The sequence below is a fragment of the Sceloporus occidentalis genome, unplaced genomic scaffold (assembly GCF_023333645.1).
Source record: "Sceloporus occidentalis isolate IW3139 unplaced genomic scaffold, rSceOcc1.0.p SCAF_6, whole genome shotgun sequence".
Lineage (NCBI taxonomy): Eukaryota > Metazoa > Chordata > Lepidosauria > Squamata > Phrynosomatidae > Sceloporus > Sceloporus occidentalis.
In genome coordinates this window covers 78,386,914-78,459,002 of record NW_028316986.1, presented here as the reverse complement: position 1 = coordinate 78,459,002, position 72,089 = coordinate 78,386,914, and positions in this window count along the sequence as shown.

The following is a 72,089-nucleotide window of genomic DNA, read 5'->3' as shown; positions in this document are numbered from 1 at the left end:
GTATGAGTATATCTGCAACCCTGGCAGCAAAAGAAATAATCAAATGTCTACTTTGAGTACAAATGGAATCGTACTGAAAGAAAGGGAAATGTCCATTTACTCAAGAGACACTTGACTCCTTTTAAGAAGCCATTTAAGTGAATACCTTTTAAAAACTTGTTTAAATATCTTCATTTATTACATATTTTCAAACTAGAATAATGCTTTATTTTTTTAAAAAAGAATGTTCTTACCTTTATGAAAATATTTATTTTAAAAAAAGTAGAGAAAATTAACCAACATCCAATAATATTTTAATAACATCAAACTGTACATTTTGGATTTCTAGATATATTGTATTGAATATATCAGTTAGACAGTCCTTTGTAGTAGTCCATTTTGAAAACAATACAATTTCACTGAATGGAAGGAACTGTGGTTTAGTAATTTTAAGGGCATAGTCATGCATTCCCCATTTGAATATCCTTTATTGAACACAATAAATCCCAATAAAGAATTAACTGTGCCTGTTTTGATCCTTTGTTTCAATACACGTATTTTTTCTCTCTTTCTTTATGCCTAACAATGGTGATGGTTCTGAAAGACTCAATGGATAGATAAAAATTATATCTAAGACTGCATACTCTGAGAAACCCTCAGTTCCTATTTCTTTGAGTGTCTCTGAATCTCACATGCATATTATTTGTGTAAGAATTTGCCCACTTTAATGCATTTTTCCTAATCTACACATTTGTAGGCTTATATGTTCTTCCTTTTTCATAATACTTGGTAGAGGATTCTGTTGTTACATACTCAGTAGGGGATACTGGAGACAGCTGGATTGTACAGGAAAAAACCCATTCTTTCCCAGCTCAAGCTCAACCTTTAGTGTAGACATCGTCCTGCAAACTGAAAGTCTGTGATTCTCCAAACCTTCTTTGTTATCCTCCAATGGCTGCTAAAATACTTCCAACTAGCAAGAGGACAAGGAAGAAAGGGGGATGGGTGCATGTAAAAACAATTATAAAAAGGAGCTTCTTTGGGAAAGGCTTTGTAACTGAGGTATGTCTGTATTAGGAATCTAAGGCGTGTTACAGAACACCCAAAAACGGCGCTCTGCTGGCACCGCTGGTTGCTGCGTCCGGGAACTGCAGTGGACAAACCACGCGATTCCCGGACGCAACAAAAAGAAGCCGCAAAAAGCGGCTTCTTTTTGGGCCCCGGAAGTGGCAGCGCAAGTGGCCAATGGTGCACTTGCAGCGTCACTTCCGCCGCGTGACGTGCTGATGGCAGCGCCCGTGTAGAATGGGTGCCACCATTTTGTATGTGCTCTGCGCGTACTAGGGTTAGGGGCGTCAAGAAAGGACGCCCCTTCCTAACCCTAGTACGCGCAGGGCACGTACCTTCCACCCATGCGGAACGGGCCTAAGATACCTCCATATATATTCATACACTCCATAGTGTTACATAAAACTCACTTTTGGTCTGTAGGATTTGTTTTCACTGTTGTTAGTAATCCAACTCTATTGCCAGATCTCAAAAAGATCAAATTTTTGACTATATTCTAAACTGGATCAACACATGGACACACTGAATGGCCCTTCTATAGTTCTGGCTTTTAGGCATCATCTTCTACTACAGCAGCAGCAGCTCTGGAAAGCAAAGAGTCAAATAATGTTAATGGGGCAAACAGAATGTAATTGCTTGTGTATGTTGGAATATTTCATGAAAACAAATTGTTTTGTAATGTGGTAGTCAGATGAGGTTTAATTAGGAAAGATACAATTGGTGTAAAATTTTTCAGCAGGCTGCTAGTTTGGTGTCATGCCAAGTCAACAGCAAGCATCTCCAAATGGAAATTTTCATTAGAGAGACTGGCAATTCATTCAGATAGTGAGCTAAACAACATGCTACATTAAATACATACTGTGCAGCTCAGCCTCACTTCCTTTTTTACATACAAGGAAGTCCACAGAACCTTGTCCACATTGTAACAATTGCACAAGAGTAGAGAAGATTAGATTCTGTGTTTCTGTATGGCTATGAATTTAGGAGAAATTTCTTGTTTAAACTCCATTTACCTACTCACATTGGTCCTGATCTAGATTGAGCATTGCATGATTACTTGCAAATAAACATGGTGGGCCCTTTGTATCCACTGGGGTTTGGTTCTTGGAGCCCCCATGGATACCAAAATCCATGGATGCTCAAGTCCCATTAAATTCAAAGGCATTGCAAAATGGTGTCTCTTATATATAATTGCAAAAGCAAGAATTGCTTTTTGGAAATACACACACACACACACACACACATAATATTTTCAAAATGTGAATGGTTGAATCCATGGATAAAGAATTCGTGGATATAGAAGGTCAACTGTAGGAATGAGTGGAGGTTGAATTTCATGCTGTATAAAGAAAATATTTCATAGTGTAGTTTTGGAATTCTGCCTTTTCAAACATCTTAGTGGCCTGAATCTGAAACATAGCACCTCTGCATTTACCTTCCAGCTAATAACACCTCCAGCATCTGGAATTCTTGCACATGCTATGTCAGCAATAATCCAAATGCACTTTGACATTCTTCTTTTGCAGATGCACCATCAAATACAGTCACTGATTGCACAAACAATCCATCTTTTATTTCCTTAAACACCAATTTCAGAACTTCAAAAGCATTTCTGTTGACTACGATTAGTCTATGTGCTGTTCCTAGAAGTCAGTTTGATGTTCTTAAAGATTGTTGTATTACCTTAGTTATACAAATAATGATCTCTAAACTCATTATGTAGCAACCCTTGCTGCCAAGGTTAAAGCTGTATCAGCATTTTCATTGCTGGTGATGCTGTTCAAGAAGAGGACATTTATCTTGGATATGAACATTTTCTCCAAGGGTCTGTCTCTAGCACTACCCCACCCAGGCCTCCATCTCATTCTTTGTACTCCTTTGCAATCTCCATGCATACCTATTCTGCAAGCTGCACTCTTGCTTTTATTTCTTCCCAGGTTACATAGTGGTCATGGCAAATCAAGTAGTGATCTGAAGGGTTTGTCAAGAACACTGTATTGCTGTTGTATATTTAATTTTGGCTTGGGTTCTTTATGACACTATGCAAGCTCAATGCTTGAACTTGTACCAAATAATTCTGATGTGGTTGTGCAAGGAATATATATATAAGATTTCTAAATATTCAATGATCTCAGATCTAGTGTGGGTCCTGATGAGATGCTTCAGAAAATAGCCTCCTTTTGCTTGAATCAATTCTGTGCCAGACAATTTAAATGTGGGTTCTGCTCCTGTGTTGAGATTTAGAATTCCAAAGACTTGTTCCTAGATTTGTTCCTCCCATTAACTATCTTTGAGAATATAAAACTGGTTATAACAGCCCATTACAGACCACCTAAAAGTGGCAGTCTGCTGCTACCGCCGGTTGCTGTGTCCGGGAACCACAGCGGCCAAACCGCACGGTTCCCAGACGCAGCAAGAAAGAAGTGCCGAAATGGCACTTCTTTCTGCGCCCTGGAAATGGCACCACGAGGCGCTAGTTGCGTACTCACAGCATCACTTTCACCGCACGACATCCGGACGCTATGCATCCATGACGTCAAAATGGCGGCCCCCGTGTGGATGGGCACCGCCATTTTGTATGGCCTTCCTAACCCTAGCACGCCCCTTCGGCGCGTCTGTAACGCGCCAACATTTCTTTTCTTTGTCTTAATTAGATGCCATCAACAGGCTTAGTGGCTCATTAGAGGGAGCGATCAGGCAGACCCAGCAACATCAGGGACTGCCTGAAGGAAGAGGCCCCTCCCTCCTCAACTGTCATCTTGGCCTCAGAGGGAGAGATCAGGCAGACCCAGCAACATCAGGGACTGCCAGAAGGAAGAGGCCCCTCCCTCCTCAACTGTCATCTTGGCCTCAGAGGGAGCGATCAGGCAGACCCAGCAACATCAGGGACTGCCTGAAGGAAGAGGCCCCTCCCTCCTCAACTGTCATCTTGGCCTCAGAGGGAGCCATCAGGCAGACCCAGAAACATCAGGGACTGCCTGAAGGAAGAGGCCCCTCCCTCCAAAACTGTCATCTTGGCCTCAGAGGGAGCGATCAGGCAGACCCAGCAACATCAGGGACTGCCTGAAGGACGAGACTTCTCCCTCCTTTGTCACCTTGTATTTTGTACTGCATTATGATTTTTACTGTACACCGCTATGATCATTGCGGAATAGCGGTCTATAAATAAAACATATTATTATTATTATTATTAAACAGTAGCTAAGTATGGTTAGGATAGCTGACACTTGTCAGCCCTGCATGAAAGGAGGTAAAAGGTGTCCCTCCTTGCGAGACCATTTCACCAAGAAAACCCTTTAGGTGAGACAGCCCAAAAACCAACAACTAGAGAGGGGGAGGCCAGATAGAAAACATGTCCAAAAAAAGCAAGCATAGTTAGAAGCAACACTACACATGTAATTGGAATATGGAACATGAGAAGCATGAGCTAGGGAAAACTAGACATAGTAAAGAACGTAATCATTCTTCAAGTTGCTGGTCAGTTATACTCAGTAGTTCAAATCTGTCTTACATTGTCATTGAATTCATCTGAAATGTTATTCACGTCATATTTTGGTATAATGATGGTTTTTGCTTTCTTCTTCAACTTAACTCTGTTTTTCGTTATGAGAAGTGTAATGATTCCCCACCACCTCACAATTCTTTCCTTTCTTTCGACCCAACACCCCTGTGGGTTTTTAAAGGTCAGTAGCATGGATGGATGTTAAATCACAGGCCAATAGTTAAACAAGAATAAAAGTTTATTCTAACACAGAATAGGCAAAGGTAACTTGGACATGAAGTTGTTAATATGTCTTCTTTTATTACATATATACAGGTCTGGTTTTAATTCTCTCTAATACTAACTCAGCCACACAGGCTATACTATCACTCAAGAAATTATGTAACCCAAACCCCTCTTTCTGAGTCTGGCTACACTGAGTCTCTCTTCTCTAGATTCTCCAGAACTAATACTGTCCCTCTCTGGACCTAACAGACCCTTCCTTGGTCTATTATCAAAATACTGTTCGCTCAGTCTCTAATCCTAACTGTCTCCCCCACTGAACTCCAGCTTCATCCCTCAGGATTCCAAACCCTAACTGACTCAACTCAACTGCCAAGTGGAATCTTCAAACTCCTCAGCCAGCACCTGATTGGCTTAGGGTCTCTGGCTTCTGATTGGCTGGTTTGTAAGTCAGTTCATCACAAGAAGTTCATGGCCTGTGCCACAATCAGCTCCTGGTCTGGTTTTAGCCACAAGGATAGAGCTTCTCCATCTTCTACTTACAATTATGTTGTCTATCTGGTTTTTGTGTTTTCCATCTGATGATGTCCAGGTGTATAGTCTCCCATCTGGTTGTATGAAGGAGGTATTTGCAATGAAAAGATTATTGGCCTCACAGAATTCTATCAGGCACTCTCCTGCTTTATTTCTTGTTCCTAATCCAAATCTTCTTACTGTTCTGATTCTTCATTATTGCCAACTTTAGCATTCAAGTCTCCAGTGATTAGTTTATCAATTTCTTCCTAAATGTCATGGTCAGCCAAGAGCAGGACGAGGAGGAAGATGGGGCTACTCCAGAGCAAGGGGTAATTGAGGCTACACCAGGTGCTAATCCTGCTCTGCCAGAGCCCAGCCCTGATCTCCCAGCCCCAGAGGAGGAGGTTCAGTCAGGTCCTAGTGCTGATGGGATTCCTCTGGTGGTACAGCAGCCTAGTGGTGACTCTGGGGAGGAACCAGGCCTGGAGGTTCCCTCCTTTAGGCAACGCAGGGCTGAGAGTGCTGGCAGACACAGGTCCAGGAGGATTGCTGAGAGACAATTAGCAAACAAGCCTCAGCTGGCACTGAGGAGAGAATCTCCTACTTAACCACCTGTGAGATGCTAACTTGGTGCCAGAGTTCATTGTATAATCCTTTGGTGTGATTGCTACTGGCTCCTTGTTGCCTTTACTCTTGACCTTAGAACAGACTGGACTCTTGCTACCTTCTGGCTGCCATGACCTTGGACTGGACTGACTACTCTGACCTCTGTTTTCCTGACTTCGGCTTTGGCTTTCAGCTTGCTCTCTAACTCTCACTCCTTGCAAAGTTTGTGGACTGTTTCCAGTTGCTTTGCTAATTGTCATGCTGAGCCATCCTTATCGGCATTGTTTGTGTGTGCTGGCTGCAGTCCAGGACACTAAACTGCATCATAGAATCTCTCAATTTCCTCATCTGCCTCTGTGGTTGGTGCATATACCTGGATTATTGTGATGTTTATAGGTTTGTCCTGAAGCCTTATTGATAACATATAGTCTGGCTTTGTGTCGTATCCTTTTTTTTTTTTTTTTTAATTTTTTATTGTTATCACAAATATACAAAAATATGGATCACAAGTATTAAAACATACCAAGACCAACATTACAAAAAAATTTAACATTTAACATCATTATATTACATTTTCACACTAATCTATTAACAAAAGGCTTCCACAAAATTGTTGTATTTATGTCCTCTCTTTAACCTATATCATAAGCTTTTTACATCTTAATTCTAATTCCTCTTAATACAAATTCTTTTTCTGTAATTCATAAATTCATTATTTCTTGATTTTCTTAATCCAAGTCCAACTTAATAAATCTTTTTAAATCTTTTTAAACACTCCCATTCTTCTCTCTTTCATCCATCTTCTGGTCACTTAAGCGTGCTGTTAATATATCCATTTCCATTGCCTCTGTTAAATTTTCTACCCATTCCTCTATTGTTGGTATCCTCTGTGATCTCCAATACCTGGCAAATGTTATTCTTGCTATTGTAGTCATATATAATATTAATCGTCTATATTTTATTTCTACTTTTTTCTCTAGTATACCGGTCATATTCAATAGAAACAATAATGGATTCAATGGTATATCAACTTCTAAGATTTCTGACATACACTTCTGAATTATTTTCCAGAATCTTTTAGTCTCTTCGCATTCCCACCATGCATGATAAAATGTACCTCTTTGTTTATTACATTTCCAACACAATCCACTCCCAGCTGTATACATTTTATTTAATCTGTTTGGGGATAGATACCATCGATATTGTATTTTAATATAATTTTCTTTATAGTTTTGACATAATGTGAAGGAATTTGTATCTCGCCATGCTTTTTCCCATAAATCCATATCAATTGTTTCTCCTATGTCTTGCGACCATTTTATCATACATTGTTTTACTGTTTCAGTCTCTAGGTCTCTTTGTTTTAATATTTTATAATATTTTGATATATGGCCCTTTTTCCCATCAAACATAATATTATCAATTTCATTTCTTTTAGGTGTTAGTTCATGTTCTTTTTTATCAATTCTAAACTTTTCCATTAATTGTCTTTGCAGTAGCCAATTTTTATTAGTCAATTGCTCTATTTCTTGGTTGGTTTTCATTACTAATTTCCCATTATCATCTTTTAATAATTCTTTATATGTTATCCAGCTTTGACCATCCTGTCTAGTTCTTTTATAGAACGCTTCTTGACTTGAAATCCATAATGGCCATTGCATATAAAACATTCTTTTTATTTTTAACCAAATTTTGAATAATGAGTTTCTTATATAATGATGGGAGAAATCGGAATTCGCATTGATTTTTTCATACCATAAAAAGGCATGATATCCAAATCTCATTTTCGTACCCTCTAGTTCTAACAGTTCATCATTTTTTAGTAAAACCCATTCTTCTAACCATTGGAGGCATGCCGCGTAGTAATACAATTTCAAATTTGGTAAATTACAACCTCCTTTCTTTTTTTCCTCTGTTAACAACTTCCATCTAATCCTCGCTTTTTTCCCCTGCCAAACAAAGTTGGTCAGGATTTTTTGCCACTTTTCAAAATAAGTTTCTTTACACAGAATGGGTAGATTTTGAAATAGGAAAATAAGTTTTGGTAACACATTCATCTTCAAAATTTCCATTCTCCCCAGCAAAGAAAGACTCAGTTTTGACCACTTTAACAATTCCCTTTTGATCTCATTCCATACTTTTTCATAATTGTTATGATATAGTTCTATATTCTTATTCGTGAGATATATTCCTAAATATTTAGTTTTTTTGACCACCTTAAAGCCCGAGATGTTACCCAACTCTCGCTCTTCGCTTTCAGACATATTCTTAGTTATAATAGCTGTTTTTTTCACATTAAGCTTGAAACCTGCTACTTCGCCATAGTTTTTTATCTTTTTTATTAGATGTAATATAGATTTGTTTGGGTCTTCCAAAAATATAATCAAGTCGTCTGCGAATGCCTTCAGTTTGACATCGAATTTACCTATTCAAGCTCCTTTTATGTCGCTGTCATTTCTAATACTATTATTTAATGCTTCCAGTGTTAAAATAAATAAAAGGGGAGACAAAGGACACCCCTGTCTAGTCCCTCTTGCTATTGAAATATATTCAGTTATATCATTGTTAATTAATATACGAGCTTTTTGTTTTCGATATATCACATTTACCCAATTCAAGAACATTTCTCCAAGATCCATTTTTTTTAAATGTCTCTATCATAAAGCACCAATCCACCCTATCAAATGCCTTTTCTGCATCGACCATAATCATTGCAAATTTTCTTTCATTATTGTGTTCATAATATTCTATTAGGTTCAATACGGTTCTTATATTATCCCTTATTTGTCTACCTGGTATAAAACCATTTTGGTCTTTATTTACCAATGTATTAACACACTTTAATCTGTTTGATAGGATTAATGTAAAGATTTTATAATCTGTGTTTGTTAGAGAGATTGGTCTGAAGTTGCCTACAGTATGTCTCTCCTGATCTCCTTTAGGAATCAGCGCTATATAAGCTTCATTCCATGATTCTGGAACTCCATTAAGATGTATATCATTTAAAGTTTCTTTAAATGGTTCCAACAAGATTTCCTCCATCTTTTTATAAAATATTGCTGGCAGTCCATCTGGCCCAGGAGCTTTTTGTGATTTTAAATTTTTTATTGCTTCTCTCACTTCTTCTGACGTGAATGCTTGGTTTAGATAGCTCTTTTGGTTTTCATTTAACGTTATATTAATATTATTATTAAGAAAGTTTACAACCTTATTGATATTGTTTTCCATTGTTTCTTTTCTGTATAATTCTTTATAATAATTAACAAATGCCTTTTTTATATCATTACAATTTGTTATTACTTCTCCATTTTCATATATCTCTGTAATTATTTTTTTCTCTTTCTCCTTTCTTATTTTGGAGGCCATCAGCTTTCCTGCTTTATTCCCTGATTCAAATTGTCTCTGTTTTAGCATCCTTAATTTCCTTTCTATTTCTTTTGTAGCCATTATTTTAAGCTGTATTTTTATGTCTTCTATTTCACATTTTAGCCTTTTATCTCCTTTTCTTCTCCATTCTTCCTCTTTTTTATTTAAGTCTTCCATTAATCTCTTTTCTTTTTCATTCCTTAGTTTATTCCTTTCATATTGTAATTTAATGAATACCCCTCTTATAACAGCTTTACCAGCATCCCAGACAGTTTTAGATGTAACATCTTCTGTTTTATTTTCCTTAAAATATAATTTTAGATTATCCTTAACTTTTTCAGACAATTTTTCTTCTTTCAATATGTCTTCCTGTAGTCTCCATGTATACTGTTTTTGTCCTTCCCATGTATTCAACATAATTAGATTATGGTCCGATTCATAGTTTGACATAATATCCATGGACTTTATGGTCGGCAGTAAAGATTTTGATACTAAGAACATATCTATTCTTGAAAATGAGTCATGGACTTCTGAGTAATATGTAAATTCCCTTGAGTCCTGATATTTATATCTCCATACATCCGTTAAATTGAGATCTTCCATTATTCTAAAAAAAGATTTAGGCAATTTCCCTTGGTGTTTTCCAATCGCCTTATTATTATTTGACTTTCTATCTTTAACTGGGTCAATGACAGCATTAAAGTCCCCTACTAAAATAATATTTTCATATTCTAATTCCAGCATTTTCTGATGCAATCTATCATAGAAAAGTTCTCGATCTTCCAATGGGGCATATATACCAATTATTAACAGTGTTTGATGCTGGATTTTAATTTCTATTCCTAGATACATCCCTTGATTATCATTTAGGATTTCTTTTGTTTGGAATTTCTTATTCACATATATAGTTACTCCTTTCTTTTTTGTTTTGGATGTAGATGAAAAACTATTTCCTAATTTAACATTATCTAAAAATCTTATTTCTTCTTGCTTTATCCTTGTTTCCTGTAGGCATATTATATCAGCTTTACTTTTTTCTAAACGATGGAAAATCATATTCCTCTTGTACTTTGAGTTAAGGCCTTTTATATTCCATGAAATGATTTTAACCATTCTGTTATATAAAAAAGAGTTGTAATAGATAACGTTTCTATAACACTATATATATAATAAAACAAACCAATTGCTTATTAATTACTTTAATTACTTTCTGTCTCCAGTACAATAAGTTGTTCACCTTCACCAACAGTATTCTTTGCTTCTATTAAAGCCCTTTCCTTCTCGTTTCCCTTTCCTTTTTGTTTATAGGAGCTATTTTTCCATTCTCTTATATTACTTTTCTCTTCTCTTACATCTTTATGCTCCTTTTTCAATTTTTCTTCAATCTCATTTGCTTTACTTATATTATCAATTTTATATCTTTTTTGTTTAAAGAAAAAGGATAAACCTTCTATTCTGTCCCATTTGTAGTTTATTTCCATTTCGTTTAATACTAAAACTAATGATTTATACTTCTGTCTTTCAATCATGATTTGGGGGTGAATGTCTTTAAAGATTTTCAATTCTATATCTTCTACTATTAATTTATTTACATAAATTTCTTGTATTATTAATTCCTTAAATTTAGTTCTAACAAAACAAATTACAACATCTCTTGGTAATTTCCTGTCTTTTGCTTGTTGTGAATTAACTCTAAATAATTTGTCTATTTCCAAATTCATAATTTCTTCTTCAATTCTAATAAAATCTGCCAAAGGTTTAATTATTCTTTTTTCTAGATCTTCACCAGGTGTTTCTCTCAATCCTCTTATTTTAATGCACCTATCCCTATATCTCAATTCATTCATCCAATCTAATGTCTGTTGTGTTTCCTGTTTCTTTGATATTTCCATTGTTGTTTTCTCCATCATGTTAGTTTTGTCCCTTAACTTTTCTATCTCTTTCTGATTTTTATTTAATTCAACTGAAAATTTGTCCATTCTTTTCCCCATACCTTCTAGTTCTTTTTTTAAATCCTTCCTTATTTCTATCCTTGCTTCCTTAATCTCCTCTCTTATATCCCTAATGGACTCCTTCAAATCTTCCTTCATTTCTTGTCTATTCTCCCTTAGTTCCTGTCTTAAACTTTTTATTTCTTCCACCAATGCTGCAATGGGGTCTACTATTTTTAATGTGTCATCCCCTGTACTTCCCGAGCCTCTTCTTTGCATGAGAGTTTGGGTTTGTGTGTAACTTTTTTTAACCAATGCCATTTTCTCTATTTTCCCTTCTTTTTCAAATTTTTTCTTTGAGCTCCTTGTTTCCATAAATATTCAAAATTTGATCCAATCTTATTGTGTACCAATTAAATTCAAACCAGTTAATCTCTATATACTATTCACTCTTTTCAGACTCTTACCATTATTACTCCTATTATAGATTGGACTTGTGAAAAGAAAATAAATTTACTACAATCAGATTTGATTGATTCTTCAAAAAAAACAAAACAAAAAAAAGTTTCCCAATGTTATTATGGTTGTCTATTTTTTCCTTTTTTAAAGAAAAATACAAAAATTTGTTATTAGTTCTCTTAACTATTTCTGTTCAACTAATTTCTATTATTTATATGGGAGTCAAATTACATTCCCCTACAGGGGTGGCATAGGAAGGGTGTCAGGGTTCTTAGTTAGGTTTCCCTTCACTGTGGGAAGGGGCCTGTCCAAGGGTTTAAAAAAAAACCCACTTAAACCCCAAAGGTAATCCCCCTTGCTGGGGAGATTAAGGACGGGTAACTCACAATCCCGTTCCTACTAGAACCTTCCTTGCGAAGTAGACAACCAGTTATATCAACTGTTTTCTACTTCCCTGACTCTTCCATATCGGAAGCCTATAATAGATAAAAAATAAAAATAAAGAAGGCTCTATTAGGACAATGGAGGGCTGATGTTCTCTGGGTCCTGTGGCCCGCTGTGCTCCTCCGCTTGCCGCCGCCACTCGTGGAGGGTGGTGGTGTTTGCGGGGGCTTAAATGCTTCCCCGTGTCTCTCCTCCTTGCGGCCGCCGCCCATGGAGGGTAGGTGTTCTCTGGGTCCTGTGGCCCGCTGTGCTCCTCCGCTTGCCGCCGCCGCTCGTGGAGGGTGGTGGTGTTTGCGGGGGCTTAAATGCTTCCCCGCGTCTCTCCTCCTCGCGGCCGCCGCCCATGGACGGTAGGTGTTCTCTGGGTCCTGTGGCCCGCTGTGCTCCTCCGCTTGCCGCCGCCGCTCGTGGAGGGTGGTGGTGTTTGCGGGGGCTTAAATGCTTTCCCGCGTCTCTCCTCCTCGCGGCCGCCGCCCGTGGAGGGTAGGTGTTCTCTGGGTCCTGTGGCCTGCTGTGCTCCTCCGCTTGCCGCCGCCGCTCATGGAGGGTGGTGGTGTTTGCGGGGGCTTAAATGCTTCCCCGCGTCTCTCCTCCTCGCGGCCGCCCCCCGTGGAGGGTAGGTGTTCTCTGGGTCCTGTGGCCTGCTGTGCTCCTCCACTTGCCGCCGCCGCTCGTGGAGGGTGGTGGTGTTTGCGGGGGCTTAAATGCTTCCCCACGTCTCTCCTCCTCGCGGCCGCCGCCCGTGGAGGGTAGGTGTTCTCTGGGTCCTGTGGCCCGCTGTGCTCCTCCGCTTGCTGCCGCCGCTCGTCTTTGTGTCGTATCCTTTGAATGCTCTAGGTGTATCTTTCCTTAATATGAAAGCCACCCCATTTCTTCTTGTTTTCCTGAAGAGATTACTGTATAGTTGTCTGAGTCAAAGTGACCCATTTCCCTCCATTTTAACCCACTCATTCCTAGTATTGCTATTTTCTTCTTTAATATGGGGGGATACAGATAGCCCTTTTGGGCTGGATCAGGGCCAGGGAAAACAGAGGCCGGGCCCCAATCCAGCCAGATTCCACCCCAAAAAGGAGCGGATAAGATTCACTTCTTGGGGGGGGGGGTGAAAAAAAGCTGCCTTTCCCCCCATAGAGCAAGCCTTTCCTCTGCAAAAGCCAACTCTGGGAAAAGTGGCATCTAAGTCCAACTCCCCCAATTGGGAGAGAAGCCAATGATGTCACACTAGATATGACATCATTGAATATTTACACATCTTAGATATGTTTTCCTTGCATAGCCACATCTATAAGCACTGATTAATGCAAAAGAGATGAGGGAATAAATGACATATGGAATCAGGAGCCATATGACGATGAACCCCAAATTCTAAGAAGTGAAGTAGAATCTGCAATAATGGAAATGGGAAAAAATGAATCACTGGGAACAGATGATATCCCAACTGAACTGGGCTACAGTGCTTACAGACAGATGCAACTTTAGTGCTAACTGAAATATGCTAACAGATATGGAAAACAAAGAGGTGGCCAACAGAGTGGAAATGCTCAATATACATATCAATCCACAAAAAAGGAGATACAAAAGACTGCAGCAAATATAGGACAATAGCACTAATCTCACATGCAAGTAAAATAATGCTCAAAATTCTCCAGCATAGACTCCAACCCTGTATGCAGAGAGAAATTCCAGAGGTGCAAGCAGGATTCAGAAAAGGAAGGGGCACTAGGGACCACACTGCCGACATATGATGGCTAATGGAGGTAACCAAAGAATTCCAAAAAAGGATCAGTATGTGTTTCATAGACTACAAGAAAGCATTTGATTGTATAGATCATGGAAAGCTACGGAACACACTCAGACATGGGGATACTGCTACATCTTACAGTCCAGTGTGGGCAACATATCCCCTGTCGACCTCAACACATAGGCAATTAACTGTACTGTGTGATGATATTACTTTCAAAATTTATAGCCTAGCAACATTAGGATCAACCAAAATGGCCAAAAATGAGTCTTCTTGATTTCTCCCAAGCTCTCCATCAGGCTGGATGTTAAGCAAAGATGGGAAAGTTTCAACATCTGGCCTGTATAAAGGATAGTTTCCAATAGCATGTGGCCAGAAATAAGTTAATGGAGGTGGGAGTTCCTCATCCCTTCCTTCCCCTTGACACACTCTTGATAATATGAAGCAATATTGTGCCAAAAAGAAGCTAAGGAATAACAGGACTCCCAGCATAATGTTTTAAGAGAAGAATATCATTCAAAATGGAGAAGTCATATTTCTATAAATAAGCAAGTGAGAGAGAATACATGAAGTACAAAAGAATGGGAGAAGAGGTTTTCCTAACTTTCTGAAATGGATAGAGCTCAAAAATTAAAACTCTGAGATTTATGCTGTAGGTGATATTACCTGAGGTGGCCAATGGTACAGGCTTGGTGTTGAAGACCAGTATAGTCAAAGTCATGTTGTAGGGCGAAGATGAGACATATTACCAGGAAAGTGGGTCATACCACAGTCCCTTTATTTGCATGCAGTTCAGGAAAGCAAGAAATGTTCATCTTGTGTTGAAAAGCAGCAAATGCTCCTGCACTGGGAGCTTTGGCCTTTTCAGCAGTGAGACCCAGGAGACATGCTGTCAAGACATGCACTTCATGCTGAAGCTATGAAGCCCAAAAAGTACAGGCCATAGAATAAGCAAACAAATAAGAAAGAAAGAATATAATTTTTAGAAAGTTGAGCTTAGCCCAACCAAAGGCAACCACTCCACCCTCCCTGAAAGCTAGGATAGCTGATTTTTATCAGACAATTACATAGGAACAAGGAATGTGGAGTTCAGGCAAGGCCTTGAAGATGCTGTCATTAATTCAGTTCTACAAACAGACACAAAAGCTGATTTACGCTCTGGTTGTTTTTATACTACTGGTTAGGTTTTTTAAAAAATCTTTTTCTTTTGGTTTCTACCTGGAACTCTAATTTCCACTGAAGGCTGCGATGCTCACTGTGCAGAGCTGAAGTGATCAACTGCCTACTATCCTTGTATTTTCTTTGCCTCTTTTTAATCATGTCAAATGTCTTTCCCTTCGTAATTCCCCATCACTCCCTCAGGAGATGAGTTAAGATTTAATTGTCAAATTTGCATAGTAACTCAGCAAATAAACTCTCCAGATTCTTGCAGACCTTAAAGGCTCTATTTTGCTTATAAATCACTTATTCCAGCTTATTGCAATGGTGGCATCTCCTCCTCAAAGAGGAGGTGTGGGAAATTCAGGGATAGGATGCTATCACAACTTCTGATGTCCATAGGAAAGTTAAAATCTCTCACTTTTTTGGGACGGGGGTGCTTCGCTTCATCTCCCCAGGGTTGCCAGGGGCTCTTTGACACTACTCAGTTATAGCACAGTGATTCCACTTTAATTACCATGGCAACATCCCAGGCCTGTGAACTGCATTTTGCAGAGGGCTATTTAGAATTCTCAGCCAGAGAGCTCCTGTGCTTCCCCAAACACCAGAATTCCATAGGATGCAATTATGGCAGCTAAAGTGGAATCATTGTTTTGTACAGTGTGAAAGGGCCATTCATGTGAAGGCAGTGTTTGAGACATCAGAAAACTGCTGTTTCTCCAGGTTCTCCAGGGACAAGCAATGGCATCTATGTTGGGATGTGGTGAGTCTCCTCTAAGTTTTACTCCAGACTTTGGAATAAAACCAGCTATCCATGGTGCTAGATCTGATTGCCAACCCAGGTTCAGCAATTGAAACAACTCTGTTGAGTCACCACATCCCCGACAGGAAAGACACCAGCCAACCATAATATGGGTGACAAATCTCAGGGTGAGCAGCCTTGGAGGTGGAGGGGGACATTAGATTGTTGTATGTGCGGTGGCTTGAAACCTTGGGCAACCATCTCCGTCCTTTTCCTGGACACCCATCTCTACTGTTTCCCAGCTGCTGCCAGGTTTCTCTGGCTCAACACAAATGTGTTGCACTTGTTCAGTATATGTACACTCAAAAACCAAGCATGATGGGAAGTTGTTGGGGAAAGAGATAGTGGGTTCATGCACTTGGGCACATCATAACACTTGAATCAAGGCAGGGAATGAAGTACCACTATCACAGTTTATAAGCCTTCTTGGACAAACCCTGATAGCAGCATCACAGAACCTGGTGGGGAACTTCCCTGAAGACTGACAATGACCCTTCCAGAAGCTCCAACAGGGATGAAAATACACTCACCACATATGCTATAGGCAAGGCCATGTGTGATGTGACTCCTAGTGAGAATGGTGGCAACTGCTGCCACTATTGGTCTCATTATGTAGTCTACCTGCACATCAGAAAATGCTTCAGGGTTGCCTTATTATCTATTTATCCAGGGTTTGGGCCTATTTACTCCGATTACCCTTATGCCTGTTCCCACAGTCAGCTAATCCAAAAGCAGTAGGCACACATGTGAACCCACCTTTTCTGCTTCACATCAGAAAAATCCACCCTCAGGAAGATAACCCTTGTGACATCAAAGGGACCCTTTCCTTTGTTGGAAAAATGTGACAAATAGTACTAAATTTCTCAAGCAGAGTCATCAAATTGACAAGGCAGAAGATGAACAATAATCCATCCCATATTTAGCCGCTCACTACAAGAGAAAACAAGTTAATTTTTCTTTGTAAAACATATAAAATAGCTTTATTCACCAATATTTTTCAAAATCAAATACATGATCTAAGGGAGGAGAGGAAAAAAGAAAAGGGAAAATGCAAGTTACAGTGATGCAAGAAGAGAGTGGGTATGAAAAAGTAAACAGGTCAGCTGGCAATGTGTAAACTACCAATTAGCAGAAAAGGCATGCAAACCTTGTTAACTCTAATACTGTATCCCTTTTTCTCTGGTTCTGGTCCAGAAATATTTTTCCCTTTCTTCTTTTATATTGCATTATGATGTTTCTATATAAGAGCTTCTGCATAAAAATCTGTGAATATGTTAGGATACACTTTTTTTCTTATACACATGTCTGGCATCCTGTTCTAGCAATTATGATGTTATAAAACTGACTTGAGACATTGTAGTTATTCTAATTCACATTTACTGTCATTGCATGGTTGCCAAAAGTATCCCCATATCTTAACTTTGAAGCCTCATAGTCTGACGAACACAGGCATTTCTGAGGCACCAGAGAGCAGGGCAGTGAGTAATGACATGTCCACCCTCCCCTGGTCATGGGGCACATTGAATCAGGCAGCTACTACAGAATCCTGAAAGAGCCCCACAGTGATCTCTGTCAGTATACCTGGGTATTGAGAAAGGGCTGGACATGTCATTACTCACCACCTCCATTCTCCAGCACCTTGGAAATGTCTGTATTGGAGGAATGGCATGGAGCAGCTTCAAATGTAAGATTTTAGAAAGTAGCACCAAGAAACATCATAGGTACATTTCTGCAATTTTGATGTCTCCTGATGCAGGATAAATTTGTTTTTTAAAATAATAATAATAATAATAATAATAATAATAATATGAATTTATTTTCCATTTCTAGGTGCCCAACCATTCCCGCTATGTTAAGTAGCATATTCTTGGACAATATTAGTATGAGAAATCCTCAGTGCATCATACCAATGTACAGGAGATCACAAAATCCAGCTAAAGTGTCATTGCAAAATAAAGAAATCTTCCTTTAGCTGTGTTAGCTAAACATCTGAGGGATGATTTGGGGAGTGTGTTGGGTTGTTTTCTTGCAAGCAGTGATAATAACCCAGATCTTACAGCTGTGTTACCTCAAGAATAAGTAGGCCATCAGTGTGGCAAGTTCAAAGCCTTTACTTCAAATCTGCTAAATACAGTTTACGATCTGCAAAGCATACAAAGTCTGAACCTAGTTAGTAGCAAAATGGCCTGGAGGAATGCATATATTAACTGACTATGGCAGTTCGTGGCTTTAAAAAGTAGCATGCTGGCCATCAACTTGTGGCTGAAATAGTAACTTTATAAGATACATAACTTTATAAGATACAATGTGTGTCCTCTGAAAGAAAGACAGAAACCAACACCCAAAGGAAGATGCAAAACCTTTCTGTAGAGTCTGCAGCTAGCTGGAATTTGCCTCAGGGGAGAAAAATTCCAGAGGACAAGCCAGGGATAAATTGAATAAATAATCCTACTAACAAAAGTGGCTAGATGTCACTGTCACAGAACATTAAAAATGAAGGGTTAAATTGTAAGGCCTACTAATTGATACTCCAGTCAACAAGGTTCTAATGTTTCTGAATACTTTTCTGCTAAGTCATTTCTAATTTATAGTAACCTGGCCTAAAGTGAAACTATCACATGGTTTTCTGGGGCTGAGAGTGTGTGGCTCACTCAAGGTCACCCTGTGGGCTTCCATGGCTGAGCATGGATCTGAATGCTAATCTTCAGAGTCATAATCTAATGCTCAAACTACTACATCATGTTGGCTCTCTAATGTCATTCCCTGCATATGTTTTCTTGGTATCATTCATTCTGATCATGTTGGCACAAAAATTCCAATTGTCCTTGGCAACTGAGTTGACTTGGAAAGGGTTCTCTGTAAGCTGAAAGTCTGAAAGCCACTGGTCTTAGATGTCTATACACACAGGTTCATGGGCAATAGACATTGCAGATTCTGAGCCACCTGTTTAATTGTTTAAGAGAAACCCAACAACGTAGTGTTTAAAATCCTTTATTAATAGAGCCAGCATGGTATTGTGATTTTAGCACTGGACTGCAAATCATGGAGACCAGGGTTTGAATCTCCACCTGGCAATGTATTTCCACTTGGTGACCTTAGGCAAGTCACACTCTTCACTCTCAGAGGGAGGCAAAGGGAAACCCTGTCTGAACAAAACTTGTCAAGAAAAGCGTGTAATAAGTTCACCATACAGTTGCCATAAGTCAGAAATGACTTGAGGGCACACAAAAACAACAACAACAATTAATATAATGCATCATTTCAATAGCTCTTCTCAATGCACAAACTCCATTACATTCATTACTGCATTCATTCCCAAACTAACCATATGAGGTTTGTGGCTGAGAGCCATACTAGAATTTACAACTGCTGGCCAGCTTGTTTGTAAATGAATCTGCTCCTGTCACATATAAAACAAAGGTGGGGGAGAAAGAGATATTTGACTTGTAAAACAAAAAAAGAGATGTACAGAGGAGAAGTAAAGCAAATGTTTCCTATTGTGCTGTTCCCTCCTTGCCTCAGGAGCTCCACTACTGGAAGGAAACTTGGCTGGAAGCAAGCTGTGGAGCAACTGCGGATATGAGAAGAAGTGCATGACAACCCTTTTTCAATTTGAGGAAAACACAGATCTTCAGATCCCGCTTATACTTGCTTGGAGTAGTACCATATTTACACAAACAGGACTTTTAGGGTAACATTTAATGTGGTGTTTTGGAAATCAGCCTTAGTGAAAGCCAAAATATTTTCAAGGAGCTGAAATTGTCTTGGAAAATGAAATGGGCTTAGAAAAAGAAATTTCAGAGAAACTGTCACAATTTAATGCAAAGAGAAAAACTCTGCAGACTGGTCACTGTATCATCCAATAGAGGGAGTCATGATCACATGTACTGAGTCTGTGTTACTTATCATCGCTAAACATTCAAATAAGCATCCAGTAAGAATCACATTAAACAACTCTTTCATGATTTCAATTGCCATTAGAACAACAGTAAACAGTTCTGCTTTATAATCATCTTTTTTTTAAAAAAAAATGCATTAAAAAACAAACTACACTCCTAAATCAAAAAGGTAACAACATTTTCTGTCTGTTTTTTTGTGGAGCCAGATGCAATTGTCAGATTTGTGAACTAATGTGTGTTCAATATGTGGTAACCATTGTATGCAACTGAGACAACTGCCATCATAATAAGTTCTTTTCACTTGTCCAGGGGTGTAGCTACATTGGGAGCAAAATGAGGGCATTGCCCCCAAGAAAGATTTCTACCCTCCCCAATTAAAGTTCCCTTCAGTCCCCAAATTTCTCACAGTGCAGACCTTGAAACACTGATAATCATTCACACCTAGATTACATATTAGTTGTGTTTACATTCCCTGGGTAACTTTGCCTGTCCTTTTTCTTTGGACACCTAAAAAGCTCAACTGAAATTTTAAGTTGCTGCAATGTTAGACAAGTAGCCAATAAAGAAAAATTTCATTGGGTAGCAGAATTTGTTTGTAGGGGGCAGCAGTTTCATTTTGCCTGCCTTCCCTTTTCACAGCTACATCCCTGTCGCTTTTGTTCAGGGCTGTAACAACACTGGGTAAATAATGCAGTTTCACACCACTTTAACTTCCATGGCTCAATGCTATGGAATTCTGGGAAATGTAGTTTTGTGAAACATTTAGCATTCTCGGTCAGAGAGTTCTGGTACCTCAACAAACTACAAATCCCAGGATTCCATAGCATTGGAAGTGATGTCAAACTGGATTATTCCTGCAGTGTGGATGCTGCCCCGGCTATCCATACTCACAAGGCATGCACACTCTTGTATGGTATACTTTTTACATTGAAAAGAAAAACAACCTAAGATTCAGTTCCTAGTATCTCCAGGTAAGGCTGGAAAACCTCTGGTCTAAAAGCTTAGAGAGTCACTGCCAGTTACTGTACATGATACTGAGCTAAAGGGACCAATCAGTATATGACAGTGTCATACTCATGCACATATACACATCGATAAATTATATTGCACAAGGACATCTGGATGAAAGCAAAGGTTATTTTTGCACTGATTCCTCAATGGGCACAGTTGTTTGTGTGCCTGGAGAACCTGGGGGGCAGGTAGGAAAGGGGGGAAACACAAGCAAAGGGAAATTTCAACAGATCCCACATTTACAGTGGTCAATAAGGAATTTCACAATCCAAACGAAAGAATAGCATTGGTGTAGCTTCACAAACAAAAGAGTTATGTCAGAATCTTCCAAACTGAAAGAGAAATTGAGAAGGTGGACACTGGGCAAGAACCCTATTGGTATGTATGTATGTATTTATTTTTAAAACCACTTTTCAATTCTCCTCCCAAGTTGTTTCAAACTAGCCCAAAACAAGCATGTTAGGGGTTTTAAATCACCAACTTTAACTTTGCCTCAAAATCAGGTATAGGGTTGCAACCGCCAGTCCTAGATGGGGTCACGCTCTCCACAAAGGACTGTGTTCGCAGTCTGGGGGTGCTCCTAGACCCGTCACTTCACATGAGAAATCAGGTGAATGTGACAATCAGGAGCGCCTGTTATCAGCTTCAGCTGATACGCCAGCTACATCCTTTCCTGGAAGTAAAGGACCTAGAAACTGTTGTACATTCACTGGTAACTTCACGACTTGATTTCTGTAAGGCGCTCTACATGGGGCTACCCTTGTGCCTAGTCCGGAAACTTCAACTAGTGCAAAATATGGCAGCCAGGCTGGTCGCTGGAAAAACTAGGAGTGACCGAATAACACCCATCTTAAAATCTCTTCACTGGCTGCCTATTACTTTCTGGGCACAGTACAAGGTGTTGCTTATAATCTTTAAAGCCCTACATGTCTTGGGTCCAACCTATTTGAGGGATCGCCTACTTCCATATAATCCACCCCGCACCCTCAGGTCCTCTGGGAGGAATCTATTGCAGCCTTTAAAAACCAGACTAACTGCTACCTCCCAGAGGGCCTTCTCTGTAATTGCTCCCAAACTATGGAATAGTCTGCCAGACGAGATCCGTCAAATTGCCAGCTTAGACAGCTTTAAAAAAGCTGTCAAGACGGATCTCTTTTGACAGGCCTTTCCTGAATAAAAGTGCCCGGCCACAGAATGACTGCCCCCCACATCATGTATCAGCCCACTGCTCTGTCCTCGCTGTATTTTATTGTGTTTTTAACAGATGTTTTAATTGTAACTTGTTTAATCCTGTTTTAAGGGGGGGAATTTGGGATATACATTTGTAAATGTGGATTTTAACGTGTTGTAAGCCGCTTTGATTGTCCTGTCACAGAAAAGCAGGATATAAATAAAAGTTTTATTATTTATTATTATTTATTTGTTCTTACGTCCATGCTTGCATTTTGTTTTTGTGTCCCTTATTGCCATACCTCTTTTTAAAAAAACATTGATCAAGATACTACATCAACCAAGTGAAGTGTTACACTCTGTCCACACAGTTTCATGTCCTCTCTGCAGCCCAGCAGCTTTCAAGCTCTTGAGATCCACTGCTGCTGCGGTATACCAATGGGATGGGGTGCAAGAGTGGAAGCCAAAAGTCCAACATTGAAGATGCACCTGGTCTGGTCTCCAGGAGGAAGAATAAAAAGAGTGAGCCCCAAAATAAATTTACCCTCCTTATCCTTCCCCCAGAGTCAGAACAGCTGCATACCCTCCAAAGTTCCTGGTAGGAAGAGTCCCAATTAATCATCTGCCCCACTTTTTCATCTGCTTTCAAAATGTCCCACTTCCCCTCTCCTCCTCATCCTCCTCATTCCACTTTCCTCCACTTACTTCAGTTACAGCAAACTGAATTCAACATGCAAAAGTACTTTGTGTTCAATTAATGGAGTGGGGGGGAGACTGAGGAGAGAAACGGACAGGCCAAATGAATTGGCTACCAGCTGCTTTGGAGGAATGCCAATTAAATGACTTCTTCCAAAGTGGCTGAAAGTTGCACTGAAGCCATGCTCCGGTCCTTAAGTCCAGAGCAAAATGGAGCTGGGATAATCTGATTCCTGGTGGTACTGGTCAGTCCCTGTGCTTACAGCCCATCTTGGGAGCAGGCCATGTCAACAGTGGGGTTCTGACCCACTTCCAGCAGGAGTGGACTCTGGCTCAGAGTAAACTGGGAACAATCCTTCCCAGTAAACTCAAGTAAATGCAGACTGCTGCAGCCACTCCTAAATTCTGTGCCCTTCCTAATTCAATATCGCATTACATTGTAATAGCACTATTATTCCACTTTAACTGTTATGACTGCCTCCTGTGGAATTCTGGGGTTTGTAGTTTAGTCAAGAGCTCTCTGGCTGAGAATTCTGAATGCCCAAATTACAAATCCTGGAATGTCACAGTGTCACTATAAGAGTGTGGTGTGATATAGTCCACTAAATTTTGCCATCTTAATTATACCCTGATGTTGCTTGGCCACACATGTCCCAGCTTCTATCTCTGAAATATTGGCGGGTATGCAGCTGCATTTTCATCACTGGAATTGCCTCCTTTTCCATCTCTCCCCACTAGTAGCAGCCACTGCCATCTCTATCAAGGCTTGAAAGCTGCTGAGGCAAGGTTTTCAATGATGCACAAAGAACTGCAGACTGGGTCCCTATGCTCAGTCCAATAACAAACATACATGTGCATTAGCTGCACTTACAGCCTTATCGCATGACAAAAGAAAGCTGAGATACAGCAAGAGAGAAGTGGTGTTCTCCTTGCCTCTGAATGTTGTCAAAGCACTTCCATTCTCTTCCTGAGGGAGTCAGTTGTAAAAAGATATGCTTTTGTCATGCTGGAAAAATCCATTTGGCAAATGGCATACTTTTATGACCATCACCTTCTGGAAGGAGAACGGAAGTGCTATGACAGCATGCAGAGAGGCAAGGAGAATGTTCTGATTAAGTTCTAATGTATTTGTGTTATATATTTATATTTATTAAGTATTCTGTTGTGCATTTTTGAAACCACGGCCATCTGTTGCTAGAACAAACCTCTATTTTAGAAGAGGAGACTTGATCTTATGAAGATATTAGAAATCTCTGGATAATGTCCATACACAAACACACACAGACACATCTGGCTGGGATCTGAAGAAGAAACTATAGCTAATGATGGAGATATTCCACTTGGAGCACTAGGGATACGTTGCCCACCTAAATGGCTACCACCAGTAGCTTAAATTTATTTTACATTTTTTTCAAATTGGAAAAAAAGATGTCCTGTAGCCAGGGTGCTATATTTTATATCCTAAACACCTATGTATGTGAGAAACACGTACATGAGTAAGAACACTGAACAGACCCCACTTTCAAACTTCTCTACACAAAAGTGCATATTCCATTGATCTTTATATTTAACTATCAGGAGGTAACCTTCAATGTCTTGAAAGATCTCTTCACCAAACAAAAAGATTCTCAATATACACTTCAAAGGTTCCTGTCAGATACCAGACAACTGAGTGGAAGAAATAAGTTTTGTTTTGTTTTATTTGGTATCATTGTGCCAAGTTTTATTAGGCAATGTACCATTTCAAAGGCAAACCAGGGACAGGGATGGTTTTTTTTTTTTTTTTCACACTGTACTGATCCCCTGAGCACACCAGATGGGAATGATGAGGACAGGGAACATGCTGTTTTCATACCACTGGGAACATAAGTTACATGTTGGTTTTGCGGTATTTGGAAATTCATTATGAGCATGATCGGCTTCTGTTTCATAGTTTGGGCAGACAGTCTGACTGTAAGGCCCTTAGGGAGAGGTGTGGTCTTGAATAAGTGCAAATCATATTTCTTTGCTTCAGTGGGAGTCTCTGTCACATAAACCCAAATTGAAATTACAAGAAGGGGCAAACAATCAACACTGTCTCCCCTTATATACCACAATCCCAATCTAGATCACACACACACACAGGCTTACAAGTACACACTATACACATTGTTGAGTGTTGGTGAACTAAATATCCTGGTGAAAGGAATATTTGTGGAAGAAATATCCTGGTGATGGTAATATTAGCAAAAATAATATCCTAACATCTGCATTAATGGATTTAACAGTAGCTAATTTTCATTACCCAAGGCTAGGATGTGGATCAGAGGAAGGCCCAAATCCTATTGGTAATCTCAACTAGAGTAGACCAATACATAATTGGTGGCTCATCACTCAGTAATTGATTCAGTGGATCTCCTCTCATTGGGCCTACCAATAGGATTCAGTCCCTATTAATGGTAATTTGCATTTGAGAAGCTGTAACCTGGGAAAGGGTTGAGTTGACTTTCTGCTCAGAATCTTAGGGCCCTGGAATATATTGTTCCATTGAAAGGCTCTGTAAACAGTTCTGCCTCATTTTTGTATATAATGAAATACAGTGACTAAATTGCAGTGCAGCTGTTACACTGAGCCTTTGAAAAGCAACTTTTAATATGTGCCTTCTTTTTTTGACACAGATTTACCAGAGGGAAGTAACTCCCATACTGTTTCTATGTGTGAAGGGAAGTGGGTCTTAACCTAGCACAGTGGGGCTGGGATCATTGATTAAGAACTCTAGCTCTGAAAGCAATATAAACAGTCATTAACAGCCAAGTCAGCAGTCTTGCTACATCAGCAAACCATTGCTTAGGATAGGGCATTCTGACTGCTACACCAAACTGGCATCATCAAACACAATGCCATTCCAGCATTAGACCAATGCAAACGTTTACATCAGGGTGCTCAAATAAGCGGAATCTTTTAAACCTCACAAATCACAAGGTCCTAAGCCATGAAATGAGGCCAAATTGGAAAGGAGAGCAAAATGTATTGGAAATCAGTTCACTAATAGAAAAGGCTGTGAAAAGGTGACCTTCTCAAGGTGAGTATTTCTGCTGGATGCTACCAATAAAAATTACAAACTAGAACTATTACAGAAGCTGGAGGGAAAAAATGGTGAAAGGAAAAGAAAATGACAGGAAATGCATGCAGAAAAACAATAAAATGCCAAAACAAAAACAGAAAATTGGTGAAGAGTACTCACTAATATCCCCATTATTATTTAACATAAATTCTGTGCCAACCTTTCCTGCCCAGAGGTCTTGCAGTCTTCATTAGATGGACAAAGATAGGCAGTGAGGTCAAGAAGTAAGCAATCTGACATTAAGATAGTTCTTCTGGGTCAGAAGAAAGGAAATCTGAGTATCAATGATGTTAGGAAATTCTAGGAAAGTTGAAGATGGCAAAGTCTCTAGAAAAGGTATGAATGACTTGCATATTAAATGTGCGTATGTATCTTCAAGTTTCTTGTTGACTTATGGTGACCCCATGAATTCCATAAGGTTTTCTTAGGCAGCGAATACTCAGAGATGTTTTTCCCAGTTTCTTCCTCTGAAATGCTACTGGCTCCATATCCACAAATTCTGCATCCATGGATTCAACCATTCAAAAATATTCACACATGCAAAAATTCCAAAAAGCAAACTTGATTTTGCCATTTTATATAAGGGACACCATTTTACTATTCCTCTGTATATAATCTGACCTGAGCGTCCATGGATTTTGGTATCAATGGTGTGTCCTGGAACCAAACCCAGAACATACCAAGGTCCCACTATGCAGACAACAGCACCTAGTATTTGTTGCTAGTCTCCATTCAAGTACTAACCAGGACTGATCCTGCTTAGCTACCAAGATCAGATGAATGGACAGATAAAATGAAGCCCAGTTCCTCCCTAATCTAAATAAAATGTTCATCTGACACCCCCCCTCCCAACTGTTATGAACAATCATGTGTCTTTAGAAGCAGATCTTAAATTTTAATAACAAATATGGGCTAGATTGTGAATCCCACCAGTGGCAATGAATTGCTCACATATCAAAGGGTCACTAAATCTTCTGCAGAAGATACTCCATACTTTAAAGAGGTCTCCAAAGTGCTAAGCTTATTTGGGAGAATTCAAAAAATCACTGACACAGATGCCACAAACCTCCACTGAAGAACTGGGCCTCTGGCAGGATTTTTCAAATCAGAAGCTTGACTTTTTGAAGGTCCAGTCTTTGTCCATAACACGACTTGTTAAGGAAATGTTCCTCTGTGATAGTGGGAAATGGTGTGGTACAGTGGTTTGAACATTGGACTACAACTCTGGAGACCAGGATTTGATTCCCCACTTGGCCATGGAACCCACAGGGTGACCTTCGGCAAATCACATGCTTTCAGCCTCAGGGGAAGGCAATGGAAAACCAAACAAATCTTGTCAAGAAAACCCCACGATACCTTCGCCTTAGGGTTACTATAAGTCAGAAGCTACTTGAAGGTACAAGTGGGAAATGAAAGTGGAGAGTTAATATTTCAGGGTGGCAGTGAAAACACCTAAAGCCTAAATGGCCCAGCACCTTGATATTTAAAGGAATACCTTGCATTAAATACATCTGCCCAAGGGCAAAAGGATGTTGAATGGAGTCCCTCCTTCATGTTCCACCAATAAAGACAATACATTGTGTGGAGATCTGAAAAGGGGTCTTCTTTATTGTGATACCACTCTCTTACAGGCCCAGCTCATGCCAACAATGGCTTTGTTTCAGCACTAAGTTAAAACATGGCTTTTTAAAATTAAAGCCCTTGGGGTCTAATTATTTTATCTAGTTTCTACATGTACATGGTTTTAACTGTTTTCATTTGTTGCAATTTGTTGCCTAGTTAATATGTTTTAATACTATAAACTACATTCTACTGTTTTCCATTTTAAATTGTTTTAAACTGTTTAAAGCAATTTTGTTATATACTACCCTTTGGATATATTTAAATTATTAAAGGAATTTCAAAGCTAAGGCCATGGCCGGCACTTAGCTTCCTTCTTTGCTTGTGGCTCTAAGCCTGCTCACTTGGCCCCTTTGAGGCATGAAGCTGAGATATATGAAGTCTGAGTCTTCAGTATTGACTTGTACATGCCTTTGGCCAAATGATGCTGTCAACTAGTGGTTGCAGCATCCAGCTGTGCTGTGGCCTTGGTTTGAAATATCTCTGATGATCCACCGGAGGAGTCCTGAGTGTGATGTTAACATTGCCCATGTTTGTCTGAGGTTTCTAGCCAGCCTAAATGATTGAAGAGATCCTTTCCTTCAAATTTAAAATATTTTAGTAGTGCCTTCTCTTCTCTATGCAGTACTGTGAGATAGGCTGGAGGAAGAAGCACATGTGCACCAAAACACTGCCTCCATTCTGAGAACACCAAAAAAGGATTTAGCAATTGCCACAGAATTGGGTACAGAGGGCTGAAGAAGATAAAAAACACCACTGGATATATCAAGTACCACAGGGAGACAATATCAGCAGCTAGACAGAAGGCAGTGTGCTGTAGTGGTTTGAATGTTGGACCAGAACTCTGGAGACCATAGTTCAATTCCCAGCTCTGCCATGAAACCTACTGGCTAACCTTGGGCAAGTCACATGCTTTTAGTCTCAAGGTAAAGAAATGGCTTCCTCTGAAGAAATCTTGCCAAGAAACCCCTATGATAGCTCTTCATTAGGGTCATCATAAGTCAGAAATGACTAGAAGGCACACAACAACAAAGGTAGGAGGACAATTAATAATAATAATAATTTGTTTTATTTATATACCGCTATTCCAAAGATCATAGCGGTGAACAGCAAGTAAGCTAATTAGCAAGTAAGCTAATTTGCCCCCAACAGTCTGGGGACTCATTTTAGCGACCTCAGAAGGATGCAAGCCTGAGTCAAGCTTGGGCCCTTTTGCTGGTCTTGAACTCGCAACCTTGTGGTTTTGAGTGAATGGCTGCAGTACAGGCATTTAACCACTGCACCACCAGGGCTCCAAGACAAACTCTACTTATGCCAGTGGCAGAGGATGCATGGATATTCTCTTCTTGTGATAACGTTTCTCCTAGCTTCTTTGATCTTCCTCTTGCAGATGCTTAAGCTAGCAGTGCCTATATTTCTATTTTAGGAAGGGAGGTTGGTGTCAGAGGGCATAAAAAAGCAATAGTGTGTTGCTTTAAAGGTACTGTTTCTCTGGAGTAACCAGCCCTAAGTATTTATCTTGTTTAGAGAACAAAAGTATCAGTAAGAGATAGAACAACAGCCCTTTTCTTATCATGTATGTTGGAATGGTTATAGTTGACATTTTTATTCATAAGGGGAAAAGAGCTAGAGACACTTGATCTCCATATTTTCCTCCTTGGGTGAAAAGCAGTCATGACAGGGGTAAGATGGAAAAAACCTATGTATCTACTCAGCCTTGTCTGCAGTACTTCAGTTCTGAGCTCCTCATTTTAAGAAGGATATAGACAAGATGGAACAGTTTCAGGGAAGGCTAACAAGGATAATAGCAGGTATGGAGAGCAAAATATAGAAGGAAGGGTTGGGGGAACTGGGCTTGTTCAGCTTGGTGAGGAGAAGACAAAAGGGTGACATGATTGCACTCTTCAAGTATCTAAAGGACTGTCACAGAGAGGAGAGTGTAGGCTTATTTCTCTGTTGCCCCAGAGGGTTACAGGGGGGTGGAGTTCTACTGAACATTAAAGAAACGTCTTAACAATAAGAGCAATTCAGTAATGGAACCAACTGCCTAGAGAGTTGGTGAGGTTTCTTTCTCTGAAAATCTCCAGAAGGAGGCTGGCCAGCTACTTGCTGGGGATACTCTAGCTGAAGTTCCTGCATTGAAGGGGAGGTTGGATTCAATGACCCATGAGGCCCCTTCCAACACTATGAGCCTTATCACAGTAGGCGAATCTCACTCAGAAATGGGATTTTAGAGGTAGAAAAAACCCGCAAATGTGGGATGATTTTCAGATACATTTCTGCCAAACAGAAATAATGTGAAAATAAAGCGAACGGAAAATGGATAAAAATTACACCTTTTACTTTCAGGAACTTCCCAAAATTAAAAAGGTGTCATTTTTGTCCATTTTCCATTCACTTTAGTACCACGTTATTTCTGTTTGGAAGAAACATCATCTGAAAAACCTCCCGTATTTGCAGGTTTTTTCTGCTTTTAAATCCTATTTCTGAGTGGAATTTGCCTAGTGTGATAAGGTCCTATGATTTGATGCAACAGCACAGAATTGAACAACACCTCCAAACTTTACAGCCTCATTCATTAGTGGCTAATTTAGGACAGGCTTTACCTAATTGGAAGAAGGGAAGCAGCAATATAGTGATGTTCTTTTTCCTTCTTTTTTTTTTTTTTTACTATTTTATCACAGTCTTTCGCTGCAGATTTTCTGTCAGTGGCTGCTGAAAGCAATCTCTCTCTCTCTCTCTCTCTCTCTCACACACACACACACACAGAGTAACAGCCAGCTGATGGACACTGAGAAAGGGTCAACTGGTACTGTCACAACCTACATCACAAGCAACAGTATTTATTTACTTACTTCCTATCCCGTCTTTCTCTCAACATGGGATCCAATGTAACACTTGTTGTTGCTGCTGCTGTGTGCCTACTAGTCATTTCCTACTTATGGGGACCCTAAGGTGGGGTTTTCTTGGCAAGATTTGTTCAGAGATGGTTTGCTATTTCCTTTCCCTGAGGCTGAGAGCATGTGATTTGCCCAGTACAACTTTTTAAAAGTGCAATATAATTAGAAAGGTTTCAGTACAAAAATTAAAACACAAATAAATCAAATTTCTATTTTAAAAGAAAACATTAGCTAAAATGCAACTTAAAAGTAGCTTTTAAAAACACGTAATAAAGCAGAAACAACACCTCAACATTAAAAGCTCAGTCTGACATATCATATTAAAAGCCAAAAGCCTCCTTGAGTTTTTTAACTTTTTTTTAAAAGGGCCTTTACCTGCCAGCAGAAAGACAGAAGAGAAGGGAAACAACCAGACCTCCCATGGAAGGGTGTTCTACTGCCTAGGATCAGCCAAAGAGAAGGTTCTCTCCTGCCTCTTCACCAGACATGCCTGTAATGGATTGAGAGAAAGCTATCCATTGTCGATCTTAAAAATAACTAAATAGTATCTGAATTAAAAATTATGCTGTTTTTTGCAGCAGTCACATTTCATATATCTACATTAATGTTTGGTTCTGCCACTAATGATTTACTCTTGAGCAGTGTTCTCAAATGGAAGGCTCTAACAAAGACAAGTTACACAAAATGAGCCAGATGTATGATTGCTGATGTACATAGATTCAAGACAGTCACTGCAGTATTCACAGATATAGCTGTGTTAGTCTGTAGAATCAGTATGTAGAAAGATCTTGTAGCACCTTTGAGACTAAGGTCCAAAACACACTACAGAAATAATCCAGTTTGAGAGTATTTTAACTGCCCTGGCTCAATGCTAGGGAATTCTGGGAATTGTAGCTTTGTGAGACATTTTGCCTTCACTGTCAGAGTTCTGGTGTCACCACAAACTGCACTTCCCAGGATTCTTCAATACTGAGCCAGGAAAGTAAAAGCGGTCTCGAACTGGATTATTTCTGCAGTGTGATTTGGACCTAACTGAAAGACAGAAGTTGGCAGCTTTCATAGACTAAAGTCTACTTCCTCAGATGCATATGATGATGCATATGGTGATGCTATATGCATCTGAGGAGGAAGACTTTAGTCTACTCATGCTGCCAACGTCTTACTTTCAGTTAGACTCAAACGTACTACAAGATCTCTCTACAAACAGTGTCTGTAGTATTGAGAGAGAGAGAGAGAGAGAGAGAGAGAGATGTTTTAAGAGTCAGATTTATTTCCATTAGTCATTTATTTGTTTCTTTTATATTCTGTGTTGCTTTTGAGGAGTTCTCAAGGCACCATATGCAGCTGTCCTCCCATTTTTATCCACAGAATGCTGTAAAGCAAGTTAGGATGAAAGACAATGACTGGTCCAAGATCACCCACTGAGCATCATGGCTGAGTGGAGATTCAAAAATGGGTCTCCCTAGTGCAAGGCTTCATGAAGATTAGACCTTCTTTCTATATTTACTGGTGAGCCTAACTTGTTTTCCATTTTTCAATATAAGAGAAATGAGGGGAAGGACTCACACCAATTTCATCCCATTTCACTTATCTTATAAGCAATCTTGTCCTTTGGGAGGAAAAAATGTGGGGATGGATTATATCATCCCATTTTCCCAGCAACATTACTTAGACATTTTTCTCTTTTCTGTGTAACCCTCACATACTGCAAATGTGTTTGGCTTCAATCCAAAGCTATTTCAGCCTTGCGGGAGGAGGGGAAGAGAATGGGAAAGAGTCTTCATTCTTCTAAAGCACTGCCTAGATTGTTTCCAGTCTACATATAACTCTTTCTAAAGATGGGAACATGTTCTTGGGTTTGTTTGTTGGTGAGAAGCGGCAAGATTAAAGAACAGCGTGCCTTCAGCTGCATACTTTAAAGTAAAACAGCCATGCTTTTCAATAACCTCTTTTAAGGTGTAGTACATCCAGTTCTCTAAATGCCCAAGGCTGTGTTTATCTGTAAGTATCTTGGGGAAGATTGCTGCGTCTCTTAATCTGTTTTCCTGTTTCCTTACCTCAGGGCTTGTAAGCTACATAAACCATCGAACTCGAAGGCCATTCTGACTCCCCATGGAGAGGTATCCTCCTAGTTCTGTTCTTAAGCAATTCACTATTCGTGTGAGAAAATCATTAAAGATACTTCAAAAATAAATAAATACCTACATAAAGAGAGAGATTTTTTCCAAAGGGGGTGGTGGAGGAATCCGGCACCACAAGATATGTAAGAATTAACCAGTCCTCCCATTAAAGAACAATGGTGGGTATTATTTAATTTACAGGGCAAATTTACTGATCTTTTGCTTTTGCATTTGTAAGAGGACAGCCAAGAAAGAGGCAGGGACAGTAATGAGCAATGGTCAGCATTTGCAACATTTTGTTTCTGGATGTAAATGTTCTGATCAATGTATAATGAGAATGCTAAAATATCCATAGCCTTCCTCCTCTTGTTCATGGACGGAGTTTGGTGACTGCAAGAATACCACTCTCTCCCACTTCCATCCTAGGGGGAATTGCACTGTGTGTGTGTAATGTCAATTTGTTCTGCTCTGAGTGGCCAGACTCTAAACCTGCGAAGCAGAAGTAATCAGTGTTTGGACAGAAGCAGCAATGTTAGAATTTGCTAATGGAGAACAGTACCTATTTGTGCTGGGTTTTCTGGGAGGTAGAAACTGTTACAGTGTGTTGGAGGAATCATAATCATCGTCATTTTTATTTCTATTCCTTTCCCCCCAAATCAGGAAAGGTAGCTTACAATTTAAAATAGAGAGTATAGCTAAAATTATAAAATAGTCAACATTACAGTAAAACTGAACTATACACAATATTTAATAATGATTATTATTATTATTATTATTATTATTATTATTATTATTTATATGCCACATCTCCTGCAGGATAAAGGTGGCTTACAATATCAAATATTAAAACAATTTTTAAAATACACCTAGAAAGTATAAGGCACAATTTTTAAAAAATGTTCATTAAAAACAATACAGCACCTGTAAAAAATAATTTTTGATGTTGTTGTTTGTTGTTGTGTGTCTTCAAGTCATTTCTGATTTATGGTGACCCTAAAATGACTCTGTCATGGGGTTTTCTTGGCAGGGTTTGTTCAGATGGGGTTTGCCATTGCCATCCTGTAAGGCTGAGAGTGTGTGACTTGGCCAAGGTCACCCAGTGGGTTTACATGGCCAAGCTGGGTTCAGACCTTCAGTTCTAAAAGCCTGTCAGAATGTTTTATTTGAAAGCCTTTGCCTGCTGACAGAAGTACAGTGAGGAAGGACATTCTAGTTTCCCTCAGAAGGATGCTCCAAATCCTAGGATATCCAGTCAATAACATAGCCCTATCTCACATGCTCATATGCCCACCTGTGAAGGTGGTGGGACTGAGAAGGGGGCCTCTCTTGGGGATCTCCAGCCTGGTTGGCTGATCCAGAGAGATATAGTTTGCCTGACAGTCTCCATTTATAGCACATAACTAGAAATCTTGTTTCACCAATGCAACTTAGGCCTCAAACAGACGGCCCAAAATGGCCATTGACGGGCTGATTCTACCCTGGCTTGTGAGGAGAGATGAACTTCCAATCTGTTTTGCAGCTAATTGTGGATTCCCTCCCCACTGTCTTGCCTTCTAGCCCAGTGCAAAACTGAACCATGCATGAATGACACAAAGATAGATGCTGATGTTGTTTACAACACTTGCTGATGTTGCTATGCATTTTTGCAAATGAAATTTAAACACATGGAAGGGAAGCAATTTGTTTCAGCTACAGGTAATTAGTATTGAAAAGGAGATGCATCTATTTGCAGGCTTCCTTTAAAAAAGAGCTCTTAAAATCCCATAGATGTGTGGACACATGAGAGCTTTTGTCTACCACAACAGCAGAGCTTCATGCCCGAACTTGGTGAGGCAATTTTCTTTCTCATCCCCACTGAATTTACTGTCATGAGCAAGATGGGAAATTGGGTCTGGCAAGAGACTCTGGCACAGGACTCACAAGATGAAAAGGAGCAAAGGCATAATTAAAAGCAAATTAAAGATAAAACATTGCAAATGCATGATGAAAAGAAGGGCATGCAAAGGCCTGCAAAAAGGAATACAGGTGTTCTCTGACTCCCTCCCACCCCAAACACTCCTTCCTGGATTAATAAATTTGGGAAGGAGTGTCTGAAGCAGCACTAATCACAGGGTTTACATCTTCTAGATGAGATTTTCATCACCCATTGATAAATTCATGTGTGCAAAATCGCAGATGGGTAACTCCACTGGTTTGAGTGGTGGAACGCACTGACACTTTTGAATCCAGATGCTCAGCCTCAAATAATGTTTCCAGTCAAGGTGATTGTTGTGAGTGTTGGCTAAGGAAGGGTGGGGATTTCACTTCAGTGGGTTTTCAATAAGAATTTGCAAAATCTTACAATTTCTTCATATTCAGATGGAAAATTGAGTTGAAGATAGAATAGAATTTGAAGAGTGGAGAAACTGAAACTGGCACATTGTCCATTCAGTCGCAGGTCTTTGAGGGCTGAATTCTTAGGTGTGGGGGTTATACCCCCTCGTATTCAAATCTGTTGGTACAATCTCAGAGTTGCCATATCTTTTTTTTTGCCTGAGAGGCTCCTCTTTAGCATATATATGGCAGGAAGATACAACAGATCCTTGACTTTGTTCAGTGCAGATGGTTGAGAATATTTTTCAGCTTGTTTTTGAAGAATTTACAAAAATGAGCAAGTTTCATCACATTCAGAGGAAGAAGAAAATCTTGAGATTTTAAAAATTAAAATTAAAAAAGTGAAATGGAATCCCATCCCTACCCCACACCCTATGTCTCTAAGTTTTGGGGGTCCTGAATTAGCATACCTTATCCTCTCAGTCCAAAAGGCGAAATCTCCTGGTGACTGCTGCTCAAAATTGTTCAACCTTATTAGTATAAAGCCCTGTTTAGAGGTTCAAGTCTTAATTAAATTTAATTATCAAATGACAGAGGGAAAAATCAGGACACTGGCTGCTGCCACACTGCAGAATTAATGCAGTTTGACACCGTTTTAACTGTCATGGCTACATCTTCTGGAACCCTGAGAGCTGTAGTTTGTTGTAGCATCAGAGCTCTCTGGCAGAGAAGACTGAATGTCTCTAAAATGTAAACATCCCAGAATTCCATAGCAATAAGCTATAACAGTTAAAGTGGGGTCAAACTGCATCTATTCTGCACTATAGATACAGTTGCTATCTCTACATTCTGACTATTGCAAGCTTTGTCCAAAGTAGGAGAAGTATGCTTTCTGGAGTACAACTCCCAGTTGCCATAGGGGCTTACCACAAGATTTAGAACACAGGTTTCCCATGATTCACCCGCAACTCATGAAGGATGATAAAAAAAGGGATAGTGAAGGCAAAGGTATCATGCTCATCCAGATGCTCTTTCTCTCTCTCTCTCTCTCACACACACACACACGTTAATAAAACTCTAAAGTAAAATGACAGAACAAAGCTTGATAAACAAAAAATGATAAGAGAAAAGAGAATCATCAGCATCCAGTAATGCTTTGGTCAAGGCTATCATTGTCTCATTGGTGCAGGCATCACACTGGCTAGGGTCCCTTAGTGCTAAAGGAACAAAGTGTAACTGGATTCTTCTTCTTCTTCTCAGTCACTTCCTGAATCTCCCTAATCCTTCTTGCTGGCTAGAAGATCACTGAACATGTTTTGCAGTTGAACATATTCAGAATATGCCTCTGCTCCTGTCTCAGTGATTGCTGAACATGGGCAGTAACTACAAACAGAATCATAGAATCAGAGTTGGAAGAGACCACAAGGGCCACCCAGTCCAACTCTCTGCCATGCAGGAACTTTCAATCAAAGCATACCTGACAGATGGCCATCCAGCCTCTGTTTAAAGACCTCCAAAGAAGGAGACTCCATCGTACTCTGAGGGAGTGTGTTCCACTGTCAAACAGCCCTTACTGTCAGGAAGTTCCTCCTAATGTTGAGGTGCAATCTCTTTTCCTGTAGCTTGCATCCATTGTTCCTGGTCCTAGTCTCTAGAGCAGCAGAAAACAATCTTGCTCCCTCCTCAATAAGGAATCCCTTTAAGTATTTAAACAGGACCATCATATCACCTCTTAACCTTCTCTTCTCCAGGCAAACTTTCCCAGCTCCTTAAGTCATTCCTCATAGGGCATGGTCTCCAAACCCTTCACCATTTTAGTCGCTCTCCTTTGGACATGCTCCAGTTTCTCAACATCCTTGTTGAATTGTGGTGCCCAGAACTGGACACAGTATTTCAGGTGGGCCCTGACCAAAGCAGAATAGAGTGGCACTTTTACTTCCCTTGATCTAGACACTATACTTCTATTGATGTAGCCTAAAATCGCATTGGCCTTTTTAGCTGCTGTGTCACACTGTTGACTCATGTTCAGTTTGTGGTCTACTTGGACTCCCAGATCTCTTTCACACGTAGTCTCATTCAGCCAGGTGTTGCCCATCTTATAATAATAATAATAATAATAATTATTATTATTATTATTATTTGTATACCGCCCTATGGAAACCAATCCGGGCGCTTGACAACAGTAAAATATAAAATACAACAATTAAAAACACTTTATCCCTCCCCCCTTAAGACAGTATTAAACAGTATAACATATTAAAAACACAATATCAAAGCATAAAAACAACAATTAAAAACTAAAACCCCTGATATCCCTCTGTTGATCCTCAACCATCACTAAGATGGGGCCATGGGAGGAATGAGGGAATCAGGGAACCTGGGCCGGGATGGTTAATCTGGAAAGGCCTGCCGGAAGAGATCCGTCTTGACAGCTTTTTTAAAGCTGTCTAATGATGTTATCTGACAGATCTCATCTGGCAGGTCGTTCCAGAGTTTGGGGGCGACAGCAGAGAATGCCCTCTGGGAGGTCGCCGCAAGCCTAGATTTTAGAGGCTGCAGTAAGTTCTTCCCAGAGGACCGGAGAGCGCGGGGAGGATTGTACGGGAGGAGGCGGTCCCTGAGATAGCTTGGACCCAAGCCATTTAGGGCTTTAAAGGTGATAACCAACACCTTGTACTGGGCCCAGAAGTTGATAGGCAGCCAGTGGAGGGACCTCAAAACCGGAGTAATGTGGTCCCTCCTAGATGTTCCTGAGACAAGCCTGGCTGCCATGTTTTGAACCAGCTGTAATTTCCGAGTCAAGCACAGGGGTAGCCCCATGTAGAGCGCATTACAGAAGTCAAGACGTGAGGTTACCAGCGCGTGCACAACCGTCTCGAGATCCCTTACTTCCAGAAAAGGGCGCAGCTGGCGTATCAGCCAAAGCTGATAACAGGCACTCCTGACCGTCGCATTTACCTGATTTGTCATCAGGAGCGACAAGTCAAGGAGCACCCCCAGACTGTGAACACAGTCACTGGAGGAGAGTGTGACCCCATCCAGGGCTGGAGGTTGCAACCCAATTCTTGGTTTCGGGGCCACTACCATGAGCACCTCCGTCTTGTCTGGATTCAGTTTCAATCTGTTTTTCCTCATCCAGCCCATTTCCGCCTGAAGACATTCATTGAGAGAAGAGATGCCATCAGAATTCGAGGCCGACGAACGAGATACGGAGAAATAGATTTGGGTGTCATCAGCGTACTGATAACACCCAGCACCATGACTCCGTATTATTTCACCCAGCAGCTTCATATAGATGTTAAATAACATTGGGGACAAAATAGCCCCCTGAGGAACCCCACAAGTGAGGTACCTCTTACTGGAGCTACAGTCCCCGAGTAGCACCCTCTGAGACCTGCCCGAGAGGAAGGACCGGAACCACTGCAAAGCAGTGCCCCCGATACCTAACCCCCTCAGGTGGTCTAAGAGGATGCCGTGATCTATAGTATCGAAAGCCACTGAGAGGTCTAAGAGCACCAACAGGGTCACACTCCCCCTGTCAATGCTCAGACGCAGATCATCGGTCAAGGCAACCATGGCAGTCTCAACCCCAAAGCCTGTCCTAAAGCCAGTTTGAAATGGGTCTAGATAATCGGTTTCATCCAAGACATCTTGGAGCTGAAGGGCAACCGCCCTCTCGATCACCTTGCTCAGAAATGGCAGCAATGACACCGGCCTATAATTTCTCATATCCAGGGGGTCTAGGGAAGGTTTTTTCAGGAGTGGCCTAACCACCGCTTCCTTTAAACAAGATGGAATATGTCCTTCCCTGAAGGATGCACCGATGATATCCGTAAGGAATCTCATCAATGCATCCCCCCCCCTGGGCGGCCAGCCATGATGGGCAAGGGTCGAGAGGGCAAGTTGTCTTCCTCACCTTACCAAGCAGCTTGTCCACGTTATATCTGTGCATTTCATTTTTCCGCTCTAAGTGCAATACCTTACATTTCTCTGTGTTGAAATTCATTTTGTTAGCTTTGGCCCAGCTAACAAAGCAGCAGAAAATTAGCTTGCTCCCTCCTCAATATGACATCCCTTCAAATATTTAAACAGGGCTATCATATCACCCCTTAACCACCTCTTCTCCAGGTTAAAGATCCCCAATTCCCTAGGTCTCTTCTCATAGGTCATGGTTTCCAGACCCTTCATTACTGGTGTCCCTCAAGGAGCCATTTTGTCCCCCATGTTATTTAACATTTACATGAAACTGCTGGGAGAGATCATCCGGAGATACGGGGGGTGGTGTTATCAATACGCTGATGACACTCAAATATGCTTCTCTGTGTCTCCAACTGATGCAGTGACTAGGGATGGCATCTCTCCTCTAAAAGCCTGCTTGGAGTCAGTAATGGGCTGGATGAGGGAAAACAAACTCAGTCTGAATCCAGAGAAAACGGAAGTACTAGTGATAGGCTCCCCAGGCCCAGGTAGTGAAATTTGTCCACCTGTCCTGAATGGGGTCACGCTCCCCCTGAAGGACTCAATTCGCAGCTTGGGAGTGCTTCTGGACTCGTCGCTCCAATTGACATCTCAAGTGGATGCGACGGTCAGAAGCGCCTGTTATCAGCTTCGGCTGATACGCCAGCTGCGACCCTACCTGGGCCGGGGGGACCTTGAAACTGTGGTACATGCTCTGGTAACCTCTCGATTGGATTTCTGTAATGCGCTCTACATGGGGCAACCCTTGTACCATACCCAGAAGCTTTAATTGGTGCAGAATATGGCCGCGAGATTGGTCGCTGGTTGTTCCAGGGCGGACCACATAACACCCATCCTGCAAGATCTCCATTGGCTGCCTATTCGCTTCCGGGCGCAATACAAGGTGTTGGTAATTACCTATAAAGCCCTAAATGGCTTGGGCCCAGGTTACTTGGAGGACCGCCTCTCCCCATACAATCCGCCCCGCACACTCAGGTCAGCCGGGAAGAATCTACTAAGGGTTCCGACCGCGACATATGTGTCAACCTGGCAAAGAGCCTTCTCTATCTCGGCCCCAAAAATTTGGAATACCCTTCTCGATGAGCTCCGCTCCACCACCTCCCTGGATCTCTTTAAAAAGAGACTTAAGACCTTCTTTTTTCACCAAGCTTTCCCCCATGTGCCCTGATATTATATGGTTCCCCCCCCCCCCCCCCCCCATTATGTATCTGCATCATTGACATCAACTCAGCTGGCTTTGATTTGGCTATATAGCTTTTTAAATTGTAATTGGTAATTTGTTTTATTGTTCTATTTTACTGTATGTACATATTGTATTTTTAACGTGTATTATTGTATTCTCTGTATTTTTATGCACCGCTTTGATCAATGTGGAAAAGCGGTATATAAATAAATTATTTATTATTTATTATTATTATTATTTTATTTGCCCTCCTTTGGACATCCTCCAGTTTCTCAACATCCTTTTTGAATTGTGGTAACAGTCCCTCAGTTCAGTGACCAAATGTAGACAGAACAAGAGAGGCAAGGTGTTAGGAAGCACGGCTCTCTCCACTTTCCATAAATGAATATATTGAGGTCTTCTTCTGCTCCACAGGGCCCAGAATTTTCTTAGGATCTTACTTCTCCTGAAAAGCCTACTCACTAAGCCTACTCATAGACAATCTTGACAACAGAGATATTCATTCCTCTATTACCTTTTCTATTTTTCGCAACAGTGGCAAAGCAGTGGAGAGTCAACAAGAGAGGAAGTCAGTGGGAGGTGGACTGGATGACAGGCTCACTTACTTCATTGTGGTGAATCCATACTGGGCATTACAAGAGATGGTCCAGCTTTTATTAGAGTGACCCAAGGTTCTAAATTAGGTTTAATGCCTTGGATAGTTCACATAAAACTGGAAGTGTCTTCCATGGACATTCACTACGGATTCACTTCCTTGAGGCAATGGTGCCACTCACCATTAGTCATCATTTTGCATTAACAGAGGTGTGTGTTAATGCAATGTTGCTTTAATGACAGGTTAATGGCGGGATCGGTAATACGATTTGAAAGCCTTTCAAGCCATTGCAGTCATGCATGGCATAAGTACAGGGGAATGATCCTGTCCCTATCGCATCCCCATGTGGAAATCTCCTTAGTCTCTCTGACAATGCAGAGCTGAAAATGAATTGATGACTGTGCTGCTATCAGTTAGGGATGTAAATCTTCCTTATTTTGTTTTCATATGCAAGAAAAAAGAAACTCAAAAGTTCCCTCCTCATTTTGAACAAGCAGAAGTATTTCTGTGCAGTCTAAAATTTTTATTTTTTTTGCATTTTAGAATTTGTTGTGAAAAATCATTTTGTGCAAAAAAAACCCTGTATTTTATGCAAAATACTCATTTCTGTGCAAAAGCACTGAATTTGCATGAAATATTTTTGGTTGGTCAAAAGAGCTGCCGCCAGATTGCTAAATGGGGATGGCTACAGTGATCACACAGCTCCCTTGTGGTACCAGCTCCACTGGCTGCCAGTCTATTTCCAGGCACAATTTAAAGTGCTGGTCCCAACACAACTGAAGTCCATGTTATTTGAAGAACCATATTGTCCCTTAAGAATCAGCCTGTGCTCTAAGATCTGCTGGGGAGACCCTTCTCTCTGTCCCACCACCCTCACAGGTGCATCTGGTGGAAACACGAGAGAGGGCCTTCTCCATGGCTGCTCTCATTCTCTGCAACTCTCTTCCCAGAGAAGTTAGACTGGCACCTTCCCTATTATTTTTTCACGGAGAAGCAAATACCTTTCTATTCTGACAGACATTTGATGAATGATTATATAAGACCCACCTTACACAATGCACTGGGATATTACTAATTGTTATGCTGGGGTGTGTGTATGTGTGTGTGTGTGAGAGAGAGTGTGTTAAAGATGTATGTTTTAAACTGATTTTTTTAATATAGTTTAATTGTGCTTTTTTCATCTTGTGGATTTTGAACAGTGGTGTTTTTCTATTGTTGTAAAACAGTCCCAGTCTGGGGAAAAGACAGACTAGAAATAATAACAACAACAACTATCTTTCTTGCTGAATCTGCCAAAAAGTAGAGCCACACATTCTAATAATGTTTTAAAATTAATTAACTGATTAAAACACAGAATTTACTTCAGTGTTAGATGGGACACCTAGTGAATTAAGGCTCGCTAGTGGTTTAGCGGGTGTGTGTGTGTGTGAGTAGGTATATAGATAGGCATCAATAGCAGCAGAAGCTATATGATTGATGCTGCATTTGGGCATTGTGAAGATTTTAAAATACCTGGAGGCTGCAGTTGCCTGCCCCTAAATAAGAATTAAGCCAGGAGGAATAAACTGGCAAGTAGGCCCAAGATGAACCCGCAGGCACCAGCATTTGTAGGGCTTCACAGTCTATCCAAATGTTGTTGTTGATACCGAGGTCAAAACAGGTGCTAGTGAAAAAATCTGATGAAAGAGGCTATAAAGCATAGTAATATATTGAGCCTTATTGATATTACTATCAGCATACATCAGGGATAAGGCCCTTGAGGTCAGGGAAAGGGAACCAAACGCATCTTCAAGGGATTTTCAAAAGCTGGAAGATAGCAGACTAATGATCCAATTCAGTTAAGCAATTACTCTGCAAGGTCAAAAGAGTTTAGAGTATGTGCATGGAGTGAGCCTCCCAAACTTCACCATGTTACCCAACAGTTCTTTGTTACAACAGTTTTTCAGCCAATGTCAACAAATGTCATCTGAAAACTAAATTGAACAAATCCACAGGGATTATGGTGAACTTTGAGATGTTACAAGTCACTGCTCAAGGTAAAGCCTTTTCTTTACTCCTACTTGTTTTTCTGAACTAATATAAGCTGCACAAGAGAATAACAATGCTGTTAAAGTGAAGACAGATGCTCATCAGAGATAGGGTGAGGTTTCATTTTTGTTTGGGTCAAAAATTTATCAAAATCAGCAAATTTACTCATAAAATGGATGAGAAAAATTTGAGATTAAAATTAAAAAAATGACAATATTTTTATCACTCCCTAATTTGCATTTCATGTGAATAGCTATGTGTATCTTGATATATGCCAATATGGTGAAGATGAAAGGATACTCATTCTGGAAAACCATTTTTGGATGTAGTGCTGGTCAAGAGTGCTGAGAATATCAGCCAAAAAAGAAACAGGTGGGTCCTTGAACAGATCAAGCCTAAAATCTTCCTGGAAGCCAAAACGATCAACCTGAGGCTGATGTTATTTGGACACTTTATGAGAAGGCATGAATCATTAGAAAAGACAATAATGTGATGAAAGGTGGAGGGAAGTAGAAAGAGAGAAGGACTGCACACCAGATGAATAGACTCTATTATGGAGGTCAGGGTTATGAATTTACAAGGCCTAAGCAGAGCAATGGTGAGGACAGGCAGTCATGGGGATCGTTCAGACATTGTTTTTTTAGTGTGATGATACAAATAATCTCACTCACACATTATGGATTTGTTATTCACACTATGGAGCTGCATCTATGTGAGTTCTGTTGCTCACACATGTCAGCACTTGAATAAAGATGGAATTGGTGGTACTAATGTATTAGAAACATGTTCAAATGATGTAAAGTTTTGTCCTGGTTTACCCTGGGTCTATTAGCATCAGTTATTCACACTGCTGACAATGTGAATCTTTAAAAAAAAATTCCAGGAAAAAAACCTGATATTGAGTATCTCAAGGTAAGTGGGGATTTTGGCAGCCTCATCCAAATTTAATCAGATGCATTCAAAATGCATCTGAATAACAAAGATTTAACCCAGATTTAACCCAGATTTATTTTCACCATCTGAATAACTCCTTGGAAAAGTCTCATCCACAGGGTCACCATGAATCAGGATCAACTCAAGAGCAGTTAATAACAACAACAAAGAAGAACATTCTGGCATGTTGGACTTTAACCTAGAAGGTCTGGATTCTGCCTCTAAATCTTCCATTGGCCCTTTGTGTTGTTGAGAACTTCATTGTTACTTCCTTCTGAATTTGTTAGAAGCTGTAGCGAGGATGTTGGAATGAATGTCTAATATGCAGATTTAGTATGTTAGTATAGTATAATTTGATTTTTAATGGGTAGAAAGAAGAATGGATGAGAGTACAGATTATGAGGGATAAGTATGTAGATAAAGTAAGTGTATGTAGAGAAAGAAGAGTGGCTATAAGTAAGAAGAAGGTAGGTATAGGTGAAACTAAAATGAAAGTAAGGAAAGAGAGTAGGATTAGAATAGAATAGCGAGAAGGATATGGCAAAGGGTAAAGATAGACTGAGAAAGAAGAGGGGGAAGAGTAATGAAAGAAGGATAAAAGGAAAGGAATAACTGGATGAGTGGGAGAAAGAGAGTAGGAAAAGAAAGAAAGGATAGTTATTGTAGTCTTCTTTTATATATATTTAGTATAAGTTAGTAGTAACTATTTCGTATTATTTAGTATGATGTATGATGTATAATTTTGAGATAATGATGACTGCATACTTGATGTGGTTATAAATTGGACTGTTTTTTTTTTCCTTTCAGATTTGTTTGTTTGTTTTTCTTCCCTGTTTTTTCTTTTTTTCCTTTTTTAAAACTGAAATTAATAATATTAAATAAATATAACAGTCTGAATTTGTAAATATTTTCTCATAAATGTACATTATTGAATAATTTGGGAGGGGTTTTTTGCCTTAGCAACAACCAACAATGAATGATAACTTAAGAAGAGAAATTTCTACTCCTTTGTCGTGTAGCTGTAACTTTGTTACTTTTATAGATACAGCCAGTGGCCTCACTAAGGAGCTGTGCATGCTTGCGGGAAAGGCCGGGTTGGGGGCGGAGTCAAGGCATAGCGTTCATGTGCCATCACGGTGTTCCTCTAGCACTGAGTCCACACAACACAGTGCTGAAAGAGCACCATAAAGCTGCAGCACCGTGGCTATTGCACCCTTTACAGGGCACAAAACGGAGCTGATTTTTGCAGCTTTTTTTGCATCCTGCAAAGAACAGATCTCTTCCGATAGGCCATTCCATAATTTTGGGATCGCTGCTGTAAACACGCTGTGGGAAGTTAATAAATAATAATAATAATAATAATTTATTGTTATTAACCTGGTACTATGATGTTCCAATAAGTACTTCCCTGATGTTCTGAGAGTGTGGGGCAGATTGTGTAGGGAGAGGCGTCCCGCAAGTTACTCGGGCCCGAGCCATATAGGGCTTTAAAGGTAATAACCAACACTTTGTATTGTGCCTGGAAGGTAATTGGCAGCCAGTGGAGAGATTTTAATACTGGTGTTATATGGTCAAACCTAGATGTATTGGTGACCAATCTGGCTGCTGCATTTTGAACCAATTGAAGCTTCTGGACTTGGTACAAGGGTAGCCCCAAGTAGAGCACATTACAGAAATCTAAACAAGAGATTACCAGTGCAAGTACCACTGTTTCAAGGTCCTTTCGGTGCAGGTAGGGACGCAGTTGGCATATCAACCAAAGCTGATACCAAGCACTTCTGGCTGTTGCATCTATATGAGATGACAACTGTAGGGATGGATCAAGGAGTACTCCCAAACTGCGAACTTCATCCTTTAGGTTAGGGGAAGTGTCACCCCATCCAGGACTGGCTGACAAATCTCTGTCCCTGGATTTAAGGTACCTATAGCAAGTACCTCCGTTTTCTCTGGATTCAGTCTTTGTTTTCCCTCATCCAGCCCATTACTGACCCAAGACAGGCCTCTAGAGAAGAGATGCCATCCTTAGTTACTGCAACAGTCAGAGACAGGGAAAGATATATTTGGGTGTCATCAGCATACTGATAACACTGTGCCCCATGCCTCCGGATGATCTCTCCCAGCGGCTTCATGTAAATATTGAATAGTATTGGTGACAGTATCACACCTTGAGGGACACCCGATATGAGCTCCCTCTTAGACGAATAACTATCCCCAAGTGACACCATCTGGACTCTGTCCGAGAGGTAGGACCTGAAGCACTGTAAAACAGTACCCCCAATACCTAACTCCCTCAGGTGTTCCAGGCGTTAATAGCTGATAGCATGCATATGTCTTTTTTTAAGTGACAAAAAATAACAGTTTTTTATTCATTATGAAAAATAGGAAAGGAAATATTTAATTATGAAGACTTTTTAACAGCTTTTAAATATAGATTTTAAATCTCCACTTCATTCTATATGTTAAAAATTGAAATAATAATCAGCCTTTCACAAACAAAACATTTCACAAATGCAACTTTAAGAATTGCTGAGACAGGAGCTGTAACATACTTTCAGCCATGATGAAATTTTCTTAGAGGGGTAGACATTGGTTCCAATAAAAGCTAAGGAAGTTGCAGATTATATGTAAGCTAGTCAGAGCATCTTGCATAATACATAAATAAGTGTTAAATGCATGAGGAAATCCATTCCACTTCCACTAGGAAGTGGTCTGTTTTATTCATTCAGCGCAGTGGGCCAAAATTCCTGTTCTTTAAAAAATACCCCAGCATGATCCATATTCAGAATGAATAGATTGAGAATGTTTAAAAGGTCTTCCAAATTAAACCAGCTGAGAGTTTGACCCAATCTGCCCAACCTTTTAATTTTCGGTAGTTTTGTACCTTCAAAATTCACCTCCATCAATTACTTGCTCACCTCTACTACTCAACAGTAAGTTCTGAGAATTCACAGATTTAAAGAGAGAGAGAGAGAGAGAGAGAGAGAGGAGCAATCTAGAAAATCAGTGGGGAAAAGAAAGGAACACAACTGGAAATAACGCTAAGTACATATCTATGTATTACCTAAATTATGTTGAATGCAGTCATATTCTGTGAGGGAACAGAGAACTGATTTAGGAAGTCCTCATTAAAGGCAAGCACAGCAGCAAGACTGAAGCTCTATTCCCAGTCAGAAAGCAGAACAATAGCAGCTTCCATTTAATTGCAGATTGCACTGAGCGTTTTTTGCCTGTGAACCTTCCTGTAATATAGTTCTTTCCTTTCCCTCATCAGAGGTGATCTCTGCCAAAGCTGCTGACAGTTGCATTTGATCAAGTGTAATAGAAACAGTCAGATCTTCCCAGATCCTTGTAGCTAGCTATTCTCCATATGTAATTCCAGTCTCTTTCACAGAACTTTAATAGGACAACTGTATTACAAAATTAGCAGGTAAAAGAGCAGGTCTGGTTGATTTCATTATAATTAAATCTCAAGACTGGATTTATTATCCCAATGTACTGTCACTGACCTGGTGAGCAGCCACTGGCAAATTGTCCTCTTTACCGTTTCTCTTTCTGATTCCCTCATCCCCCCCCATCACCACTACCCCCATGGCAGTTCAGAATGCAAGTTGTTTATTAGGGATAGAGGGGAAATGCAAAAATATCTGGGAAATGGTTCTCAAGCATCAAGAAACCTCGACAAAGATAAACCTGAACCCCATTCACCATATACAATTAGGGAACTATTGTTCCATTTTAACTGCCATTGTTCCATTGCATGGTATCCTGGGATCTGTACTATAACCGGTCACTGGAGAGCTCTGGCTGCAAATTCTAAATTACCCCTGCCTGACTTGTCCATCCCAATGGAATAATATCACTATAATTCTGAAGTGGGAATGGGCCCTTGGACAGGTGAGGACTTTTCAGATTCGTGCATGTTCTGATGTTTGTGCATAGAAAACAAAATTTCCTGAAAAGAAAAACAGCGTTTTATGCAGAAATATCATTTTCTTGGCAAAAAAAAAAAAAAAAAAAAAGCTGTTTCCAATGCAGAAAAATGCTGTTTTCTGCACAAAAATCCAAAATAAAAAAAAAAATGTGAAGAATTGGTCCTGAATTGCAAATACACTTTGAAAACTGTGCAGTCTTTGAAGACTTTTTCACAGAAGGAAGAAAATTGCTAAAATGACTGTTGCTTTCTTTCAGAATGAAATTGGTGAAAAGTTATATCCATACAGTGTTTATCCTGGGCCATTTCTGGCACTGATTTTTTTCTCCACTTCTGATTAGTGGCAGCTGGTGACTGCAGTGACAGACAAGACCCCAAAGCAGCTGTCCAAGGTTCTGAACGAATTCTATGGCAGGAATTAAGCATCTTGGCTACAGTCTTTAGACAGCAGTATAAAACATGGAGGAGGTTCACTCCCATTGATAGAGCCACATGCCACCACTACATCTGCTTTGAGAAATAGTAAGGAAAGAAATGGAAAAGATATGGAGATACATACAATGGACTCTTCTCATCCACAGGGGTTCATTTCCACCACAAGCCCACCCCATGGATGGCAATAAAGTGGACAGTCATATCCTTATGCACATACTGCCACTGAATAATATGGGGTGCCGTGGCCCATGTATTGTCAAATCCATAGATCATCAGCTTGCTGAAGCCAAAGGTTAACTGTATGACATGACTAATAGTGTTCTTAAACTTACTTATAGTATGCAATATCTACTTTCACTTTCTAGGTATTTTATGGTGGTGGTGGTGTTCTAAAATGTTTCCTGCAAATGAGAAGCAACACAGAAATATTTCTAATTCTTATACCAACAACGCATCTTATCCATTTCTGGCTATCTTATTCACTCATGCAATAAGGTTGCACAGACTAAGTGATAAAGTGGCTGCAATGATACCTTGGATCTATGCAAAAATATGATTTGTCCTCTGCAAATAATTTATGGGAACGTAAGCCTGAAAAAGTTGCCCAAAATAGTGAAGTAAAAAATCCCACAAGACTTTAAGATTCAAACTGATAAACAATTAGAATATAACATGCCAAAATAACTATGGTGGGAGGGGGGAGTGTGGGTTATAGGTGTGGCAATCCCAGGAGACAGCACAATCCCAGACAAAAAGAGGGAAATTATTGTGAAGTATCAAAATTTACAAACTGCAATTCAGCATCTCTGGGGGGGGGGGGGATAATTGTGGTTCCGCTAATGATACATACTCTGGGGCAATTGAAAATGGATTCACAAAACATCTGAAAGAAATCTCCATAGAAAGGATCAAAATAGCATGTGCACAAAAAGCATTCCTAGATTCTTAGATTGTATCTGAATTATTGATGGTCCAAAGCGCCAATCAATAACATCTTATAGACTATGAAATCAATGATGACAACAACAACAACAACAACAACAACAATAATAAATTTTATTTTTATACCGCTTTTCCAGAAGATCAAAGCAGTGTACACAAAATTAATATTAATATCTAGTTATTATTGTCATAATTATACAATGGGGATTCGTATTCTGGGAATAATTTCAAAGGAACTGATAAAATACATGAATGAAATTGCCATAGATAAGATGGCAATAACACAATTACAAAAAGTGACACTCCTTGGAACATGACACATCATCTGCCAATATGTTATTTATTCCTAGATTCTTGGATAGAATCTGAATCACTGATTGTCCAAAACTGCAACCAGTTATATCTGGTAGGCTGTGAAACTCAGGTAGAAGAGGACTTTGAAGACATTACAGCTGGGTATAGTGGGTATTTGGTGTGAGGGAAGCAGAATCATGCTCATTAATTCCCTGCAGTGTAACAATTATTTGCATGTATTTTAGATTTTGATACTCCCAAGCATATCACATATAATCGCTAGACAGTCATTATTACAACAGATCTTGGAGGCAGACTGATATTTTTATCCCTGAATTACAAATAAAAGGCTGAGAGTTGAGAGAGATTGCCTGACAACATTGTAGGATGTTCATGGAACAGGTGAGATCTGAATCGAGAGTTTCCTGATTGACTGGGGTACAACTATGGGTTTTCCTGAAGGATGTAACTATAGAGACTGTGATGATGATGTCCTGACCTTCACTGTTTACTACTACTACAGACTGTCAGGTACATTCCTAATTGCCATCTACCACTTTCATTGGATGCTGTGGATTTAGCTTTGACTAGTCTTGGTTTTGCATCTGTTATACAGTTGGCCCTCCACATTTACAGCTTTGACTTTTGTGGATTTAATTATTTGTAGATTTGAGTAATATATTCTCTCGAAAACTCTTGGTCCTTCAGCACAACTCTACTGAAACTTGACCATAGAGTTGCACTGGAGGACTCAGAGGTTACTAGAGGAAACACTTCCCTAGACATTTGTAGGTCCTCCAGCGTGATTATGTGGTGAGCTTCTGGCAGATGTTGACCATAAAGTTGCACTGGAGGACCTAGAGATTCCAAGGGAGGTGTTCTCTCAGGTAAAAACATAGTGTTTTTTTATGTGTGATTTTCCCATTGTCACAGGGGTCCTGTGGCCCTAACTCCAGCGAATGTGGAAGGCCAACTGTATTTTCTGATTGCATGTTCATTTTCTATTACCATGCACATTCTTCCCCGCACACCACATTGTCCACCAGTCAGTCGTCTCCTGTGTTTATATAAAATAGGAAGGAACAGCTTTTGTGCTGCCCAAATGCCCCCCAAAGTCTTCTAAGCATATTCACAAGTGACTGTTACCTGCATGTCAATGACCGCACCTCTCCACTAGCTTTAATTCAGAAAGATAACTAGCACTTCTCAGCTGTCAGCATTTGAAAGGGAGTGGGGGAAGGAAGGAAGTCAAAATGAAAATGGGTTGGTTAATTAATTGCAAGCACTGCTTGAAGGACCAGCACATATATTTAATCAGTTGCCTAGTAACAAATGGGGTATGATGTGAATGCTATCAGCCTGCAGCGTGAGGAAATGCTGGTCTTTTCTTTTTATCAGCCGTCAGCATGCGTGCTCTGCTGTTTATGCATCCCCGTGTTCTGAAGGGCTCCTTTGCTATTATAAGAAAACGATGATCTGGGTGGGAGTCCTGAGTGACATTTTGACTTTTTCCCTCCCCCTGCCCCATAACCTCCTTTTCAGATGGAAGACATACTAGCTGCTCATATAGAAATGGACTTTGAGATGGGGAGATGTGTGTGTGTGTGTGTGTGTGTGTGTGTGTGTGTGTGTGTGTGATAGATTGCAGTGCCCATGAGCCTTCATCATTGGCTGTTCACACCAGGAATAGCAATAGCAAGTACATTTCTGTACCACTTACCAATGCACTTAAGCACTCCCTAAACGGTTTACAAAGTGTAAGCTAATTGCCCCCAACAATCTGGATCCTCATTTTAGCAGCCTCGGAAGGATGCAGGCCTGAGTCAAGCCTGAGCCCCTAGCTGGTATTGAACTCACAACCTTATGGTGTATAAGTGAGTGGCTGCAGTACAGGCATTTAACCACTGTGCCACCAGGGCTCTATATGATAGCAATGATAGGTGTTGTAGTCCAATAGCCTCCAGGGAACCACACATTTCCTTACCCTTAGAAAAAAGCTTTCTTTAAATACCCAGGCTCTGTCATCATGGATAGTTTAGAGGTAGCAACCATAGCATACTTATACTCATTAGTTGCTAGAGTATGCTCTATAGAAATTTATGCACAGCATGTATTTATGTCATTTCTTATTTACTGGCTTTAGTCCCACCCTCCATCTTCTTGCTTAAGGTGTCTCCAATAAGTCTTTGTTCATCTTCCATTTTAGAGTCTGCAGTTCTCTCCATGTCTGAAGAGCAAATGCAACAGAACCTCTCAAAATTAGATGTTATGAAATCTAATTCCTGTGTTTTTACAAAGAAAACCAAGGCCCTAAAGAGACTGGCAAAATACGCTGGTATGCCGATATGGGGGCGGGCTGCTGCCCACCCCCATACCAGCATCATGCCAGCATCACACTGCCCAACCAGCCACATGGCGGGCAGTATCGCACCACGTCTTTGGTGCAGTGTGTAGATATCCTGTGCCAAAGAGCCATAGAAAAGCTACAGTGGCACTGGAAATGGCACCATTTCTGCAGCACAAAAGGAAGCCACTGTTTGCAGATTCTTTTTGTGCTGGGTTGGGGGTGTGGCATGTAATTGCCACATCCTCAACCCAGGGCTTCCAAGGGCAGCATGGCAGCACCTCTTAGTGGCTTTCTCCTGAGTCCCTGAGCCTGTTTTATTTCACTGATAATCCTTGGGGGGAGGGACTTGTTGGGGCATAGAGAGATGCACTGTGTCCACTACGACCACGTGCAAAGTTGATCCACGCAGGCAAGACGCCACGACAAGGCTTTTAGAGAGACGTCTGCAAAGGCTGCAGCAGAGACGGAAAAGTTCCTCCCACACAGGCTCACCAGCCTTGAGCTCCCAGCTTGCAGAAATAAACACTGCTGGACAGCAGGACTCCCACTCAAAGAAGAGGGCTTTAATTCACTTGTTCCAAACTATTTACAGGAACGCACAGAGTACCAGATAGCCGTCTGAATACTTACAGTTCCATATACAAATAGACAAAGTGCTATGCCAGTCACCAACCACAACGACCCAACACCAGAGATAATCACCATCTCCCTCTTATTGGTGGTCTTGTGTGAAGTCATGTGGTGTCTTGCCAACAATGAAATCTTGCTGGTTTCATCCCCAGGGCAGGTTGCATCATACCATTTCCCATGACTGACTTCACCAGCTTGACTGACTTCACCAGATATTGCATCAGATGTCCCATGATGCACAGCTCCCAAATGCTGACTCATGCACACCTGCCACTTTAACTGTGGTTACCTCTATTCCAGTTCCACCTAGTGGCCACATCCATGTCATTTCCAGACCAAGTGTGCCACATGGTCTTGACACAACTATGTGGAACTAGTGCTTGCTCACCTTCTGCTTCTGGATGCTAATTACCATGCATGTATGATACTGTACACTACTATCTGTCACAATCCCCAACAGATAGATCTGTCCTCCATGAATTTGCATGTTCCTCAAAGTGGTCTAGACCAATAGCAATTTTATGGAAAAGTTAAATATAAAAATATGAACCAGTTTTTACCAGTTCAAGGTAAGGGCAAATGAATGCCATTTGAGTCATGATAGTATCTTTAAGGAAATACTTATTCTGGAATGTCCTATACTTCCATTTTGGCCTAACTCCAATTTGAGATTAGCAGAATCAAAAATCCCTGTGGGATTACATTTTGTAATCAAAAACTGTGTGCTTTGCACAGTTCCTTGTACAACTAAAAGCTACATTGGGATATCTCTCTTGCACTGAAAAAGTGTACTCACAAGCAGAATAGGTCTTGCACCAGCAGTAGCACAAGGACAGGATAGGATATAAGTTTAAGTGTTTTCCAGCCCCATCTCCAATTTTACACAGTGTGCATTGATTTAAGTGGGGTTTACATCCAAGTAACTAGTAACAAATAATTATATAGCCAAAGGTGTAGGAAGTTGTTCTGCTCATCTGCTAAACTGCTTCCCATCACCAGTGTATCCCTTTATTCACAGTCTTTGGTATCCCATACCTGTGATGCAGAGAGTATCAGAATGCAAGGGAACTGCCACAGCCATTATGAGGCTTAGAAGAATCCATGTGAAGGAATGAGCATGTTTGAATTCCAAACGTACCCCTTAAGTCATCAGAACTTGAAGTTTATGATTCCAGATCTTCCATTCTCCTCTCTCTCTCTGTCTCTCTCTCTCACACACACACATTATTGTAGTATTCTTAGTATAGTGAAGATGAGGGTTTTAAAATGGCAATTATTCCTAAAAGATGGAATGGTGCTTGGTTATAGTGCACAAAATCCACTCAGTTCACAGTGCAGAGTTCCATTTCTATTATGTACATAAAAATAATAACTCTTGATCTGTCATGTGGCTAACAATTGCTTTGTGTGTTGATCGCTTAGTAATTTGATTTGACATCAAGAATTGCTTATAGTTTCTTCCTATTGTGTATGATGTTAGGTTTGCTTCATATGAAAACACTAAAGGGCATTAAAAAAGCTTGCATGTTCTTAAGAAAAATAAAAGAATAATACATTTAAAAACAACAACAAAAGAAACAAAATCTGTCACTTATGTTCTAACATGCCAATGTCAGTATGTCATTATCAAGGCTCCCCCACCCCAATGCACCCAGAAGAAAAACGACTACATCTTACATAAAGAATTCCCACCAGAAATGTTTATAAATTCTCCATCAGTGAAATATTTGTCTGTCATGCTGCGCAGAAGCTAATCTAATTAAGATGGGATCTGCTAAATTTAATAGCCTGCTATGAATTTTTACGGACATCTGGTAATAGGAACGGCAGCTCAGCTTTCTGTATTAATTTGCGGTGCCCAAATGGCCAGTGTTGGAAGAGTCATGTCACCCTTTTTGTGGCTTGAAATTGTTTTGAGACCCAGTTTTTCATAGTCAGAATATACTCAAGAGGCTCCTGTGAACTGGGCCTCTGGTGCTTTCCCACAAAGTGGCTTTGTCACAAAGCACAAGATCAAATCAGAGATTCTCTCTTTAGTACCAAGAATAATAAGTGCAGCGTACAGTAAAGTATTTGGCAATGTGAATCAATGTTATTGTGCTCAGTTTCTAATACATACCTTAATTCAGAACATGCTTTGCTGCTGAAACATCTATGTTTTATAGCTTAAGCATGTGGAATAAAACTGACAGTGTTATTTCTGTATCTACCCAGCAGGGTCAGAAAAACTACAGTCAAAAGAATGGCTAAACTGCCATTCTTCCCATTTCCTCATTGCTGATTCGTATGCTAGCTGAAAATGCCAGCACTCCCCAGGGAAAGGTGATCTGAGTAGTTGGAGGGCTGTTTTTTCCCCATGATCCATTGCTTTAGGAGACCACAGTGACAATAGTGCACATCTTCCTGTCTCTCAGGAGTACTTCCCCATCCCCATGAGCCACAGGCTGAGAATTTTGCATTAATGAGATCTTGGTACTTTTGTGGCTTACTAATCCATCAGCAGAAAATGCACATGCATTGCTTTACACTCAGGCTTATTTCACTGGTGTTCAATTTCCCTAGGCATCACTTCTGAACTATCCATAAAATGTAGCTTTTCCATTTACAAATGAGGCAGGCAGAAAAAAAAGTACAGTACCAGACCCTGTCAAAGAGATTATTAGCCTTTAAAAAAGTCAGATCTTCTTCTTCTGAAAAATGTTTTTGCCCTTATCTCCACACCCATCTTCTTTCCTAGATACAAAACTGAATAAAAATCCCACTAAAATTGTCATTCCTACATAGTAAGTTAGCATTTCAAGAATTTCTGCATTTTTACCCTCAGGAAGTATTATTGGACAGTTGATTTTTTAGATTGTACCTCCTAGAATCCATAGCTGGCATAGCCCTGTGCATGCTAGCTAGGGATCCTGGGAGTTGTCAAAAAACAACATTTCCAGGCTATAATATTATGCATACTGGCAATGGTTTCCATTGCAGACCAAGCTTATTTGCCCCGTGGGAGCTGACTTTATAAGATGTGAATGAACAGATCCAAGAAGAGAAGGACATGTTCCCTTTCTTCTTTTCAGTAATGCAAGAAAAAAAACAACCTGTGCATCAAACACACTGTCTTATTCTGTTAAACATTGAGCTACAGGATCTAAAACCACAAAACAAAAGACAGAAAGTTTATACTTTTAAAGTGTACATTGAAAACTTACAGAGTGGACCCTTACTATCCACTGGGACTTGGTACCAGGATCCCCCCATGGATACCAAAATCTGTAGCTGCTCATTCCCATTAAATACAATAGCATAATAAGTGTTGTCCCTTATATAAAATGGTAAAATCAATGTTATATTTCAAGTCACGGATGGCTTGAATCTGTGGGTACAGAGGGCCGACTGTACTTTCAAGGTGTAAGTGTGCAAGAATATGCCCAAGATAGACCTCTGAACAGAAGTAGAAGTATCAATTGGCTGGCTCTTACAATAAACTCACTGAATGCCTCTTATGCTGTGGAGTTTATAGCAGCTACAGACTTGGCTTGCCATTGCTTAAATCAAGTTCAAATTTACATCAAAGCAAATTCTCCACACCTGCTCTATAACTGCAATACAAGAGTTGTTGAACTGCAAAGATTTAGTATCACTTTATTTGACACATTTCTATTTGTATTCTCACAGTTCATTTCAACATTTTCTACTGCAGTATGGAAATTACTGTAGGGCAGTGACGTCCCTAGGATTAGTGTCACACAGTGAGGTAACTCATGGTGTCACACACACCCCCCCCCCCCGGCCATTGACCTTCTCCCTTTTATCACCAGACGGAATTCTTAGTAATGCTTTATTGCACAAATGTTACTCATAAATCGTAATTCCCATATACCACTGAATGTATTGCTAATAGTTGTGAAATAAACAACCAGCAAAATTAAAATTATACATTCATGATACAATGTCATACACTCAACCTAAATGTATTTATATATACTCAGTGAAGGTTTGGTTAAAATGTATTGTTTTTAAAGAAAATTTTTAAAGAATTTAAAATTTTAAAACTTCATTTTTTTAAAAAAATTAAAATTTTGACATTTGATGTTTTAATTTAAAAAAATTCTTGGGCCTTTCCTTTCTCCTCCCACTGAGCTTGATCCCACTCCCACCATATCTTAAAGCATTTTAAAGGGAAGTAGATGAATGCCACAGCCCATTTCTGCCAAAAGGTAAGTGTTTGAGGAGCAGTGGTGTCACCCCCATTTAAGGTGTCACCTGGTGTGGTCCTCACACACACCCACACCCCTTAGTGACAACACTGCTGTAGAGTGGGCCTGAGTTTTGAGTGTTCCTGCTTGATATCAATTGGTTCCCATTACTTTTTATGGTGTTTACACAGTAATTTGTGGATGTTACTCATTGAATTAGTCACAATACATTATTCATAGTTTTGCTCCTTACCTTTCCCAGTACAGTCAGCCCTTCAGTACAGTCAACAAGCATCACCATTGGGATGAATGGGGTGGGGCCATCCAAATCCATGGATGGTAAGTCCACGGTTGGGGTGGGCAGCTTCAACTACCATTGGACAGGCTGCCCCATTTCAAGAAGCTCATTGCCATTACTTGTGACTCATTAAGTCCAGTTCATTAATTGCAAACAATGGTCTGGCCACAGCTCTAAGGACTATCAGGCTCTTATGCAGAGGTCAAAGACTATACTAGTGTGGGGTGAGTCCATAAGGTCACTAAGAGACCGGTTTGTGGTGTTCATTGAAGGAAGCCCTAAGTCTTCCTACCCCTCTGGTAGTGTGCCCATTATTGTTGTACCCTCCCAGAGTCCTCTGCATTTCACAAAAGACTTGATTTGTAGGTCATTTCACAAGACAGAGCATTTGAGTAACACAAACATCTCATTTGAACTTGCTCTCTGTTGTCCTATAGCGGGTTAATACTGGTAAGAAAGCAGGGGAAAGGAGTGTGCACACAAATACAAACACAAAGAACAAGCTTGTTACCTGTAGATATGAAGAAAAAATGAAGTCTAGCTTGTAAAACATGTAGAAATGAGCTAATGGTTCATATGTGGGAGAAAGTTCCTACATCAGAGAAGTAATCTAAGCGCGTTCTAGGGGCTTCCGCACCCCCTAACCCTAGTACGCGCTCTGCGCGTAGAAAATGGCGGCGGCCGTTCCACACGGCCACTGCCATCACTACGTCACGACCGCACCGCCTCCAAACAAGGCGGTGCGGTTGTGACGAATTGGGGCCGTGCCAGGGCACCTATGGTGCCCTTTCCACGACCCCGGAAGGAGCTCCGTTTCATTTTTCCGTCCTAAGTGCAGTACCTTAGCTTTCTCCGTGTTATATTTCATTTTGTTAGCTTTGGTCCAGCTTTCTAGTCTATTCAGGTCATTTTGAATTTTGATCCTGTCCTCAGGGGTATTAGCTATTTTTCCTAATTTGGTGTCATCTGCAAATTCAATACGTATGCCCCCAATTCTGTCATCCAAGTCATTGATAAAGATGTTGAATAACACTGGGCCGAGGACAGAGCCCTCTGGGACCCCACTGGTCACTTCTCTCCAGGATGAAAAGGAGCCATTGTTGAGCACCCTTTGGGTTCGGCCAGTCAACCAATTACAAATCCATGTAACAGTTGCCTTGTCTAGCCCACATTTTACAAGCTTGTTTTCAAGAATGTCATGGGGAACTTTGTCAAAGGCCTTACTGAAATCAAGATATACTATATCCACAGTATTCCCTTCATCTACCAAGCTGGTAATTTTATCAAAGAAAGAGATAAGGTTTGTCTGGAACCCATGTAGACTTTTTGTGATTATGGAATTGCCATCTAGATGTTCACAGACTCCCTGTTTAATGATCTGCTCTAGAATCTTTCCTGGTATTGATGTCAGACTAACTGGACAATAATTATTGGGATCCTCTTTCTTCCCCTTTTTGAAGACAGGGACAACATTTGCCCTCCTCCAGTCTGCTGGAACTTCTTCTGCTCTCCAGGAATTTTCAAAGATTATTGCCAATGGCTCCGATGTTACATTTGCCAGTTCTTTTAATACCCTTGGATGTAGTTCATCTGGTCCTGGAGACTTATATTCATTTAGATTAACAAGATATTCCTGTACTATCTCTTTACTTATTCTGTGCTGAAATTCCCCTATTCTGTCCTCTGCTCCTTTATCCTCAGGTTGAGCACCCTTTGCCTTTTCTGAGAAGACTGAGGCAAAGAAGGTGTTGAGTAATTCTGCCTTTTCTCTGTCCCCTGTTAGCATTTTGCCATCTTCTCCACACAGTGGTTCTACCATTTCCTTCTTCTTCCTTTTGCTGCGGACATATCCAAAAAAAGCCCTTTTTATTGTTTTTAACCTCTCTAGCAATCCTGAGTTCATTCTGTGCTTTAGTTTTTCTGACTTTACCCCTACACATGCCTGCTATTTCTTTGAATTCCTTTTTTGTGATTTCCCCCTTTTTCCATTTCTTATACATGTTCTGTTTAAAACTTAACTCGGTTGAAAGTTCCTTAGTCATCCACCCTGGTTTCTTGAGACACCTCCCATTTTTCTTTCTCATTGGAACTGTTTGAAATTGTGCCTTCAGTATCTCCCTTTTGAGAAACTCCCATCCATCCTGAACTCCTTTCTCTTTTAGTATTTCTGACCATGGGATCACCATCAACAATTCTCTAAGTTTACTGAAATCTGCTCTCCTAAAGTCTAGGATGCGTGTCTGACTATGCCTGGCTTTTCCTTTCCATTGTATAACAAACTCCAGGAGAACATGGTCACTTCCACCTAAGGATCCCACCACTTGTATCCCATTAACCAAGTCATCCTTGTTGGTTAGGATCAGATCTAAAATAGCCGACCCCCTTGTTGACTCTTCCACCTTTTGGACAATGAAATTTTCTTCGAGGCAAGGGAGAAATTTGCTAGACCTTGTGGATTTTGCTGAGTTTGAATTCCAGCAAATATCAGGATAGTTGAAGTCACCCATCACTGCTACATCTCTCCTTTCTGAGTATGTAGTCATCTGTTCTAGAAAGGCATCATCCAATTCCTCCATCTGACTGGGCGGGGGGGGGGTCTGTAGTAGACTCCCACCATAGCATCCTTGTTGTTTCCCTCCCCTTTAAGTTTTATCCAGATGCTCTCCACCTGGCTTCCAGTATTGATGTCCTGGATCTCTTCACTGGTGTAAATATCCCTGACATATAATGCTATTCCTCCTTCTTTCCTGTTTGGCCTGTTTCTCTTTAAAAGGTTATACCCCTCTATTTCTACATTCCAATCATGAGACTCATCCCCACCAGATTTCAGTTATGCCTATTATATCATATTTGCTTTGTTGTACTAGGAGTTCGAGTTCATCTTGCTTATTTCCCATGCTCTGTGCATTAGTGTAGATACATCACAGACCAAGGGTCCCCTTTACTTGCTGCTTGTGCAAGTTTTTTTGCCTCCCACTGTTGGGTCCTTGCACTATTTGTCTTGTTTCCTCTGTGTCAGTTTGACTATTTTTTCCAGCCCTTTCACCTTCCTTAATATTGTCTTCCTCCCCCACGAATCAGATCCAAAGTCAATCCAAAATAACTCCTGATGTAGGTGAATTCAGTAACAAGCGAATTCACAAAACATGTTTCCAAGCTCACTTCGATTTCAATCTGAATTGGCCTGGTGTGGAAGATCACCCCGATCTCACCCCCGCCCCCCTGCATCCTGCTCCTTCATCCTCATCCTCCTCCTCCACCCCAATCTTCCCCCCCACAGCCCCCTGCATCCTGCTCCTTCATCCTCCTCCTTTTAATCCACCCTGATCCTTACGGTGAAACTGTCATGGGGGCTTTCTTGGTATGTTTCTCCAGAGGGAATTTGCCCTGGGCTTCTTCTCAGCCCCACTGAGCATGAGCAAGGATGCCAATTCGAATGGTTGAATCCATCTGATGTGGTAATTTATTTTGCGCTCACTCCACTTTGCCTCAATTTTGCACTTCACGTGTGATAAAAATCCAGATGAGAACTACAAGTTATTCTGAAATCTCAAGGATAGCTATGGCAAGGGGGACCCTCAGAGTTATGATGACATTGCTTCCTCAAAATTCTGCCTCCTCAAATGTCCCAGGGCAAAAGGGACAGACAAGGGAATGTGTACACAACAAATATAAACATTCTAAGTGTGAATGATTTTCAGTGTCTCATTCTCTATGATGCTAGAAATATGGGGAATGAATGACAATTTCAAGGAAAGGAGAATTGTTCTTTAGGGGCAGTGTCCTCATTTTGATACACACTCATACAGAGGCTACATCCCTGAGGACACTTTTCTGAACTACATTAGCTATTGGAAAGTTTATATATCATTTTTTTTAAAACCCATGTTCTCTTTGAATGAGCATATGAGAGCTGTCATCCATGAAATTTGTCAGAATTGCCCTTGGACTTTCTCAGGGAATCATCACTGCTGTCACTTTATCCCAGGTCTATGGTTCCTGAATTCCATATCAGGACTGATAAGATTCTCGTCAACAAAACACTTTCCTTGGTCCCTCAGAAATAGCCATTCCAATCTCAGTAAAGCTGAAGGCTTAAAAGGGTGAAGGATAAGCCAAGAAGAGGATAATACACACCCTGAGTGTCAGAAAAACCATTTATCCCTTGAATAATGAAAGTAAGTCTATGAGCCTTTCCAGACAATTTTTTTTAAAATGGATTCCCCCCTCTTAGTGCTTTGGTGGTGCTAAGCTTGTTGATTCAGGGAGAATACCCATAGAGTAGTTCAAAACTTTTAAAAAGTGGAATCTGGATGGCTTAGAATAGTAGAGAAGCATAGATTCAGCACAGTTAAAATATCCTAGTAACACTTCCTAACATGGTGGATATGAAAAGGATATAGGAGGCAGTTTTCCCAAACTTCCCCCTTCCCTTCTAACCAGCTATTGCATGAATGATTCTCCATTGTGATAGCACAGTTGGGATGTACAACTTCCAAGGATTTCCAAATTTTAAAAGGAATGTTCCTTCTTTGGAAGTTTTAAACAGAGGCTAGATGGCCATCTGTTGGGCTGTTTTGATTGTGTATTCCTGCATGGCGGGGATTGGACTGGATGGCCCTTATGGTCTCTTTCAGCTCTATGATTCTATGACTGTAATACAAAAGTTGACATATTGTGGGGGGAAACTGATCAGTTATACCATCACACAATATCCAGTCCAAAAGTGCTGGTGATGGATTATAACCATATTCCATGCAGGAGTTGGCACAGCAATGCAAGTGCTATATGTGAATAAACTTTTTTTCTCACTGGGACAAAAGAATCTATGTTGCATGCTGAGAAAATGTGATACCTCTCCAATAGATGGCAACCATTCATCTCTTTGCCATTTAATTTAATTACTACATTTTAACTGCCTTTCAAAACTGATTTACATTAATATTTTTTAATATGAATGTTTATTTAATTCTTTAAAAAAAAAAACTATTCTGTATTATCCATTGGTTTAACTGTATTTAGTTTTAACTTGTATTGTGAGCCATTTTTGGTCCCAGATTGGGAGAAAGGTGGGATATAAACAAAAGAAAATAAACTGATAGAAAATATCTGTAAGAATGATACATTTATTGTACATCTGGAACTGAGTATATATTGCACATAAGTATGTGTATTGCACATGTAATTGAGAAGCACAGGTTGAAGTCTCACGCATCCTGCTGTCAGCCTCAAGATAATTCATACATCTTGTATTTCTAAAGAGCTCCCCTTGCCTGATTCATTGCTTAGAAGCTTTACTATTTTAAAAAAAATGCACAAAAAACATGATAAAGGCCATTTTTTAATCATTCTGTCAAGATTTCATGGTAATTAAAAGATGTGCATAGGTGATGAATCCTTACTAAAGTATCTTGAATGTGCATCCTGAGCTTCCGTCAAAGTATCAAGTAGTAATCTGGTTTACAAAAGATTTAAACCCATGTAATCACATTAATTTAAATGGTCTTACTCTGGAGCATGACAGAGTACTTTGAGACTGAAAGAGCAATGCCTGCTGTTACCCACCTTTGTTCTACTATCTTATCATTTATACATTTATTTGCAGAACTATGTTTATCTTGTGAAGGAAAGGAGCTTTAACTTGTCTTTTCTTTTCTTTTTTTAATGTAACTTTTAGCACAAGTTGGCCATTAATCTGAAAAGATGAGTGGAAGTTTGTAATATACTTGATCAAGGAGCATTCCCCAGTTATTGTATTTAGAAATTCCACAACATCAAGATCCAAAATCCCACTCTAGCTCTCTTTGGATGCTGCTTTCCAGGATTTAGCCTGACACTTTCCTAACAGACTGCATGAAAGAGATGTCTTGTTTTCTTCTGCTGGTTATCACTCTTTTCTTTTCTCCCCCACACACGCCTCTTCAGAGAGATTTCAGCAACAACCATACGCTTCTGACAGTGTGAATTTGTGATCTTATCCAATCATCTGGGCTGTTTGCAAAACTTCAGTAGGTGGCAGCGTTTAGTTGATAAATGTTTTGTTATCCAAGTGATCTCATTTAGTGCAACTGTTGCAATATTAATATACTGAACTTCTGATGGTATTTGCCAGGACTGAAAATGTTGCCATCTTGCTGGCATTTGCTCATCTGAACTGACAACAACATTCTTTTTGTTGCAGAAGGGGAGCATCCCTCTGTGTCAGCATGTGTAGTGTTTGAGGGTAAATGGGGGAACAGATGGGGACTGAGAAGGAATGAAGGTAGCAAAGCCTTGCAGCCTAGTCTGGGTTTGCAGTCTAGGGTGTTTCTTTTTTATATATATAAAAATGTGCCTGAAAAACACATCATCCACACTTATTATGTGTCTTTTGCTATTTTTTTTAATTGTACAGCTTCCTTAGTTTCATTGTACAGAACCCTGGTGGTTGCTGAAGCTTCCAGTCTCACTTTGGTTGAGAAATGATAATAGCATTGCACAGCTGACTTTGCGTGTGTACATAACTTTAGAATTTCGCCACAGCCTTGTGCCAAGTGACTCCAACTTCTGTAGCATAACTTTTCTTGACCTTCCTATTTGTGAACCAAAACTTCACTTGAAACTAGATAGCCTTCACTGAGAACAGGCCAATTGTGATGGCTGCCTCAGATTTGTTCCTGTGGTTTCTCTAAGATAAAACTGACTGCTTTGTCTGTTTGCAAGGTCATTGTAAGGCACACTTGTAAGCAAGAAAACGTATGTGTTCCTTAATCTGATAAATTCAATGGTTTTTGATTATATGATGGATTATGGAGTCAATAGGTAGACACCATCAGGAAAGATGGAAGTAACATTGTTCTCTGAAGAAGTTATTGCCCAGAATCCTCTATGACTGTTAAAAATGGTGTAACCTAGAGTTCTTCACTCATGACTGCTAGACAGTTGGTCCTCCATATCCACAGATTTTTTTATCCATGGATTCAAGCATCCACAGATTGAAAATACTCTAAAAATATAAATTCCAAAAAGCAAACTTGATTTTGCCATTTTATATAATACATTTTACTCTGCCATTATAATTAAAGAGGCTTGAGCATCCATGGATTCTAGTATCCACGGGGAGTCCTGGAACCAACCCCCAGTGGATACCAAGGACCCACTGTATAGCCCCTAGTTTAGGCACTACATAGGAAATGTGAAAGTTGCCCAATTCCCACTTACTGGGGAGTAGCTGTTGTGATCATTGAGAATTTGTTCCCTTGCTGCTTGGGAAGCAGCTGCCTGCTCTTCCCACACCCCACTTACATATGCATGATCTCCAGTGTGAGAGGAAATTTGTGGTCCTGTTTCTGTTGGAAGATTTTTACATTCTCTTTCCCCCTCCTTAGTTACACAGGGATTTCCTGCATGAAAACACTCCTCTCTCTCTCTCATTCAAACTAACCATGTGATTTAGGTCACTCCCCCTTTAGGACTAACAGAGTTCTCACTCAAAGATTTTCTACTCAATTGCTTGTTTTCCATCTTCCTCTTCTCTCAACTTTCTTTGAGATAAATAAGATAAATAAATGTTGAGATAAATATTTCTTTTTACCTGAACTAATCATTGGCTAGATTAGGATATAGCTTCTATGTGAATATAGATTAAAGCCATTAGTAGATTTTTGTTTGAACTTCAATCTACTTGTGTTGTTTTAGCGATGAGGGCTTATTGCTTGGCTTTGATATTTCTGATATTTAATATTTTTGTTTCCTTAGCAAAGGCTGAACTCTTAGGAAACTTCAGGGCTGTACAGATGGGTGACATGCAGCCACCCCTTTACTGGCCAGATTGGGGCCGCAGCAGCCTCATGCCGTGGCCCTGATCTGGCCTCCAGAGGCTCCTTTTTGGGCCCTCCAATGGGTGCCATAGCCACAGTGGTGCAGCTTTATGATGCCCCTTCAGTGCTGCATCATGTGGATGCATCACTAAAGGGGCATCATGATAGCACATGCTGTGTAGACCAGCGCATGCCAAAATAGCACTCTGGGGGTGGAGTTAACACATCCAGTGTGTGGATGCTGAGCCCTAACAAAGTGCCGGTCTATATAGGCCCTTCAAATGCCCTACAGTTTTTACCTGTCACAATGGGAATCCCTCACAAGAAGGGGTAGAAATGGCAGCCAGCTGATTCCTAAATGCCAGGGCAATGATGGAAAACATCCACTCTTTAAGATCTAGACTGGAGTAAGCAAGCATCATGTCCCAAAGCTGGGGGACTTTTCTCTCTCTTTTTGGCCAAAAAATCAAAAAGTGAATTGTCTGTCCTGGATACCTCACAGAGTGTGTGGGACATTTCCAAAACAAGTGGAACTTTTTTTCTTAATGCAACTTCTGCATGTTTTATTTTGTTTTTTGGCAGCTTTAGCATTTCACAAGGTCTCCAAAGCATCATGGGGGAAATGAACCCCAGACTGACCAAAGTGGCCCACCTCTGCTTAAGATATTGGTGCTGCTGGCAGTGTGTTTATTTCAACTGCTGCTCTTTGATCACAGCAGAGAAGAGGGAAGTAAGTCTTTGGCCCCATTCCCACTGGGCATATAAAGCGACATATATCACTGTGAGTCTGGATTGGATCAAGTTTCCGAGTCATATTCGAATCAGGTCCATCGTTCCCATTACAAAAGGGAGCAAACGGACTCGGGTTTTTATTGACCCATGTTCTCGTTCCCATTGATATTTCTCCATTGTATTTTGATGCGGTTCCTCCCCCCCCCCCCCCCCCCCCGTTCCCATTGCCTTTCAGGAACCGTTTTTTTTAAAGCTGTCAATCAAGCACTTAGGCAATTAGACATCATAGTGATGTCTAATCCCCCCCTCTTCTTCTTATTCCCCCCTTCTTCTTCAAACCACTCCAATTTGCAGCAGCCAGACACCCTTTTTTTGTCTCAAAAATGGAAACAAGGCTGGCTGCAGGAGACACATTCAGGGTTTTGGTTTTTTTTCTTTCTCTCTTTTTCCTTTCCGCTCACAAAAAGTTTTTGCTAGCCTCCCTTTCTTCATATCCCTTCTCTTCTTTCCTTTCTTTTCCCCTCCCTCTCCAGAAAACCCAGTTTAACTTTCTTTTTTTAAAAAACAAAAGTTTTACACACCACCTGGGAAAGGCTATGTAAATGGAGGAAAATGGCGCCATGAATGCTAGGAAAGAACAAAGCTGGTGACACCCCTGGGATTTCTCCTCCCCCGATTCGGACACCCTTGTAGTTCCTATTAATTTGACGTGGGTCTGACATGGCAGCTGCAAAAAAAAAACCTCTGGAAAAGTGCTGTCAGGATAACCCGGATTATCCATCACTGATTCGGGTTTTAGCTAGAGAAATTGATCAAAGTTGGATCATACGTGGATTCAAATGGGAACAATTTTCCTTAAACAAGGATTGAACATGAGTTCAAATGGGAACAATGTTCCTATAATCCTATTCTTGATTCGATTTATAGTCCAGTGGGAATGGGGCCTTTGACTGTTTTACCCCCACATGTGTGAGTAATATGTGAGGAGTGGGTGTAATTCTAGTGGCAATAAGCTGAAACAAGATGGAGAAACGCAATGCATGATATGAGAGTTACTTTGCAAGTGAGACAAGGATTTTTGAAAACTGCTGATGTGGCGATGGTGTACCCAAAAACCCTGGGTGCAGCTGCTTATCAGTAAGAAGAAGGTGTCCAGAACTTTAAGAACAGCAATGGACTGGGTAGATAGCAGAATGTGTGGACAAAGACTGATAAGAAAAAGAATACAAGGATGGAAGGAACTGTACAATCTAAAGGTATTGGTCAGAGTCAAAGGAAGGGCTGCTCGAGAAAAAGTAAAAGGGTGGATGTTGTGAGGCCTTAAAAGAGAGACTTATTTATTTATTATGGTATTTATATCCCGCCCTTCAGCCCTAAAGGCTATCAGAGCGACTTACAATTATTATTTTTAATTAGACGGTTAGACTTTTTCCAAGAAGTGTGTCTCCTGCAACCGTGGCACCAGGGGCTCCTATGATCTTTTGTGAGGACAACTGATCACGGACTTCAGCAAAGGCCACTTGTGTGTGTGTGTGAGTAAATGTGTGTGTGAGACAGAGAGCTTTCTTGATACTTAATGTCTGTACTATTTTAATGTCTTAATAAATGTTACATGCATCCAAATTTGGTGTCACAAGTATCTGTATCAGCCCTACTTGGGAAGGTTCAACAAAGGAGGAATCTCAACCACATGCTCTCAGGTTCAAACGGATTGTCTTTACCATTTGGGCATAACACATGTAATAATTATTTCTGTAACTTTCTTCCTGCTATGGGAGAAAAATATTTCTTCAGTTTTCATGTGAAATGTTTCAGAAAATTATTCTGCACAAAAATACTTGTGCTTTTATGCAAAAATGGTGGAGCTTGCATGAAAAACATATTTTTTCTCACAAAAAAGCACTGCTTCCAGAAAAACACATGCGGGGAGGGGGGTGCAAAAATAATACTTTATGTGCAACCCCTTCTCTGATATTCCATACAAAAACCATATAATAAAGGGTTGTTTTACCCCCAAACTGTTGGTTTGGGTTTTGTTTCATAGGCGCGTTACAGACCGCCCATTTGGGGTGGCCTGTAACAGGCCCTTTCCCCGCCAGATCGGGGCCTCAGCTGCCACAACGGCAGCCTCCGAGGCCCTGATCCACCGCTTTCCAGGCCGTGGGGAAGCTGCAAAAGGCCACTTCCCCGCGGCCTGGAAAGGGGTGTCCTTGGGGCTTCAAGCCCCGAGGACACCCGATGGTGGCAGGGAGGAGGAGAAAGGGGCCGCTGAGTCCCTTTCTCTTCTGCGTCGCTGGCCCAGCCATGTAAAGGCTGCGCCCAGCGACACAAAGCTGGAAGGAGCTCCGTTTCGGAGCTCCTTCTCGCGCCGTGGAAAGGGCGCTCTAGGCATCCTCATGCAGCGTGACGTCACAACTGCACTGCCTCGTTTGGAGGTGGCACGGTGGTGACGTCGTAATGGCGGCCCCCATGTGGAACGGGCGCCGCCATTTTGTACGAACTGGGTGCGTACTAGGGTTAGGGGCGTCAAGAATGCCCATGTGCATTTCTGTGTATAATAATTTCCCCAAACCCTTCAGGATGTGTGAACATTGAATGGAAACTGCAAAAGTCTCATCTCAGAATGATACATTCCAACTAGATTTCCCAGATATCAGGAAACCCATTCTTTGGCCAAGAAATGAATAACAGTGAACAGTCTTTCCATCCTTGGGGGGAAATGGCCCACTTCAGCCCAGCAGGATTTCCCCCCCCCCTAGGAATATGCGTCACCTCCTCATGTAGGCAGCCAGATCTTGCTTCTACCTTAACCCAGAGGTTGAGAGTCCTGATAAAGACTGAAGGGGTGGGAATTTTCCATTGTAAGCATAGAGACAATTACTCTGTGTGTGTGCGTGTGCAAGAGAGAAAAACGCATGCACACACATATTATTCAACAGCCTGTCCCCTGTTTTGCAATGGTTCTCTCTCTCTCTCTCTCTCTCTCTCTCTCTCTCTCTCTCTGAAGAGTCTGGCTATTGCTTGCTGTGGACCAGCCAAAGTAAAACAACTTTTTACCAAAGCAAATTTTCTAGGGCCCAGCACTGAAAATACTGAGCGAACATGAATGACAGAAAGGGGCTGTTTTTGTAGAACACCTGTAACAAATGTCCAACTACAACATCATGGCAATTCTATCCTCCTGAATAAATGAAATGCAGAAATCATGCTTAATTTTTGAATTGTGATGTTAAATCTGGACCATTGGCACACGTTCATCATTATCTATTTTCTCTACTGTCTCAGTAGCATAGCTTCTCCTAAATCAACAAAGACAGACACGATTAGGAACATATGGCATGCCAACTAAGGTATAATCAGCAAGGCATGGGACACTGAAAAACATACAAGCTCAGTGATCACTCAGAAAGATGTTGATACCCTTACAACTGTTTGTTTATCTGCTTGCATCAAAGGATTGGCACACAGAGAGAGAAAAGAGAGAACCGGAAGAGGGAGGGAGGGAGACTGATTAACAATAGGTAGGAGAATGGATGAACTAGATTAAGCTGATCCATATGCAAATGATGCAAGCCTGATTGCATCAAACCATGCACAGTTTAATGAGTATGGTAAGATGCCTTTATCTGCTTGGATATGCTCCGAAAAGAAGGGCTGCTCTGAGATAAAACAGGGTTTAATAAGGAGGTTTTTCATTACTGGGTCAACCTGCATTTGCATTTGTATTTCTACCTACCCTTCCCAAACACAGAGTGAGGGGAAAAGAAAAACATCCAAGACAGAGTGCTATATAAAAAACTGCATTATTTTTCAAAGGATTACCCAGAAAGTTGTTGAATATGGTTGACACCCACAGGTTAGAATTAATGCATTTTGACACCATTTTAACTGCCATGGCTCAATGCTGTGGAATTCTTGGATTTGTAGTTTTGTGAGCTATTTAGCCTTCTCTGTGAGAGGGCTCAGGTGCAACAAACTACAAATCCCAAGATTCCATAGGCTGGGCAAATGACATTTAAGCTGTGTAAAACTGCATTAATTCTGCAGTGTAGCAGCAGCCATTATGTCACAGACATACATACATATGCAGGTTCAGTGTGATACTCCATTTCCTGCCTTTGAACAGCACTAATTAAAGTGGTGGCCAATGGAGTAGCCCTGGTTCACAGACCATCAGCTAGCAGTCCTTAGTGACTTTCAAGGAATGAAAGAAATGGTTTTAAGCAATGGGCACAAATACAGGAGCAAATTGGTGGGAGAAAATGTTGGTCTCACACAACAAATAGCTTATGATACATTGCCTTAGAAATGTCAGAATGTAATTATGTATTAAAATATTTGCATCCCACCCCTTATTGTGGAATCTAAGGGTGTTACACAATATAAACAAATTAAAACACTTCCAAACTAAAACTATAAAAAATTTAATCAATATAAAATCTTATTAAGACAACAGTTGAGATCATTTTAAAAGCAGCAATAATTTTATAAAGAATAACCTAACATCTAACTTGTACCCATCTGAATGGCATAGTGGGATGGGCCTTCTGTTCTCACTGTCACACATGTGGAGGTGGATGAATCTGTCACATTTCATTTTACCACCATTCTCGTTTTTCCAATATTAAATTTGTCCTCTTGTGTTTCTCCAGAACTTGGAAAAATGCATTTAAAAGTCTACATGGAAAAAGTTCATGATATTTTTGTGCCAGCTATATACATATTTGTAAATACAGATTTCTTGGTGAAAATATTTTTATAAGCAATTTCTCTTAAAAGAGTGCAATTTCCCCTAATGTATGCATCATTTTATGCACACTTCCATATTAAAACACATTTTAGTGTTGGGAAATCACCTTACTTTTGTACGGAAGAACAAAGTGGATACACATCCCATGAGGTGTACAAGATATGCATGTATTATTCATAGGTATTTAAGGCTTCACTAATTTTCCTCTTAAAGGAAGCCACAAATAATTATAGCTATTTTTGTCCCATTGCAAGAAGTATTCAAAAACTGCATGTTTTTTCCAAATCTGAGGCTTATTCCCCCCCCCCCCAAAAAAAAAAAAAAACTGCATCTGGTTATTTTATTCAGAAAATGTTTTCTGCACAGAATATAGCATTTTCTACACAAAAAAAATTATATTTCTGCACAAAAATGCTGCTTTTTCTGCAAAATAATCATGTGTAAATTTTGTATAGAATCAGTTCAAAACTGGGATGATTCTTCTTCTTATTATTATTATTATGACTTTATTTATGACTTCAGGTTTCTTCTTGTCAGGGTTTCTCAGTACTTAAGAAACACGTTTTGACTATTTTATGACTTTTTTGAAATATTCTTTTCATCCTTAAAGAATGAGGTGACTGTCTCCTTATAATAGAGCAAAATACCTTATGAGGTCCCACCAGGGTTTTTCACAGCTGCCATTTTGTAACCCATCTCTCATTTCTTTGAATCATAATCTTGAAAGGGACTGCAAGAACCATCTAACTCAACCTATCACCATGAAGGAATGCACACCTAAGTTTTCTGGAATGAGGTCTGTGGATTCCTGAGCAACATTTATTACCCCTTGTATTTCTTGGGTGAAGAGGGTTGAAACAATGAATCTCCAAGGAACAACCACCTCAAAAAGCACCAAAATGGGATATCACAGACTAACCAAATGTCTTGAAGTAATTTCCTTATAACTCCATCAGCCTTGCAAGAACACATGGCTGGTAACTCGGCAAGCACTGAGAATGGAAGAAAAGACAGATTTCCCACCATTTCTCTGTCAGAAAACCAGGGCTTGACCTTTCTTTCTGTAGAAAGGAGTGGGGGAAAGTAACTGCCCTGAAAGGGATGTCCCACATGTGGAAAAGTGTGCAAGTGGGATGTGGATATATACCCCAATTTCCAAAGTATTTAGAGAGCTGTCCATGCAAATGAAGCCCTTGAACTCTCAGTTGAGATTTGGTGATCTTTCTTCACTGTTTTGTAGCATTCCACCATAACTCTGCCTAAATGACTGTATCGTAGATATCAGTAAGTGTACACACCATTTCAAGGACTGAGTATCTTTAAAGATTAAAAATATATTATGCACAGTGCCCCAGAGCTATCTTCCAGTGGCTGTGTTCAGCTCTGCAAGTAACAGGATATATTTTAAGTTGCGTCACTACCTAATTCTGTCATTAAAAAGTCACTTTGTCTGCCTTTAAGTTTAACAAGAATCATGAAGATCCAAAATAATATTGTTTATTGCCTTTCCTCTCCCACTTCTCTCTAAGCTGTTTGCAAATGCTCTGTTACTGAGCCCTCGAGGTGAAAACTCCTCAAAGAACTTCAAGGTTATGAATTGCAAAACTCTGCCTTTCATTTATTTCACAGTAAGCAAGAAAAGAAGAGTGTGCAAGAGAGCAGCACATTGGATTAAAAAAGAACCCACCCAGTTGTACAGCTCAGCTAGCACAACAAAGAATGCTTTAACTGTACTTAAAAAGCAAGTCAGCTTTTACATAAATAGGGGAGGGGAGAAAGAAAACACAGCACTCATGAAGAAATAATAATTTCCAAGCCATATTTCAGGGAAATTCAAAACTGGCCCAAAGAGATAAACGACATACAGAACGACATTTCTAGTTTTGAGTGAAAAGCCCTCTCCCCGAAAAAAAAAAAAAAAAAATTGAAATAAATAAAAGCAATAAAAATGTGGGAATTAAGAACTTGATGCAGAGTAAAGAAAAATTATCAAGGGGAATTGCTTAATGTTGGGAGAAAAGGGAGATTCTTGGTTGGAAGGCTATCTCAAGCTTTTCTTTTCCCTTTAGGGTGAGATGAAGTTCTGAAGACATCTGCAAATAATTAGATTTAAAAACAGAGCAATTGCCTTGCTGGATTAGATCAGAGTTTCACCAAGGGTTCATCTACACTGTAGAAACAGGTATGGTACAGACCACCCAAAAAGGGTGGCCTTCCGTCACCTGTTTTTCCTCCAGAGGGAAGCCACAGCTGCCAAACTGCATGGCTTCCCGCCAATGGAAAAAGAAACTGCAAAAAGTGGGTTCTTTTCAAGTGGTGGCAGCGGCGTAACCAGTGCACTGTGCGGATGCCGCAAGGCACTTGCATAACAATTGTATATAGGGTGCCGCCATTTTTA